Source organism: Pinus tabuliformis, chromosome 2_1, assembly GCF_031772625.1.
Source record: "Pinus tabuliformis cultivar Carrire ecotype Pingquan chromosome 2_1, CPIR1, whole genome shotgun sequence".
Taxonomy (NCBI): Eukaryota; Viridiplantae; Streptophyta; class Pinopsida; order Pinales; family Pinaceae; genus Pinus; species Pinus tabuliformis.
In genome coordinates, this window is record NC_142299.1 from 12,391,494 (window position 1) to 12,463,582 (window position 72,089).

The following is a 72,089-nucleotide window of genomic DNA, read 5'->3' on the forward strand; positions in this document are numbered from 1 at the left end:
TTGTTGGGAAAAACACTGGGATAGGGGGTGACTCAATATTTTAAAAACTCACAATAATAATTTTCCTTTCTGAAATATATATATGAATTTACTGAACCCAACTTCCCATTGTAACAGGCGGCAGGTTATCTCTACTCTTGTTGCTCCTCCATTGGCTGATTTCTGTACCCTTGAATAGGTGGAATCTCTTATTCTGTTTCTTGCAGCTCCCCTAGAACATCTTTTAGCAAGTTCACAAATCTCATCATATGATTCTTTAGATATGTCTCCCTTAGCAAGCATATTTAACATATTTAAACAATCATCCCTTAACCCTCTAAGTAATATTGTTTTACGAATTTCCTTACTTATATCTGGATGATCGGATCTTTGTATGTTGTATTGCAATCTTTCGATGTAGTCCTCCAAGCTTTCATCCGATTTTTGTGCCATATTGAATAATTCATCCTTCTTCTCTCTTGTCCGGCAGTAGTCCTGATATTTAAGCAGAAATTTTTGTTTCATTTGCTCCCATGTTGTGATTACCTGGCTCCCAAGGCTCATGAACCATCTCAAGGCATTTCCTTTTAAGGTGGCTGGAAACAGTTTCAACTTTTGAGCATTAGTAACATAATCATAGCTTCTGCATAAAATATCAAATTCAAAAAGAAACTCGTCAGGATCCTCAGTAGATAAACCATGAAAGTTAGGTAGGGCAGACAATGGGATATTTTTCATTGTTCCTGCAGGAAGATCACTGATGGGAAATCCCAAGGTAGAAAGAGAATTTTCATCCCTTCTTTCTTCTTCAGGACCTATACGTCCTCCTCCAAAGAGGAGATTATCATTGTTGTCTTCCATTGTTGGTCCTCCTACTGCACTTTCTCGATCGTCAGAATCCTCTATTGGTTCTTCAATATTTCCTACCGGTCGTCCAACGCTTTCTACTATCTCCTCGATATGTTCTTCTATTCTGTTACTTTCCTCTGACTCTTCAGCGCTGCCTGCTGATTCTTCTGTATTTTCAGGACCCACAACTTCTTCTGTATGTTCAGGACCCACAACTTCTTCTGTTCTGTAATCTGACTGAGGGGAACGCTGAAATTTTGACTTCCGAGAACTCAGTCTTTGTGATGATTCAGCCTTTGATACAATTTCGTCAATAAACGTTTTTCGTCCTCCCCAGCCCTTGCCACCTGCGCGGTTATTTTTCTTCTGGTTTCCTCGTCCTCTCATACAATCTGCTCATTAGAAAAAAAATAGATAAATGCTTTTTGAAATCTATAATTACCTTCCCCGGCAACGGCGCCAAAATGTTGGTCGCTTTAATTGTTTTCACAATTCGAGCTCCACATAAATTGTCAACCCGAGAAGGTCTTTTTATTCCAAAGGTAATAGCGCACTGTATGTGCTCAATTTCAAAAGCAGTTCAATGTTGTAGTAAAAGAAAATCACACACAATTGTTAAATTCAGTAATCTATCAATTTACAGTCTACTTAATTAAAGCTGAAGTCAATTAACTTATAGCAGACACGATTTCTCTGTTACAGCAAAAGGAAAATAAATGTATAAAGAAAGAAATCATTCAACTATAGCAGGAACAGGACCCTATTCCTTGGTGGGAACTTCAGCACCTGCTGCCTGGCACTAATCACACTGCAAAAGAAGTAATCTCGAGAGGTCAAGACCCTATTCCCAGGAACAGGAATCTTCAGCACTTGGCCTCGCTGTTCTAATCACACTGCAAGTAAAAGAAAGCAATCAATGGAGCAAGACCCTATCCCTCTGTACCGGGATCTTCAGCACATGCTCTCATCATCCACTCGTGCAATCAATACATGTAGCGCTAAGAAACAGAGTATCACAAACCATGTAACTAGTGTTTCAGCAACAGAACCAAACACAACGCAAATACATAAGAAATGAACAACTACAGGAATGAAGGGGTGAATCTTGTGAGGAAGGCGGGCCCTTTCCTTCTCACAAGATTCCCCAAGAGAAAGAATTAAACTGGAATGCTCAAAACAGGTCTTTATTCATCTGTCTAGAAAACTGGTACATACAAAAGAGGAGACTAGCTCCTGTCTCACACGATGCTGTTCTCAAAAATTACAATTTGATCGATCCCCTCTAATGATGATGTCTCCTCTTTTTAAAGAGGAGGCATCATTTACAATTTTACACAAGAACGGAGATCTCGATTCTGTTCTAAACAAAACTATTCTGTTCTTTCTTAAAAAGAGATACTGTTACAACCGAGACAACAGAGATGCTATCTTCAAGATGATTCAGGTAACCGTATCTTCTGGCTGCTGCTATTATCCACAAAAAGTTCTTCCAGAATCGCAAAACGCATAGCGGGAGTTGCGTGCTTTGACGGTTGTTTCAGCAACTGCGTTGGCTGTTGCAGCAACGGGACAGCTGTTTCAGCAACGGAGTTGACTGTTTCAGCAATGAAGTTCAGCTGTTTCAGCAACGACCGCTCATTCCCAATAAGGCATATATTATCTGCGATCTTTGACTTGTGTTAGCAACAATGCACTTCAATAATTGATAAAATATAAGAGTATTATGGAATTAAATGTAAGACAGATTAATCATATAATAAAGAGAAGGTTTCCATATACCTTAGGATATAGTGAATGAAAAAGACATTGGAGCTTATGGTTTTGAGAGTAAAATGATATGAAAGTATATAACAAAATGATACATATTGGAGTCCTAACAATGATCTTGATCCTGATCGTGTGCATATTTTTTTGAGATCTATGTGTCAACTATGGCTCTTACAACACAAATATACTCCATATTGAAGTATTCATCCAAAACCCTTTCACATGCATACTTAGCACGTTGATCTTCACCTCCTTATATAGTAAGAGCCTTAGCCAATACCATGGGTCAAAACTACACTAGTGCCGGTGGTAATCTTTGAAGGGATCAAGTAATCGTTACTGCATTCAATATTGTGAGCTAATACCATGGTAATGACCCTTGGTATTCTTTGATTAGTGCCAAAGTCCATACGTGACTTTTCTTCTTTGTACCTACATGTATACGCGACTTGGCCTTCACTAACACGCGTATAGATCTTCAAATATTCACCTTTATCAAACTTGTGATTCTGATCTGTAAACCTTTGTCCCATGATTTTGTTATTTTTTTCCATCACTTTGTCACCTCTAAACTGACGTGTGTATTCATCTATTTACCATATTTGTTACAAGTCTGTAAACCTTTTTCCCATCATTTTGTTATTCTATTCCATCACTCTGTCACCTATGAACTGACATGTGGATTCACCTAGTTACCATATCTATTACAACTGAGTTTCCATCAAGGACAACACATGGATCATAATGGCAACACTTTGTAGTGGATGTCTTCCTTTCTTCTTCCTCTTCTTCATCCTTATCTGAAATTTCTTAGTCCTCATATTCTATTAAATCATGATCAACAACATCTTTGGAATCATTATATTTAGGCAATACTTCATCAAAACCAATATCAATACCTTCAATTACCTTTTTGGTTCTCTTTTTGTAGAATTTGTGTGCCTTTCTCTTGAATGAATAGCCAAGTTATATGCCCTCATCAGTTGTTGATTCAAAATTTCCAAGCTTGTCTTTAGTAATATTGATGTAGAACTTGCTTCCAAAGACTTTGAAGTGGTCAAAATTTATTGGTATTCCTTTCCACAACTCATTATTAGGACTAAGAATAATTCTATTGTCCAAATATACTATTGTTTGAGTTGCTTCTCCCCAAAAAGTATCTACCAGACCAACCTCATCTAACATAGTGCATGCCATATCTTAGACAAACATGTTTTTCCTCTCTACTACACCATTTTGTTGTGGTGTTCTAGCTATGGAGTATTTCCTCTTGATCCCATGCTCCTCACAAAAATCATCAAATTCCTTGGAGATGTACTCACCTCCTCTATCAAATCTAAGAAACTTGATTTTCAAATCAATTTCATTTTCCACAAGTCCCTTAAAATACTTAAATTTGCTGAAAGCTTCAGATTTCTCCTTCATGAGAATAATCCAAGTGGCTCTATGGAAATCATCAAAAAACCATATGAAATGTCTCTCTCCTCTTGGGATTTTCTTCCTTGTAGGACCACATATGTATGTATGCACTAGCTCCAATGGTCTACTTGTAGAGAACTCCTTGTATTTTAACTTCACCTATCCAATACAAACTCCATGCCTTTACCAATACACTGTTGTCATGCTTTGGTATAATTTTGATGCATATATTATATTTATTGTTGTGTATTATGGCAAGTGGGGGTAAGGTTGGTGGAGTCCGCCACATCCGGTAGCACCGCCAACTGAAAGCTATGTTTAATCGATGCTAATGAAAATGGTGTATTTTGTGCTATGGTTTATAACCATATACCAATGTTGTATTACACCTCAGATATGGCACGTGGAGTTTATTATTATGTGTTATGTTTCAGCCTTAGGTTATAACAAATATATGCGGAGGTTGTAACGTCATTGCCAGGGGTTGAAGATTGGTTCCACAGCCATATATGGTTATGAATTATACCATATATATATATATATATATATATATATATATATATATATATATATATATATATATATATATATATATATATATATATATATATATATATATAATATGCTGAGATTTAACAATTAAAACGATATGCCATGTTGTATAGTTTTGATTGTGTCGAGGGGTATGGGGTAAAACAAACCTTTGGTATTCAATACACCATTTATGGATATATTTGGTTAAGCAAAAAACATTATATATATGGTAGTGTTATTCCAAGGAGATAGACAAGTGAGAGAAGAGTTTTGGAGCAGCTTTGAAGTATTGAAGGTGAAACCTTGAAGACACTTTCTAGGAGATCCGAGAAGCTGTTTTTAGAACCGAGAGTTTCTATAGGATCTTGTGACAAAGTAGATTGCAGTTGGATTGTGCGGGATTTTATTTGAAGAAATACTATTTTATGTATTTATGGTTTTGAATATTTTAATATAAAGGCCTCCTTGCTGAACACCAGGGCCCAAATATGTAGGCTTGAAGATAGCCGAACTCCGTTAACAATCTCTTGCGTCGCTATTATTTGCATGTTTGTTGTTCTTATTTTCTCCAAATTTCTTGTAATTATTCATTCTTAAATTTTTATGTGCTTAAAGTGTTGTTTTTCGAAGTCATGCATTAACACTTTTTAAAAGATAATAAATCATGTTTCAATTAAAGACTAGATATGGGATCAATACGTGACTTTTTGTTTCCATGAAGGAGGAGTTGAATTTGAAGATATTTCTTGCTTTACTTGTTGATTTTCGACTAATTTGATTGAAAATCAATTATCTTTCACACCCTTGTTAGATGCTAAAGCAATTTCTTGATTTTCCTTTCCTTTTAAAACATTTACATAACTGGTATTTGGTTGATCTTTGACATTTTGTTGAAGATATTTGAAACCCAAACTAGTTTTATCTTCTAGTGATCTTTGCATGTTAAGAATATCTTACAACGTTTTAGAATCTTTAATGAATTTCTGATTTAGACATGCTCTAATTTCTACTTTGATAGATCATCCCTTAATGCAACCATTTCTTCTTCAAGTTTGTGACATTTTTCTTTCGAATATTCTAGTTGATTAGTAAGCATGCTTTCTTTCATTTTTTTCACTTTCAATTCTCTCTTCAGATAGATAATGTCTTCTTTGTGAGCACATGCATTTTGAGCTCCACCAATATTCTGCTTCAATAATTCATTTTCTTTCTCCAACTCGGTCATATTGTTTTGCTGAATCACAATCTATTAGAGAAAATCATCTTTGAATTTCCCAAGCTCATATAGGTGGGTCTTCAAGGAATATTAACCCAATTGAGGCCTATTTTCCTCTAATCTGTGTATTTCATCCTTAAATAACTTGTTTTTGTTTCTATGCTTTCTTAACTTATCTACTGTAGTAATAAGCTCACCTTCATAGTATATCTTTGCATCCTCAAGATATGATTAATATTTAGACTCAAAATCCATAGAAACACATTCATTGTGCCCTTCTTCCTCTCATGAAGATTTCTCACTACTTTATTTTAAAGTACCACTTTCTTCTTTGTAATAATATCTCCTCTTTTGGGCTTTACCTTTTTAGAATTTTTGAGCTTTGTCCTTGCCTTTTTTATCCTTCTTCATATCCTCCTTTTCACTTCTTCTAAGTGGACACTTTATAGAAAAATGTCCAAATCCTCCACAATCAAAACATTTGAAAGGAAGATTTACTTTATACTTTCTGGAACCTCTCTTGTTTTCTAGCAAACTGAGAAAATTATTCATCAGATTCACTACTAGAATAATCTTCCTCTTCCTTGATTTTATTTGGAAGTTTATTAATCCTCTCGGTGAGATATTTGAACTTTCTGGAGGCCTTGAATCTTGCTTCACTAGGCTCAGATTTCTCTTCTACAATGCATATCTCATAATATGTAAGGATTCTGAGAAATTTCTCTGTAATGAGAGTGCTCAAGTCAACCATCTCCTCAATAGTATAAACCTTTGGGTTAAATATTGTTGTTAAAGAACTCAATATTTTCTGAATAATGACTTAATCTACAAACTTTTCATCTATGCTCTTGATTATATTGGTCACTAGTTCAACCCTTCATTAATATTCTCCTATAGTTTCATATTCCATCATTCTTAAATTCTCAAATGTCATCCTATATTTTGGAGCTTCACTTTCTTCACTTTCCTATCCCCTTCATAACTATTCTCAAGTTTGTCCGAAAATTCTTTGACTTATTTACAATGCATGACTTTTATCAATTGATTCTAACTAAGCCTTTCCAAAATAACGTTTCTGGCCTTGGCATTATTTTGAAAGATCTTATTTCCATCAGGATCTTATGGGAGGACGTCGAGTACAACATACCCAGAGACCACAGTAGAATAAACATCAACACCTAAACTCATGATGTGCCTCTGCAATCTCATCTTCCATAAATTGTAGTTCTCGCCATAAAAGTTTAGAAGATTTGCATCTTGGCCAGCCATTGTTCCCTCTCAATCTCTCCTTTGAGTGGTCAAGCTATAACAAAGGAGTCAGCTCCGATACCACTTTTTATAATCAACTAATACTAAGTGGGGGGTTGAATGAGTATGACGAAAATATTAGAAAAAAAATTGCAAATAAAATTATTTCCAAATCACAACAGATTGACAATTGAATGAAACATTAATATACATAAGAATAACATAATCGATCATCACATTAGGACACTTAGATTTTAGGTGGGAAAACCCTCAAAGGAAAAAAAAACCATTGAACTATTTGTTTCTTCCTCTTATTAACTACCGCTTCAAAATATTATCATTTACATTACATGAGCTAGCCACCACTAGCAACGGAGCACCCACTCCTTGAATGAAGTGAGAAATGTTGGCCACAACCAACTTGGAGAATCTACTCCTACAATAGGCAATCAACATGCACCTAGCTTGAAGCCCCTACTTCAAGCATAAACAATTATGCAATAAAGAAATTAAGGTTCATAAATGAAACATTGTTGCACAGTACAGGGGTAACATCAAATAAGATCACTTCAACAGTCATAAAAATACACTCGAGATGACAAAATAATTATCCAATGCACACTTCCTTCAAATTGATCTTCAATCTCTGCACACAACACTAAAACATTGCTAATGATTAATTTCTTAAGCTCACTTCAATTCTGAAACTTTACACTCTAATACAAATACGTGTTTCTGTACATTCTCTCCATGCACACTCACACACTCATTCTGCTAGAGAACCAACCAAATGAGCAACTTTTCTTCACATATTTATAATTTATGGAGATGGTTAAGTCAATAAATTATTTAGGTGATGGGTCTCACAAAATCCTTTTCACATGCTTCAAATTTGTTTGAATTAGACCTCTTGACCTAATCAAGCCACTTTATCTAATAACTACTTGATAATTTCAAGTTTGGTTACCTTCTAGAAGAACCCGAATTTATTTTGACATTTTTCTAGAAAATTATGACCATGCCAACCATAAAGCATTAATTGAACTCAAATGTGCATGTGAAACCCAAACAAAATTTCGAGTTCCATTCCAACACACATACAAAGCAGTGAAATTTTGGTTACAACCGCATCCTGCACATTGTAGAATGTCAGTCACAGAACATGCATGACCTATAATTAGTGTGTTTGGGGCAGAGTATGAAGAAAAACAAAAAATCCATACCTCCAACTTAAAATAGAGCTTTAGGGGGATGATTAGGACTAAGTAGCATACCTAGATAGATGACCGCCACATGCGCCAGAATGGCAGTCATTCAAGACTCTCTGAGCCTCCTTGAGATTGAGACAGTGGCGAAGAATTGAATTGACACTGATGCGGTATAAAGTATCTCCAATGATACGGTAAGGTTGGGATTGATGCCGAATGTGTAGGTGATCATCCTTAGTCAACGTAGACTAGAACATGGATGTCTGGAGATACACGATGATATCACCATACGAGGGGTCGAGAGTGCTAATCAGGAAAAGAGTCTTGTCCGGGAGTTTCTCATTAGCACCAGCATGAAGAGAAGCAGTGGGAAGGGAGCAAATCAACTTAGCGAAGACTAATGATTTCTTAGATTTGGCAGTAGTGAACACAAAATTGAATTCTTGGAGGATGACAATCCACTTTGAATACTTACCCCCCAACAATTGACGAGTCAGGATGTAGGTCATGGGGTTGAAATCAGAAATCAAAGTGGTAGTGCGAAGGAGAATTTAATGCTGAAAGTGCTGAATAACTTATACATAAGCCAAATCAAACTTCTCGACATGAGCATAATGCGTCTCAGTGTCGAGGAGGTTTCGACTGAGGTAGTAAATAACATGTTCATTTCCTTCGTCATCGTCCTATACCAGCACCATAGAAATGGTACTAGAAGCTGCAGCTAGATAAAGGAAGTAACCGCAATGATAGTTCAGAGGGTGCATCAAAGGAGAATTTATGACAATAGCTTTTAGGTCATCAAAAGACTTTTGTGCAGCTACATCCCAAACAAATGGAGTTCCTTGCTTAAGCAACTGGGTGAACCTTGAAGCTAGCTCAACATAGTTCGGTATGAAACAACGAAGGAAATTTTATTTTCCCTGCAGACTCTGCAGTTGATGCAATGAACATGGAGGGCGTAAATTGACAATGGCCTCAACTTTAAGACGATCAAGGAAAATGCCTTCTTTTGAAATGATAAAGCCGAGGAGTCGTCCGGATTCGACGAAGAAGACACATTTATGTGGAGTCGGTCGAATGTGTCTACAATGAAGAACAATTTGTTGGAGATGATCAGGTTGATCATGGCATTTATGAGAATGAGTGGGCAGATCATCCAAGTAAGCCTGACCGATGTTTAGAATGTCATGGAATGCATAAGACATTTCTCTCTGAAATTGACGCAGCACGAAAGCAAAACTCACGAAAACCAAATAATCACCCTGCAGATCCCATTTATACTATAACCCGATTGTTTTCCTCTTTCCCAAAATACATTGAAAAACAATGCAAAACATTGATATTTACCTTTTTATATTGGCGCGCTTATCGTACGCCGAAAGTCAACACACCGATGCTTTGGAACCGTCGATCTGGATCGGTGAGATCTGATGGTTGTCAGAGATTTCAGGTGGAACAATAGACCGAGGTTTAACTGATCGATATATGGTTTTATTCCCCTCTACCTTTGCTATGTGGCAACGTTTCAATGGAATCGGTTGCCGGACCACTAAAACCACTTACAGCTTTTGACGCACCCGATAACCATTCACTGTAGTGAGACTGCTTAGCAATCCAACGGTTGTGGTTGATCGTGATCCAACGGTTGCGATTTAATCGCCCGATCGCAAGTCGCCGTGTCCAATTCCCAGGCTCCTTATGCTTCAAAGCGTCGATCCGATATCAGTCTTACGGACTCGATATGGTATAGATCCTCACCTATAAATGTTTCAAGTCCGGATTCCAAATCCGACTATGTTTTGCGCTCATTTTTAGTGTAAACTGGGTTTTACACTTGCAGGGCCGAAACTACATAATAAACTCCGCCGACCCGATAAAGGTGATCCGACGGTCAGGATTTAAGTGGATAAAACAATGAGATTTATAGAAAAGGCCTCGGACTTCTATAAAACCCGTGATTTCGACATGAAACATAGAATAGCAAAGGAAATAACACTCTATCCCAAATACAAAGGATTTGCAAGCAAACAGGGGTTTCCATAGGTTCGATAACCAGTATTACACACAATATGATTCATTCATAATAAATTACTTATAGAGTCTCAGTCTTAGGCCTGATTACAACAAAATAAATACCTCTTTCTCAAAACCCAATCCACACACTATTTCTCTCTCGCTCTACTCAATCCACTCTTCAATCCTCCCTCTCTTTTTCATTAAATTTTTCCTCCCTTTTATAAATCGGATATCACTCTAACTGTGTCTAACAAATCAATCCCTATTTTTAATAAATCTAACAGCAAATCTTCTAATTCCTAGCTCTATATCACACCTATGCTAACAACTCATCTTTGAGCCTAAAATAAGACAATTTCTAACTTATTACAATAATGAAATACAACTCATTTCTTGAGAGATCAAACCCTCTCAGTAAAACTACCTTTTGACCAATTAGGTCAATGAAATCCAACTTGTTTAGCCACAACGTGTGAACAAACTTTCACATTGCTCCTGCATCAGACTCTCGAGGAAGAAAAGAATCGTCCTTCAAACTTTTAGGACTTACTCCATACTTTTGCAATTTTGTTGTTATTAACCAGCTAGCATCCTTCACTGGCTGTCCTTTCCATTTGACTAAATATTTGAAATAAGTTTGTCCTCTGGTTCTTTTGGATACTCTTTTGTCCAAAACAGCTTCGACTTCTTTCTTAGTTGCCTTTGGCATTTGTTCTTCCCAGTTCACATTTTGAACTTCATCTCCTGTAGTTTCCTCTTGTGTCTTTGTCTCTGCCTCTTTGTATGGATACAAATCTACAACATTAAAAATGGGTGATATTCCAATCCCTTCTGGCAACTCAATTTCATATGAATTAGTTGAAAACTTTCTTACAATTCTACATAGTCCTATCTTTTTCATTTTTAGTTTGTTGTAAGTTTCAACAGGAAATATCTCTTTTCTCAGATACACCATCACTAAATATCTCACTTGGAAATATTTCTCTTTTCTTTTCATGTCTACGCTTTGTTTGTATTTGTTGTTTCTTTCCTGTAATTTTCATTTAACTTCTTCCTGTAGTCTCTACATTTGTTCTGCAAACTCTTCAGCTTTTTCACTTCTGGTCTCCCGCTTTCCCAAATCCCTGAGCTCGTACACACCTCTTGGATTCATTCCAAAAGCAATCTAAAATGGACTCATTCCAGTACTTCAGTTTGGAGTATCATTATAAGTAAACTCAGCTTGAGCTAGTGCTAAATCCCACTGCTTAGGATTTTGATACACTAAACTCCTCAATATATTCCCCAAGCTCCTGTTTACTACTTCGGTCTGTCCATCTGTTTGAGGATGGTATGCTGAACTAAAACTAAGGTTAGCTCCAAGTTTCTTCCAAAGAGTTCTCCAGAAATGCACTACAAACTTTGTATCTCTATCAGACACAATACTTACAGGTAACCCATGTAATCTTACAATCTTTGAAAAGAATAAATTAGTTGTGTGTTGCATCACTAGTTTTCCTACATGCAATGAAATGTGCCATCTTAGAAAATTTATCTATTACAACATAAATAGAATCATTCCTTCTCTGGGTTTTTGGTAATCCCAGAACAAAATCCATGCTAACTGCATCCCACAGTCGGTCTGGTATTGGCAATGGCTGATACAATCCTGCATTCCGACTCCTTCCTTTTGCATCCTGACATATCCTACACTTCTCAACAAATTTCTTAACATCAGTCTGCATTTTCGGCCAATAATAAAAAAAATTCACCTGAGAAAAGGTTTTATCTTGTCCAAAGTGACCAGATAATCCTCCATTATGTTTCTCCTTTATTATGTTTTCCCTCATAGAACATTTTGGAATACACAACTTGTTGCTTTTAAACAATAAGCCTCCTTGAATGAGATAGTCCAACCACTAACTTTTGTTATGACTCATTGGATTCCAAACTGTTGTAGAGATATCTTTGAAATTTGCATCATCCTTGTACATTTCAATCATTTCCTCAAATCCTACAATACCCACTTTTAATTCTTGCACAATAAAACTTACCCTGCTCAATGCATTTTCTACTTTATTTGACTTACCACTCTTGTGCTTTATTACAAAAGTAAAGCTTTGTAGAAATTCTACCCACTTGACATGTTTATAATTTAGCTTCGACTAGTTATTGATGAACTGTAAGGCATGATTGTCTGAATATAATATGAATTCTTTTGGCAGTAAATAATGTCTCCATTTTTTCAAGGCTTGCACAACAGCATACAACTCTTTATCATAAGAATAATATTTCTTCTTAGCATCATTCAACTTCTCACTGAAGTATGCTATCAGTCTTTGCTCCTGACTCAGAACTGCGCCAACTATGACTCCACTAGCATCTGTTTCTACTTGAAAGACTTTTTCAAAATCAGGCAAAGCTAAAATTGGTTCCTTTGTGATTTTCTTCTTCAGCAAATTAAAATTTTTTTCTGCTGCTTCTGTCCACTTGAATGGCTGATTGATCTCCTTGATTGTTTCAATAATGGGTGCACAAATTTGACTAAAGCCTTTGATAAAATTTCTGTAAAAACTTGCAAGACCATGGAAGCTTCTTACCTCAAATATACTTTTGGGAGTAGGCCAGTTCCAAATTGCTTGGACTTTCTCTAGATCCATCTTCAAGCCTTCTTTAGAAACTACAAATCCCAAGTAAACCAATTCTTCCTTCATGAAACTACATTTCTTCAGATTTATCAGTAGTTTCTCTTTCTACAGAGTTCTTAGGACCAACTTAAGAGTTCTAGATGTTTTTATTTACTTTTACTAAAAACTAGAATATCATCAAGATAAACAATAACAAACTTGCCTATGTATTCCTTTAAGACTTCATTCATTAATCTCATGAATGTGCTAGGTGCATTAGTGAGTCCAAAAGGCATCACTAACCACTCATACAACCCACTATTTGTTTTAAATGTAGTCTTCCACTCATCGCCTTCTCAAATTCTTATTTGATGATATCCACTCTTCAAATATATTTTAGTAAAGTATTTTGATCCACTCAAATAGTCCATTAAATCATCCATGCACGGCAAACGAAATTTGTACCTGATAATGATCTTGTTGATGGCTCTAGAATCTATGCACATACGCCATTCTCCTCCTTTCTTTGGACTAAGCACTGTCAGTACAACACATGGACTAAGACTTTCTCTGATTAGCTCCTTATCCATTAGCTCCTGCACTTGTCTTCCAACTTTATCATTCTCTTGAGCAGTTAATCTGTATGCTGCTTTATTTGGCAAACTTGGTCCTAGTATTATGTCAATATGATGACTAATACTCTTGATCAGTGGTAATGCATTTGGAAACCCATCCACAATAATATCAACAAAATCATCTAACATAATTTTAACTTCTTCAGGTAAATCATCCAAGTTTGTGGAAGTCAAAGTACCTTTGGTCTTCCCACAATAGCAAAATGCAACTCCTCATTCTTCACTACTTCCTGCAGTAGTTCCTTTCCACTTATCAGCATAATACTACTTCCAGGTGTTCCTTTGTCAGCATTGTCCTTCAATGGTAGCAATGTGTGTTCAGTTCCATCCTTCTCTAGAGTATAAGTGTTTCTCCTTCCATCATGAATAACTTCTTGATCAAATTGCCACAGTCTTCCCAGCAATACATGGCATACATCCATGGGCATTACATCACATAATATCACATCTTTATACATACCAATTTGTAGCTCCACCTTGCATTGTTCAGTCACAATAATATGATGTCCCTTATGTAACCATTATACCTTGTAAGGAGTAGGGTGCATGGTCTTTGCTAATCCGAGCTTGTCCACCATCTCTATAGAAACAATATTGTTAGAGCTTCCACTGTCAATTATTACTTTGCAGCACTTACCTTTGGATTTATAGGTAGTTCTAAACAAATTCTTCCTCTGGGCTAGTTCTCCAATCTCTAGTTCTGCCCTAAGCAAAGTCCTTCTCAATAACAATGATTCACCTTCTTCAAGGGGTTCTTCCTTTTCCATAATTCGATGTCGTTCTGGGTTTGCCTCAGCCACATTCACACTCCTCTGACTTGTTGGTTTATTATGAGGACAATCCCATGACATATGTCCCCATTCTCCACATGTATAACACTGAACATCTCTTCCTCGCCCTCTTCCTCTGGGCACAAATATTCGTCTGTTAAATTCTCCCCTATGTGGTGGTCTGCTAGTTGAGCTGCTTGCTTCATGTTGATGTTGTTGTCCCCTTGGTTTGGTAGTTCCTCTACCCATTACTGAGCTTCTTCCTCTATTCCTTTGACTCTGTTTCCTCAATATCTTCTCTTTTTCCTTCAAAATTGCTTAATAAGCATCCTCAATAGTTTTCAAACTTAACAAGCTAATCTCATCTTGTATATCATACCTTAAGCCATTGATATATCTAGCTACCTTTTCCACATCATCCTCTACATGCCCTGCTCTAATACTCTATCTATAAAAATCTTATGTATATTCTTTAACAGACATTCCTTTTTGCCTTAAATTTTGCAATTGTTTAAAAAGATTTAACTGATAATCTTTATGCAAAAACTTGGCTTTAATTTTACTTACGTTTTTGTCCCATTGCTTGATCTTGGAATTCCCTTTCCTCATTCTTGATGTCTGTACCTCATCCCACCAGACAGCTGCATGACCCCTCAATCTGGTAACTACAGACTTCACCATCTTCTTCACATCAACCTCTTCATAGTCAAAGTACTGGTCTAAGGATCTGATCCAATCCATTAGCTCTTCTGCATTCAAACTCCCTTCATACATAGGGATTTCTGCCTTATGTTTTCCTCCTACTTTAGCCAACATCTTGATGACTGTGGCAGTTTCATTGTCTTCATCTACTACCTCCTCAGGAGATTCTTCTAAAGAAATTTCATCTCCTTCATCAGGTGCTCTTCTTCGGGCAATTTCAATTGTCTCCATTCTTGTACGCAGACTCCAGACCTCTTCCAATAGAATTGCATTTGCTTCAGGTCTTCCTCGACCGATACCAGCTCCTCTCCTTGGCAGCATTTTCATTGCAAACAACCATTTTTTCTCTCTGATACCACAAATGACACAGTGCGGAAGAAAAACTCACAAAAACCCAATAATCACCCTGCTGATCCCCTTTAAACTATAACTTGACTGTTTTCCTCGTTCCCGAAATACATTGAAAAATAATGAAAAACATTAATATTTACCTTTTTATATTAGCGCACTTATCTTACGCCAAAAGTCAACACAATAATTCTTTGGAACCGTCAATCTGGATCGGTAAGATCTGACGGTTGTCAAAGATTTTGGGTGGAACATTAGACCAGGATTTAACCGCCTGATATATGGTTTTATTCCCCTCCGCCTTTGCTACGTGGCAAAGTTTCAATGGAATCGGGTGCCGGACCACTAAAACCACTTACAGCTTTTGATGCACTTGATAACTATTCACTGTAGTGAGACCACTTGGCAATCCAATGATCACGGTTGATCGCGATCCAATGGTTGAGATTTAATCGCTGATCACCAAGTCGCTGTGTCCAATTCCCAGGCTCCTTATGCTTCAAAGCACCGATTCGAAATATGTCTTACGCACCCGATATGGTATAGATCCTTGCCTATAAATGTTTCAAGTCTGCATTCCAAATCTGACTATGTTTTGAGCTCATTTTTAGTGTAAACTAGGTTTTACACTTGCAAGGCCGAAACTACATAAGAAACTCCATCGACCCGATAAAGGTGATCTGACGGTCAGGATTTAAGAAGATAAAACAATGAGATTTATAGAAAAGGCCTCAAACTTCTATAAAACCCGCGATTTCGACATGAAACATAGAATAGCAAAGGAAATAACATTTTGTCCCAAATACAAAGGATTTTCAAGCAAACAAGGGTTTCCACAGGTTCGATAACCAGTCTTACACACAATATGATTCATTCATAATAAATTACTTACAGAGTCTCAGCCATAGGCCTAATTACAACAAAATAAAGACCTCTATCTCAAAGCCCAATCCACCAACTATTTTGCTCTCGCTCTACTCAATCCACTCTTCAATCCTCCATCTCTTTTTCATTACATTTTTCCTTCCTTTTATAAATTAGATATCACTCTAACTGTGTCTAACAAATCAATCCCTATTTTTAATAAACCGAACAGCAAATCTTCTAATTCCTAGCTCTATCTCACACCTATGCTAACAACTCATCTTTGAGCCTAAAATAAGACAATTTCTAACTTATTACAATAATGAAATACAACTCATTTCTTGAGAGATCAAACCCTCTCAGTAAAACTGCCTTTTGACCAATTAGGTCAATGAAATCCAACTTGTTTAGCCACAACATTTGAAAAAACTTTCGCATTGCTGGCTAAGTTCGGATGCTTCTGCATCAAAAATGTAGCCCCAACATTCTTAAGGCCAAAAGGGAGCTTTTTATATGCGAAGGTGCCCCACAAACATATAAAGGTTGTCTTATCTCGATCAGCCAGCACAATGTTTATCTAGTTGTAACTAGAAAAATCATCCATAAAGGAAAAGAACTCACTCCCAGCACATTCATCAATGATCTGGTCAATGAAGGGAGTGGGGTAATTATCCTTTGGATAGGCATGATTGAGATCACGGTAATCTCCATACCTGTGGCTAGACCAAAATAATTTAGAAGTTGTTTGTAAGCTAACACTTCCTTGACTGTGGGAACCCCCTGCAACATGGTATCATCTACTTATTGTTGATGAGTCACAGTCTCACCATTCTCACATAGTTGAAGACCATTGATTTTGCCTTCGTCCTTCGCTTGCTTGATCGATCTACCAAGTCCTTCCATCATGAGAATAAAGAGATCTCCCTGCCTAAGGCCTCTTGATGGAATAAAAATCTCGGAGGGAGAGCCATTTACTAAAATAGAAAAGCTGGAAGAGGTTACCAGAGCCATAACCCATCTCACCCAATTATGATCAAACCCGAAAGCAATGAGGACCCTCCTGATATAGGTCTGGTTATCTTATCGTAGGCCTTAGCTATGTCTAGCTGCATAATCATTCCCGCCTTCTTGTTGCAAGTTAGTGAGTGCACTACTTCCTATGCTTAAATGATATTGTTGAGAATTTGTCTACCCTCCACACAACCAGATAGCTCCCCGGAAATAAGGGTGGGGAGAAGAGGTTTGAGTCTGTTAGCTACAACCTTAGAAATTATCTTGTAAACTACATTGCACAGTGCTATAGGTCGAAACTTATCTGGAGTCATAGCATTATCCTGTTTAGGGATCAGAGATATGAAGGAGGTATTGAGTGCCTTCAGAATAGTTCTGTTCCTCCTGGAATCCTCTACCACATTCAGTATGTCTTGTTTAACAATATTCCAGCATGCTTTGAAGAAGTCCACATTAAAACCATCAGGACCCGGTGCTTTACCGTTCTGCATTTCCTTAAGGACTTCATTGATTTCTTCTTCCGTAACTGGCCGGTTGAGGTTGAGATTATCCTCTCTGGACACAAGTCTTGGTATATTTCTTGTAATGTCCTTTATGAAGGTCTCTCTGTTAGGAATAGTTTCCTGGGCAATCCCTCTAAAGTGTTGTACTAAAACCGCTTCAATTTCTTCCTGGGTACTGATGAGTTCCCTTCCTCATCTTTGATCGAGGAGATTCTGTTATGAGTTTTGTTAGCCAAGGTTGATCTATGGAAAAATCTGGTATTTCTTTCCCCTTCCTTTAACCATTGCACTCTGGATTTTTGTCTCCAGAAAATTTCCTCTTGTTTACATAAGTTCTCCCACTCGTGCTGAAGAATGGTAGCTTTATCATTTCTTATTTTATCAAAGCCAACCTCGATGATGGATTGGTTGAGTATCTGCAATTTATTTTCAACAGTTTTTTTACCTTCAAAAATGTTGCCAAACTCACTCTTGTTCCACTCTTTAAGTTTGAGTTTTATGTGTTTTAGTCTTTTGTGAAGAATGAACATACTCGAACCCTGAATATGCAAATCCTCAGACCACCAACTAGAAATATTGTTGATAAAATCTGGATGGGAGAGCCAGATGTTCTCAAATCTGAAAGGTCTATTCCTGGGAGTGCCAATGCCCCTGATCTCTAGTTGAATTGGCCAGTGATCCGAACCTCCAAAGGGCAGAATCCTTGCTCCTATATCAAAATCTTTGAGAATAAGGTCCTCTGATAAGATGAATCTGTCTAACTTAGAGGCCACTAAAGACCCTCCTCCTCTCCTATTGTTCCAAGTAAAGAGACCATTACTTGTTTCCATATCAACCAATTTCGCAGTGTCCAAAAAGGATTGAAAAGCTAAGGCATCTCTGGTGAGAGCCCTGGTGCCCGCTTTTTTCTCCGATAGTGATTTGATCATGTTGAAGTCCCCACCCAAAATCCATGGAGTCCCAACATATCTTTCTCTGAGATCCATAAGAGAATCTAGGAATCTCAACTTGTCCTCCATTCTCTGAGGGCCATAAACATTCGTTACCAGATAAGTCTCCCTAACCCCCTCCGGTTGTATGACCAAAGAAAGATAATTTCTGGAAGCTTCCGCATCTAATATACTAATCTTGAGGGGGTTCCAAAGAGTCAGAATACCACCTGCTGTGTTTTCTGCCTTGACTTCTAGAAACTCAAAACGACTGAGCCATTTATTATGAAGTTCTTTAATCTTTTGTATGGAACATTTAGTTTCCTGGATAAAAATGATATCCGGAGCTTCTTGCTTCATCCTGTTACTAAGTAAACTTTGTTTTCTTTTACTACCTAGACCCCATATATTCCAAGAGGTGAAAGAGTAATTGGTTAGGTCTTTCATCTTACCCGAGTCTATCATTAGCTTTCCACACTCCATCAGCAGTTCATTCTGCTTTTTTCTGCCTCTCTTCTTGCCAGGGCCTCTAGGTGCTAAACTTGGTGTGTTTTTTGAGGGTTTCACCCCTTCGTTGCCTTGTTTTGCCATGTTGCCTTACCTTTCCTTCCCATCAGCCTGGGTCTTCCATAAGTACAACTGTTGTACTCTAGAGAAATCTTCTTGAGGTAACGAATCTAACCCTTCCATGGTTCCTTGTTTCAAGAACCCTTCCAAATCTAGGTGTTCTCTATCTAAAATCTCCTGCAGCTCCTGATCCTCCATTTCCATCTCACTTTGGGTCATTTCCTGGTCCATGTCCCGTTCGACCTCGCTCATCATGGTCTCTTTCTGTATGTTATTGTGCTTTGGTTGGTCTTTATTCTCCTCTGTCTCCTTATTTTCTGGATTTACTTCTAATCCCTGATCTTCTTTTATAGTCTCTTCTTCCTCCTCGAGCACTTGAAACCTATTCTTCATGACTTGAGACCCTTCGGCTTGCTGGTGTCTAAGACCTCTTTTGCCGCCTTTTCCTTTGTGGCTCACTTTTTGAAAACTCTCCGTATCCTTCTTGGTATAATCTCTGCTTCTGTTCTCTGTTTTACTGAGAGGGCACTCTCTGAACAGGTGTCCATGCTCATGACATCTACGGCATCTAAAAGGAATGTGTTCGTAATCTACTGTTTGCACCCATTCTTCATCCAAAACTTCCAAGATCAACTCATCCGGTAGGGCTCCGGAGAGATCCATTTCCACACAGATTCGTGCGAAGGATGTATATTTTCCTCTTCTGGTGGCTTCTGAAGCCTTGACAAAACGTCCCAGTTTATTTCCTATAGCTGTCAACGATTCTATTTGCCAGTAATCAAGAGGAAGGGAGTAAAGTCTTACCCAAACTAGAACTGAGGTGAAATTCTCCCGCTCCGGGACAAAATTCATCATCCACGGCCTCATATAGAGGCCAACCGCTGCAAAGAAGTAGGGCCCTCCTTCAAACACTCTGTCTTTGTCCTCAATGTTAGTGAAGACCACTGTGAAGAATCCTTTTGACCCCAGATGTAGGTCAATGCTTCCTTTAGGTTTCCAATGATATTTAATCCATGTCTGTAAAGCTTTTTCAGTGGGCCATACTCCCATGAATTTACAAATAATAGCATAAGTAGTCATGTGTTCCCTATGTGCATGTAGCGCAAGATCATTCAAGACAACCCTAGGTGTGACCTCAAATTTTGGCTTACAAGGGCCCATCTCGGTCGTGGTTTTTACTTCCTTTTCCTTGTCATTTTCTTCATTGTCTCTCGTGGTTTGATTCTCCTTATGTTTGTCTTGGTCCTTCCCTTCTTCCCTGCTTTCTTTCCCCTTGTCATTTCTTCCGACAGAGGCTTCTTACCATGATTGTTCACCGCTTGCTTGTAGGAGGGAGTGGAGCTCCCTCCTCCCCTCCCAACCATGGAGAATTACACCTACACTGCTTCTACTGTGGCTGTTCTTCGCGCACTCCTCAACTCTCATCCACCTTCACCAAGAATCATTTCATCCTGATATTCATTAGATCTTCCTATATATAAAGATATTTATTTTGTCCATTCAAACCTAATTTTAATTATCTAATAATACCAATAATAAAAGCATAAATATATACTGAAGAAAACACAAATAATGATACAATTTCTTAACCAAAACAAAACAAAAACATTTAATTCAATAAAGAAATGTGAATAACTCTCCATAACTATTAATAAAAATAATATACAAATGTTTTAAAACACGACACAAAAAATAAGCATATTATGAATAAAACTATTTGAAATATATATATATGAAAATGAAACACACAAACAATGATACCATTTCATAAACCCAAACAAAACAAAAACATTTAATTCACTAACAAATTTGAACAACTCCCCCATAACTTATATAATTATTAATATATATTATACAAATATGTTAAAAACTTGCACAAAGAATAAATATATAACTAATAATAAAAATAAAGTAAAAATATTTTAATAAGAATAAGTATATTATGAGAAGAGGAGAACCATTTGAAAAGCAAAACACATCAAAATTCCAAATACCAATTTTATATACCCTATAAAATAAATATTTTAAATTTCTAAACATTTTCCAAATGTTTATAAATAGAATAAAATACTTTACTCTATAACCATCATTTACATCCACGAAAAATTTCACCTATACTTTATAACCATCATTTATAAATTTCACAAATCCCAAGGTAAGGTTAGGTTTTAAGTTTTACGTATATCATGAAGTGATAAGTTCAAGAAAAACGAGTCGTGGAGAAGACTACGACAGGCGACAAAACAAATAAACGAGGCTAAGACTACAGTAGACCACGAAACAAATAAAAGATGCTAAGTACTACACATCTAAGAGGCGGATGAATATTGAGATACAAGCTGTCGCAGCGAGCCTATAACACGTGGATAACACAGATCCACAATATAGCTTCTCAGAAAATCCCCAAAAACTTGGACCACCTCGTCCCTTCTTGGAGCACCAGCATCATGAAGTGCACCGGTAATGTTTATAGCATGTTGCAGATGAGATGACCAAAGGTATTTGAAGTCCCCAGCCACAAGCTTCACCATTCGGATAATCACGCTTACCATACCTAACTCTTGCAGCCTGGCTTTGGAATAATAACGGAAGAACGGGGATCCCAGTAAGGAATTTATTAAGAAGAGCCCTCGACCAAGAGATACTCTTATCAAATTAATATTCTCAACGTCTTCTTCTTCAGATGTAGAGATGGTCTGGCCGCCATGGTGAATGCCCTCCAGACGAGAAATGCAAAGATTTACTACGTCCACCATAACTTCAACGCAACGAAAGTCTGAGTAGTAGAGATTTTGCCACCCAATTCTGAGGAGCGCCGATCCGTTGTATAAGTCCTCATTAGATATCTCAAGATTTTTCATCTCTCTTTCGCGAAGGATTCTAGTATAGTCAGGAATGACCTCTAGACTTTGTAGCCTCAGTGTTGAGCTTGTGTTGTGGAGTATGTATTGTTGCATTTGTTGCCGCAGTTTAGACTGGGAAATTGCATGGCTAATATCGAAGGGCTGGCGGGTGAATGGGTTACCGGCTTGATCGTGCTTTTCATCCCAAATATTCTCCAGTGTCGTACGGTTGTAAACCTTCTGAGCAGGTTCTTCTGTAAGCGGTAAACGAATTGGATCATAAGCAAATTCTAGAAACACTGCATCAACATACTCTTCTGGAAATTTGCTATCACTTTCAGAATCCATTACGAAGTTCGCAGAATCCATTCTATTAATCGAATGTGAAATCTTTGCCGGGTGTATTTTACTTTAGACTTTCACTTATATACGACATTGTACAATGTTGTTGTGTGGCCTCTTTTGGAGGAGTCGGCTAGCCCAAGCTATCACTTGATAGACACTTACGTGAATAAAAACGAATAATTTTTCAAAATCACTTTATAGGTTTACCAAAAGAGCACGACAACCACTTCTCATTCTTAGTAGGGCTATTAAAATAGGCATATTTTTTTATTAATGGGAAGATGTAATTGAAATTACAGTAATTGTGGTTGCTAAAATTATTATATGTTTCAAAATTATAGCATAACTCAAAATTTTGATGAAAAAACAAGCTTATAATTTACATGTTACAAAAGGGTAATTTTAAGAGTGATTAAAGGAGATATATATAATTTTGTGGTGAGAGAAAGAGGTATTATATATATAATTTTCAAAACTTGTGAGAGAAGAGTGATATTATTTTTTTTTATATTAAATATTTTTTTTTATTATCATATTTAAATTAAGTATGTATTATTTTGTAGAAGATATATCAAATTATTATATAATAAGAATTTTGAATTTAATAGTGGAGAAATTTTTGAAATATATTAAAAAATAAAATAAGGTACAAACATCATGAATATGAATATAGAGTCATAATTTCAATATTTAACATATTAAAGAAGATTTTTTAACTACAAAGACTTGTTTAACATATTAAGGATGATGTTTAACATATTAAATTAATGAATTTATGAGTTATTGTCATTTGGGTAAATTAACACATGGAAATAATTTAGGAAAAATGGTTCCTTAGGTAAAAGTGGGTTTTAATGTTAAAACTCATACTACATGATGTATTTCAATCCACCTAATTAATTGTGGCAAGGCTGTCACTTCTTTTATGTGATAACAAAATCTATCATGGAATGATGGCATACTAGACCATTTCCATGTTATGTGGCACTAGGGAAAGGTTTTCTCTCACAAAACGTTTCTTGAGCCCAAAATCCAAGAGCTTGGGTATTAAAGGAGTCGCTTCCTATGAACATAGAGCATGGATGAGGACCTACACTATGAAACAATATCTTTGAATGGATACTTATTCTAAGACAATGATATGGGTTTCATTCTAAAGTTTAGTATATTGGGAAATGGGCTCCTCATCTAGGACTTGATTCAAGACCAAATTATAGGGCTAAGGCATAGCAGTAATACTTCTATAGTTCATAGGCCATACATGGGGCCCTAGACCGTAAAAATAGGTTCTCTAATTGGATTTAATATAATACAAGCCTTATTATGAGGCTTGACACCTTAGGGAAAGGGTATTATTTCCCAAAACATGTTTTATACACAAACTCCATTGGTTAGGTCCATTAATAAACTACCTCTATTGGAACTATGTCAAGACCCCCTCTTCAAAAATGTGTTTTGGATTGGAAAGGGGTTGTTGTGAAAGACTGATCCATGAATGGGGACATATAACATGAGACAAGGCATCTATATGGAACCTCTATGATGGGACTAGGATACATGCAAGCCTAGTTGGCCTAGGATTGCGTGTTGAGGAATTTTTTGGTTTGTGTCTAGGGTTCAAGGCTTTAGTCTTAAGTTCTTGGATGTTCTAGTTTTCCATAACAAGAAATTGTTTTTGATTTCATTTATAACCTAGATTTCAGACATCATTTCATTTATAACTTCTTCTATGCAGACATCACCATCCACGTCTATGCCTTCTCAACCTACATCTATAAATGTATTCCAAACTTCTAACCCCAAATGAAACCAACAATCTGATGGGAAGAATAAAGGATGAGGTAAGAAAAAGAGCCGCGATGGGAAGGGTAACACAAACAAACCCGACAATGATGTTGGAGGGGGTAGGAAAGAGTCTAAGAAAAAAGTAAAATTTCCATGCAAGTTGTGCAATGGAGATCATTTGACTCATCTTTTCCCTAAGATCTAAGATGCTCAACACTTATTAGTTCAGCAGAGGTATTCTAGCTCCCTGGTTGTCCTTACTAGCCCTTTTCCCAAGGGCAACAATTATTGGCTAGGGCGAACTCTAGTACTAGTACCCCTACAGGGGGCAACCATGAAGGAGATAATACATCAAATGTCTACATGATGAGTTCACATATCGATGTTGCTATGTGATCACATGATTATGGTGAATCAAAATCGTCCAAGGCTAAGTCTGCTTCCGATGCTTCAAAGCCACTCCATATTGAGAGGCCCTCTATTGAGTCTATACTTTGGATGGCGAAATTCTCCGCAAAATGCTCGACCATTAACCCTAATGCTAGGGTGTGGTGCAGGTAAATTCTATGTGGGGACACAAACAATTCCTCTAGCACAAAAGAGCGGGTTTAGCCACAAACAAACAATCTATGGAAAAACTCCTTAAGCTAGAATCAATTAAGGGGGCATACCTCTTCGAACGTTATTCTTCTTGGTGGTGATCTAGCTTCCCCACTCTAGCTATCTTCTGTTTCCTTCCTTCGAATACCTGAAACAAGCAAACAAAAACAACAAACATGATAGCATACAATATTGTATTCAACCTATGTAATAGGTCAAGGATCATTAATGCATAAATATGTAAAATGACACTTCATGTAGGAAATCAATCAATAGTTGCATTTATATAAATCAAAAAGATATTACAACCGGTGCCTTGACGTTGTTGGTCCCTCCGACGTATCCGGGTTCCGACACTTCTGCTAGCGCTTCATGGATAGCCTCAACAATGAAATTCTTAACGCCTCTTTCCCTCTAGTCTCAAACCAAACAAAAATCACACTATTCTCCCTCAAACATACACTAGAAAGCTACAAGCTATAGATGACTTGCTGATTATTCAAACTTGCTCCAAAACTCCAACGAGCTTTTGCTTGGGAAAAAGAGAGGTTTATATAGCTTGGATGGATGGGAGATGGTTCCTCTCATCATGAGAGAAGGTCTTATCTCTTGAGGTTGTTCCATCCTAATAGGGGAAAGGAGCCTAAACTGACTTCCTCATCTCCATCCGGCCCAACCATCTACCAGACTTCTGTTACGAAGCTTTTAGACATGGAATCTTCGACTCCATATTTAAAAAACCTTCCAAAATAGGATCGGTGCAACTAGAAAAGGGAACAGTCACTCTGAATGATGCAAGGGCTAGTTTTAATCTCTTCAAATCAACGTGACGAGAAAACTGGTCAGTAGCGCCGGTCTTGTAAACTGGGATAGAAGGGAGATTCTTGGGAAATGATGCAAAGGGAAAATATTATGCTCATGAAGAGGGACATACTGGGAGTTTCTTCATGATGGGAAAGCATGTCGTATACACTATAGTGGTCCTTCAGTATCATAGACGGGAAGTACAGGGACAGTGACAAAATGTTGTGTAACAGATGCCCCCTAAAGTGTGAAGATCGAACTAGAGTGAGGGGTAAAATGCTTTACAAGTGGAAGCGAGGAATCATAGTCCATCATAGGAAAAACTACAAGCAAGCATAGATACATATAGATCACTAAAAACTCCAAATAATAATACATGAATCATGGTGTGGACCCAACCATCCAGAGAATGATCATGTAAATGGATCCAAGGCATGGGCGCAACCATCTAGTAGAAAGGATCATAATGAAACCAAGGTATGGTCACAACCATCTAATAATGATAGGGATCACATATAATAACTCATGATATGGTCATAGCCATCCATCTAAAAGAGACATGTATATTAACATGATCATGTCACATCACCTTACAATCTGGACTTGTGTAATCTCAGCCTGGGGTCTTGCGCTCCAAACGACTCGATCAAGGTACAGATCCAAACATGTGAATGAATGCGTTGAAGTCGAACATGCTAGGAAATCACTTGATTACTAGTCAATGAGGTGGACCTTTAACAAGTGTGAGAGAAACCACTAATAATGACAATGGCTCTTAAGGTACTCGCATCATAGTTCACAGAATGTGAATAAAGGAACTGATGTCGAACACCTGTGAAATCACCTGATCGAAAGCCAATGATGTGAGCTTGTGGTCGAGTGCAAAGAACTTGCCATTAGGGCATGCAAGCTCTAAGGTACTGGGAGGGAGTCTCTCAGTCAACTTCCTGCATAATGAACTAAAGTTGACAAGAAGCGACCATGTGGAAGGAGGGCCATGATGTATCTGACATCATCGACATTAGACAAAGAGATGCAAATGATTTCAGATGATATAGAGAATCATGAGTAAGTGTAACTATAGAAGGACTAACTCTTGAACATATCGATGACACGATTTCAGAACTTGACAACTTTTGGATCCATAGGATCGGTGGTCATGATGACGTGGCAGAGATCAAATGGAAGACAAAAGTTAGTGGCCCAACCCAGGGAGGTCAAATGATGAAAAGCAGGATATCCCAACCAAACATGAAGTAAAAAATGTGATGTTCAAGAGTGAGTTGCGGACACGATTGATAGAATTTCCAATTTTCTTTTATTTTGTTTGTTGAGCAATTATGATCTTTTTCAATTTGTTGTGCTTGATTTTGAGGGAAATTTGTTTTTAAAATTTGTGCCCTCTTCATTATCAAGTTGGCTTATTGAATCTATAAAGAAGCACATTTTCTTATAGCATGAGTGTTTTTAGGATCTTGCATCGTCATTTAGATTTGCATTAGGTTGGTTTTCATCGTCATACGTATATTAGGAATCAAGACACAGAATAAATAGTCATTGATCTACTATTCGTGACAAGTATATTGAGTACCCTCCCAACAAAGAAAACAACCTCCTATTTTCTACCCTGTACTGGCAATATAGACGAACAAGATTAAATCTCTGCCACAACACCTTCCAATATCACTCGAGAGTTCTGTTTCCATTGATATAATGCTCGTTAACTAGACGTTGATAATCTATAATCAATTGATTCAACAGATTTTTCATCTCTCTTTTGCTAAGGATTCTAGTATAGTCAAGAATGACCTTTGGACTTTGTAGCCTTAGTGTTGAGCTTGTGTTGTGGAGTATGTATTGTTTCATTTGTTGCTGCAATTCAGACTGGGGAATTGCATGGCTAATATCAAAGGGCTAGTAGGTGAATGGGTTACCAGCTTGATCATGCTTCTCATCCCAAATATTCTCCAATGTCCTACGGTTGTAAACCTTCTGAGTAGGTTCTTCTATAAGTGGTAAATGAATTGGATCATAAGAAAATTTTAGAAACACTGCATCAACATACTCTTCTGGAAATTTTCTATCACTTTCAGAATCCATTACGAAGTTTGCAGAATCCATTCTATTAATCGAATGTGAAAAATTTGCCAAGTGTATTTTACTTTAGACTTTCACTTATATATGCCATTGTACAATGTTGTTGTGTGGCCTCTTTTGGAGGAGCCGGCTAGCCCAACCGATCACTTGATAGACACTCAAGTGAATAAAAACCAATAATTTTTAAAAATCACTTTATAGGTTTACCAAAAGAGCAAGACAACCACTTCTCATTCTTAGTAGGGTTATTAAAAAAGGCATATTTTTTATTAATTAGAAGATGTAATTGAAATTACAGTAATGTTGTTGCCAAAATTATTATATGTTTAAAAATTATAGCATAACTCAAAATTTTGATGAAAAAACAAGCTTATAATTTACATTTCACAATAGGGTAATCATATGGCAATTTAACAGTGATTAAAGGAGGTATATATAATTTTCATTTATTTTTTACAAAAGGGTAATCATAAACCAATTTAAGAGTGATTAAAGGAGATATATATAATTTTCTATTGAGATAAAGAGGTATTATATATATATTTTCAAACTTGTGAGAGAAGAGTGATATCAATTTTTTTTGGTATATTAAATATTATTTTTTATTATTATATTTAAATTGAGTATGTGGTATTTTGGAGAAGATATATCAAATTATTATATAATAAGAATTTTGAATTTAATAGTGTAGAAATTTTGGAAATACATTAAAAAATAAAATAAGGTACAAACATCATGAATATGAATATAGAGTCATAATTTCAATGTTTAACATATTAAGGAAGATTTTTCAACTACAAAGACTTGTTTAACATATTAAGGATGATGTTTAACATATTAAATTAATGAATTTATGAGTTATTCTCATGTGGGTAAATTAACACATGGAAATAACTTAGGAAAAATGGTTCCTTAGGTAAAAGTGGGTTTTAATGTGTAAAACCCATACTACATGATGTATTTCAATCGACCTAATTAATTGTGGCAATGCCATCACTTTTTTTTATGTGATAACAAAATCTATCATGGAATGGTGGGATACTAGACCATTTCCATGCTATGTGGCACTAGGGAAAGGTTTTCTCTCACATAATGTTTCTTGAACCCAAAATCCAAGGGCATGGGTATTAAAGGAATCACTTCCTAGGAACATAGAGCATGAATGAGGACCTACACTATGAAACAATATCTTCGAATAGATACTTATTCTAAGACTATGATATGGTTTTCATTCTAAAGTTTAGTATATTTGGAAATGGGCTTCTCAACTAGGACTTGATTCGAGACCAAATTATAGGGCTATGGCCTAAAGCTAATACTTCTATAGTTCATAGGTCATACATGGGGCCCTAGACCATAAAAATAGGTTCTCTAATTAGATTTAATATAATACAAGCTTTATTATGAGGCTTGACACCTTAGGGAAAAGGGTATTATTTCCCAAAACATGTTTTATAGACAAACTCCATTGGTTAGTTCCATTAATAAACTATCTCTATTGTAACTATGTCAAGACCCCCTCTTCCAAAATGTGTTTTGGATTGGAAAGGAGTTGTTGTGAACGACCGATCCATGAATGTGGACATATAACATGAGATAAGGCATTTATATAGAACCTCTACGATGGGACTAGGATACATGCAAGCCTAGTTGGCCTAGGATTGCTTGTTGAGAAAGTTTTTGGTTTGTGTCTAGGGTTCAAGGCTTTAGTCTCAAGTTCTTGGATGTTCTCGTTTTCCATAACAAGAAATTGGTTTTGATTTTGTTTATAACCCGGATTTCAAATTGATTTTCTTTGCTTTCATTTTGATTTCGTTTATAACCTGGACTTCAAGAGTCTCTATTGACTCATAATTCTCCTCTTCCTCCCAATCACCCGGATGTTTTATTATATGTCAGGACTCCGACCAACAGGCCTTTGAGCCAAGGTTTATATTGATCTTTTCCTTTGATGACCACTACTGGAAACATGGCATCCACCATGAGTGATCCAGGTCCAGGTGTGACAAAGGACCCTTGGAAGACCTTTTAATTTTTTGATGTGTTAAATTGCATTTTTAAAAGAACATTAATGAATACATATGCATGTTGTAAAGAAGAGGAACAATACAATCATCAACAACATAAAAACAAAGAGTTGATAGCGGATTTCATCCAGGAGGGACTACGTCTCTGGGCATCGGTGTCAAGATGGTGTAGGCAATTGCATTAAGTGTTGTCAATAGTGATGATGTACACAAGAGATGATGTCGCAATCATACAAGGAAAATGCCCTCACGCAAGCGTGGCTCTAAGAGATGTTCCACTACAGGAACTCTCAATCAACAAACTCCCATCAGTATGACACAAAACTCATGCACGATCAGCATCCCGCCAACATGGAATAAAAGAGATCTCAAAACAAACATGCATGGTGACAACACGAGTATCCCATCAACATACAACAAAGGGATCTCAAAACACAACATGATGAATCATGACAACAAGTACATCACATAGGAAATTCCGCGTCACATCAAGCAGGAATCACAAAATGAGTAAGAAATAGGATCCCACATCAAACATCAATCAAGGACCTGTGCAGCGTAATTCATAGAAAAATAAGTACATGAACACTGCATATACCTCGCAAGCAAGGGCCATCTGAAGAAGCGGATGTCAAACTATTGAAGCTGTTTGGACCATTGATCTCATGGCATCAATCGCATCACTGCTTGCACATGGATGTTGACACTTGCATTCCACTTAGAAAAGTGGTTGAAGAATAGAATGAGAGAATGAGAAATCTGTATACACCATCAGATTTGTGACATTGAATAGTGCAAAATTGACTATCCAATCTTTGAATTTCGAGAAGTTGAGAATCTGGGGCTCAAGGAATCTTTTAGATTCCCCCTAGATTCCTCAAAAATTCTGCTCCATGGGTGGACTAGAAATCTGCACCTCCAAAGGTAAATCTGACTTTGCCATTGCAAGCCTTGTGGAAAACCATGAAAAACAACTGAAAACTTGACTATATTTCGACATGGATAAAAATTACCTCCTCAAGAAAATTGCAAGGATCATGGTTTCGCTCCCTGTTCTTGCAGCGATCATGGTTCCACCTTCATACTGAAAATGACCAAAAAGTGCAAAACTCTAATGGAAAAATCGATAGCTCCATTGCATTTGTGGCATCGAGAAGTGTTGAAACCATATAAAATTTGTCAAATTATGACAAAGTGAAGTTTTGACCCTCCTGCAAAATTCTACCTTGAACTCCATGCATTGCCTCCTCTACCTGAGCACAATAAAACTATGTTTTAAATGGAAATTGGGTGATGTATTTCCCAATAAAGTTGTTATCGGGGTTGGTTTTGATCCGATTTAACAGGGACGAGGTCGGGAGGTCAAACCCTGCCTCCTCCTTTTTTAATACACACAAACCAAATTTGTTTTTTTAAATTAAAAAAAGTGGTTGGGTCGGGCCTGCCTTGGGCGGCCCACCCACCATACCTCCATGCTCCATCTCTGACTTTGGTAATGGCCATTGGTTTTATTTATTAATGTGGGTTGGGTTGTTGGTTTGTATTAATGTTTAGTTTGTTTGTTATGAGGCCACCTGGTGGGCCGGCCCATGTGACAGAGTGGGCTCAACTCCCATCGGCCTCACCATTTTTTAATACATGGTAAGGTACGTATAGTGCTTGGGGTGGTGGGATTGGTGGCCCCCACCCCCTTTTAATATATATTATTTTGTTTTAAAAACAATAAGGTGCCATTTAAAAAAAAAAATCGAATTTAGTTGTAGGAGTGATTTTAATGACCCCAAAATTTTGCCTGGAATCCGGCCTAGGTTGGCCGGAATCCAGTGACTGGAAAAAGTCCAAATTTTGACCTCCTTAAACCTGCCTAGTCATCAAAAAATCAACCCAACTTTGACTGCTTCTAACTTTCACATATGAACTCGGATTGACGAACCATTTGCACCACCGTGATCAGGACGACGAGATCTACACTCTGGTCCTAGTTTGAGCATAATCTAAATGCTTTGAATTTTGAGCTTTCCTAAGTCCTCTTTGTCCTGTGTGTGTCTCTAGAGCCACCTGGACCAATCCTCCCCAATGTGGAGCTTTTGATCCTCCAAAAGCATGAAAAATAATCTGCAATTTCTTTGTACCTTGTCAGCCTCACAAGCGTCTTGAAAGGCCTCACTTCCATCTCCTTCATCTTTGTTCTTCAGAGCCTTAAGTGATGAGCTGACACCTCCAATCTCTACAACCTATAGTACATTATTTTGAAAATTACATGCTTGACTTTCATGACCAACTAATGACCCAAGCGCCCCACACTTTCCACAAGTTTATAACACATATTCAGTGGTCAAGTTTACATCAAGATGGACGCAAGACCCCAGCTATGATGACAAGGCCAAAATATCATTGTTGCTTCAAAAAGTGATGGAAAACACATCATCATTGCAACACATGATTTACAATCATAAGACCAAACACTATTGTCTTGACAAGTGATGGAAACACGACATCACTTTCACAGTTTATCATGCAACACAAAACAAGACTAGACATCATTGTTGCTTAACAAGTGATGGAAAACATATCATCACTTTTACATTTTGAAATGCAACAAATGATTTACAAAATTACGACCATGAAATGCTAACATACCTAGAAATCATTTTTCACTTATCAATGTGAATGGGTTGCCTCCTTGTGGTGGTTTTGCTTGTCGAACAATCGTTTCACCTGGTTCTTGCACTGACACTTTGTCTTTAAGGTGTTGTTCTAGATGGAGCCTCCAACAAGTGGCTCTTTGATGGCCACTTCTGTCACAATGACTGCAATACATCTTCTTTCTCCATATCTGCTTAAAATGTTTCTTTACCTGCTGTTGAGAGGGTATTTCATGCCTCATCCTTTTGAGTGCTGCCTTTCTTTTCCAACACTTAGAAAATGTATGGTTATGTAATCCACAAAAGGTGCATCTTTTTTGATGCCATGTTCTTCTTTCATCATTAACAACATGATCATAATTGAAATGAACATTCGCATGTCAAAAGTGGTTATACCTTTCCTTGCTGTCTCTAGTGTAAGTATGGTGATGAGACCTTTCCTCAGCTCCTTCCCTGCAATGGAAACTGCCATGGGATGATGGAGGTGTGTTCCCATCATTCTCTTTCCTTGAAGATTTCAACGATGTCTCAGAAAACTCTAACACCTTCGAGCACTCTCCTTCAGTGTATCTCAAGCCTGCAAATTGATGTTTGTGCACAATCTCCAAAGGCTGAGTTATGCCTTGGTTATTAACACCAAGTTCTTCTTTCTCCCTGTGCCTCATCCTTGTAAGGAGCCTCATGTTTGTCCTTGTAATTGGGATCTCCAAATATGCAACAAAACTCATACTATGTGAAGACAAAACCGAAAGGAAATCAACATCTTTTACCTCCTCTTTTGATTTGGAAAGAATTGATGAGGGTTTCTCATCATCCGTTGTTGGTGGTTCGCTAACTATCGTGGTGCATTCCCCAACTTCCTTTCTGACATACCCAAGTCTTGTTCGACATGGTAATTCCTCTACTTTGATGGGGTTGACAATGCCTTGGCCATTAATTCCCAAGCCTTTTCCTTCATACCCCATTGTCTTCAACATTTTGGAGCCAATTCCTGTGGTGTGATTTTAAAAAATAGCGAAATCATCATCAGGAAATATACATGAAGATGGAGAACTACTTTTAACCTCACACGGGACATGTTGTAGCTTTTCCAAGGCCTCATCCTTTGCTTGTAGCTGTCGTAGCAAGCTTTTTTTTTCCTCTCTCTCTTCATGTAGATGCATCTTCAATTTAGCGTTCTCTATTTGAAGATTATGTTTGCTATGCTTCAGTTCTTCTAGGGATTCTTTCGTGGCTTGCAACTAAAGTTGCAATCACTCCTTTTCTTCTGTCTCTTTCTATAGAGTTTCATACACGATTTCCACTCTTTTGGAAATGTTGAACATGGTCTCGTACATCGCTCTTTCATCCTCTGTCGCTGCAATTCACATCAACCATAAGATTGCTCTGATACCACCTGATCCAGGTCCGGGTGTGACAAATGACACTTCCAAGAACTTTTACTTTCGTGATGTGTTAAATTACATTTTTAAAATAACGTTAATGAATACATATGCATGTTGTAAAGAAGAGGAACAAGACAATCATCAGCAACATAAAAACAAAAGTGTTGATAATGAAGTTCGTCCAGGATGGGCTACGTCTCTGGGCCCCGATTTCAAGATGGTGTAGGCTGCTACATTAAGTGCTATTAATAGTGATGATGTACACAATAGATGATGCCGTGATCATACAAGGAAAATGCCGTTATGAAAGAGTGGCTCTAAGAGATGTTCCACTGCAGGAACTCTCAGTCAACCGACTCCCATCAGTGTGACACAAAACTCATGCATGATGAGCATCCCGCCAACATGGCATAAAAGGGATCTCAAAAAAAACATGCATGGTGACAACACGAGTATCCCACCAACATACAACAAATGGATCTCAAAACACAACATGATGAATCATGACAACAAGTACATCACATAGGCGATTCCATGTCACATCAAGGAGGAATCATAAAAATGAGTAAGAAATAGGATCCCACATCAAACATCAATCAATGACCTATGCACCACAATGCATAGGAAAAAAAGTACATGAACACTGCATATACCTCACAACCAAGGGCCATTTGAAGAAGCGGATGTCAAACTACTGAATTTGTTTGGACCATCGATGTCACGACATCAATCGCATAACTGCTTGCAGATGGATGTTGACACCTGCATTCCACTTAGAAAAGTGGTTGAAGAATAGAATGAGATAATGAGAAATCTAAATGCACCATCAGATTTGTGACGTCGAATAGTGCAAAATCGACTGCCTAATCTTTGAATTTCAATACGTTGAGAATCTGGGGGTCAAGGAATCTTTTAGATTTCCCCTAGATTCCTCAAAGATTCTGCTCCATGGATGGACTAGAAATATGCAACTCCAAAGGCGAATCTGACTTCGCCATTGCAATCCTTGTTGAAAACCATGAAAAACAACAGTAAACTTGACTATATTTCGACATGGAGAAAAATTACCTCCTCAGGAAAATTGCAAGGATCATGGTTCTGCTCCCTATTTTGCAGCAATCATGATTCCACCTTCATATTGAAAATGACCAAGAAATGTAGAAATCTGATGGAGAAATGAACAACATCATTGTGTTCGTGGCATCGAAAAGTGCTGAAACCATTTAAAATTTGTCCATTTTTAATGGAGTGAAATTTCAGCCCTCCTGCAAAATTCTACCTCGAACTCCGTGCACTGCCTCCTCTGCCTGAGCACACTAAAAACTGTGTTTTAAATAGAAATTGGGTGACATATTTCCCAATAAAGCTATTAGCAGAGTTGGTTGCGATCTGATTTAATAGGGAGGAGGTCGGGAGGTCAAACCTTGCCTCCTCCTTTTTTAATACACACAAACCAAAATTTGTTTTTTTAAACTAAAAAAAAGTGGTTGGGTTGGGCCCACCCACCATACCTCCATGCTCCATCTCCAACTTTGGTAATGGCTGTTGGTTTTATTTATTAATGTGGGTTGGGTTGTTGGTTTGTATTAATGTTTAGTTTGTTTATTATGAGGCCGCCCAGTGGGCCAGCCCACGTGGCCGGGTGGGTTCAACTCCCGTTGGCCTCACCATTTTTTAATACATGGTAAGGTATGTATAGTGTTGGGGGTGGTGGGGTTGGTGGCCCCTAGCCCCTTTTAATATATATATTTTTTTGTTTTAAAAACAATAAGGTGCCATTTTAAAAAAATTTGAATTTAGCTGTAGGAGTGGTTTTAATGACCCCACAATTTTGCCTGGAATCTAGCCCAGGTTGGCCGGAATCTGGTGGTTGAAAAAGGTCCAAATTGTGGCCTCCTTAAGCATGCGTAGTCATCAAAAAGTCAACCAAACTTTGACTTCTTCTAACTTTCACATACGGACTCGGATTGACAAACCATTTGCACCATCATGACCTGGACGACGAGATCTACGCTCTGGTCTTGGTTCAAGCATAATCCAAACACTTTGAATTTTGAGCTTTCATGAGTCCTCTTTGTGCTGTGTTTGTCTCTGGAGCCACCTAGGTCAATGAGTGCTACTAATATGCAGACTCTTGTAACCGTAGAAGGAGGAGGAACGATTTCCATACCTTCCGTTACTCCTAGCACTGCTATATTTGGCTCTACTTGTTGAAATTTGGCAACAAGAATATTCCAATTTAATCTGTCCTTGAATTAAATTGTGAATTAAAATCAAATTTAGTCTTAACAACTACTTGGAAATATTTAATTAAGTTATTTTGACTTAATTAGTTGGGGAAATTCAAGTTAGAAGTCTTTCTGAAGTCATGCAAGAGTTATCCCTTAAATTAAGGAGATAAGCCTTAAATTAAGGAGATAAGATTGAGTTATATTTGAGTTGTAATTAGTTAACTTAGTTTACTGAGTTAAGTCTAGTTAAATTAGTTCCAAACTATTTGAGGAACTAATAGAGAGTTAACAGTCAGTTGATGCATGCATGCACTCAACTAGTGTACTCCAGTTAACTGAATATTCCCTCATCAGAAACTCATGCATGTCTATTCTGAGAAAGACCCAGTTGAGATTAAAGACAAGGACAGTGTACTATCAGTTGCATGTGTTTTCTTATAAAGAAAAATCATGCATGCAAAAGGAATTAATTCCTTGAGGATTCCATAGTTCTGGCAGGGTGTGAGATTAGTGTGTGAGAGCAGTCTTCCACTTGGTTGGAGGATATCATCCCAAAGAAATTGCGCAAGGAAATAAGAGCTTAGAGGGTAGAGAGGAAGACTTGTGAGAAGCTAGGATTTCCTATGGGCATCTTTGAGGATTTTACTGAGAGCTAGATAGCTATGAGAGCTAAGGCTTTGTATAATTTTTATGTATTTCCACCTTGTATGATAATACAGATAGTGGGGTTTTTAGCTGAGGCTTTCCCCAAATTATTTTCATTTGTATTGTGCATTGATTCATCTTCTTCTAGTTATATTGTTGAGCTCAATTTAGCTCGATCTTTAAGCTTCTGCAGATTGATAGTAGAAGTAGGTTATAGTATTTTTCTTTGATGTATATTGCATTATCGGGTTAACCTACAGTCATATTTTCTATATGGTCTCAGAGCGAGATTTGTAGAGAATTTGAGAATTTCTACATGGTATGAAGCCAAGTTTATTAGAGCTGTGAACAGTATACTGAGAAGAGAATTCAAAGTTTGAAGTTAAGGGTTGCAGGTGCAAATCGAATTCTTATCATACTTCAAGGTTGGCCAAGGTTCTATGGCTTGAGACTCAAGTATGCCTTGGAAGGTAGCTCGAGTTACATAGCATGGAAATATAGAATGGAGGCTATATTAGAAGGCAATGGCTTGAAGGAATTCATTGATCGAGAAATCCAAAAGCCAGCTTCAACTAATGCACAAGAGTTGGCTGAGTGGAAGAAGTGTGTGGCAAAGACGAGATGGATCATCCTTGAGGTAGTTCGAGACCATATTGTCTCGAGTCTCCATGGGAAGGATACTCCATTTTCAATGTGGAAGACATTGAAGAACCTCTAACAAAAGACATTGAAGGACCTCTAACAGAATAGTAGTGAGTAGAGGAAATTGGCGCTCAAGGATAAGCTTCAAAGAATCAAGATGGAGAAGGACGATACTATTTCCACATATTTGAACAAGCTTAACACTTGCAGAGATGAGCTTAGCAGTGTGGTAATAACTACTGCTGATGAAGATATGGTGAGCCTTGCTCTCCCTGGCCTTCCAAAGAGTTGGAATAGCTACCAGGACCTTGTGAATGGAAGGGAGAAACTGCCAGATTGGGAACGACTATGGTCAAATTTGATGTAGGAGAATATCAGGAGGAGCACACGAGATGGTTTTTCATCAAAGAATGATGATGAAGAAAATATGGCCTTAGTGAGTAAGGCAAGGAAAGGAAAGGGGAAGGCTTCCCATTCCAAATCAAATTCTTCTCATGGAGGGAAGAAGGGTGACAAGTCTAAAGTGAGATGCTTTAATTGTCATGAGTTTGGACATTATGCAACTAATTTCCCATCGAAGAAGTCCAAGAATGGATCCTCAGAAGGATCGGAAGGTGGGGCATTAGCCTCTCAGTTCGAAATGGACTTTACCCTCATCGCATGCATGGTGTCATCAATGATGGGTTGTGTTTGGTATCTTGACAGTGGAGCCTCATTCCACATGACCGGTGATAAAAAGTTATTCAGTGCCTTGGAGGAGAAAGACCTCAAGATGCACATAGAGATGGGTGATGATGGAAGGTATAGTGTTTTAGGAGCAGGCACGATTTCCTTTTAGAGGGAGCATGGACCTCCTATCACCTTGAAAGATGTGATGTATGTGCCTGGACTGAAGACGAACTTGGTATCGGTCGTGATGTTGGAGGATAAAGGCTACGATGTTGTCTTCAGTAAAGGAAAGGCATTCCTAAGACACATAGCCATGGGTCAGACCAAGAGGATAGGAATTCAGGTGAGGAATCTCTGTAAACTAGAGGTAGATGATTGTGAAGCATTGAGTACGAAAGAAGAATTGGTGTAAAGCCAAGACATTGGCGAGTTTTGGCACAGGCGGTTGGGCCATTTGCATCATGGGGCTTTGAAGATAATGCAGCAGATATCTACAGGACTTCCCAAAGGTAAACTTGAGCAAGTTCACACATGCAAAGGTTGTACCTTGGGAAGGTACACCAAGTCTTCCTTTCATGATTGAGATAGTAGAGTGAAGGCTATCTTAGAGCAAGTTCATACTGATGTGTGTGGACCATTCTCGACAGCATCCACAATGAAGCAAAGGTATTATGTGATTTTCATTGATGATTTTTCTCATAAATGCTAGATTTATTTCATGCAGAAGAAGGACCAAACCTTGACAAATTTTTGTGAGTTCAAGCTTTGGTCAAGAAAGAGTTCGGGAAGAAGATCAAGGACTTGAGAAGCGACAACGGTGGAGAATATGCCTCTCAAGAGTTGAAAGACTTTTGTGCAGCGAAAGGAATTAAATGGGAGTTGACGACACCTCATAATCCATAGCAGAATGGGGTGGCACTAGGAAGAACAGAACTATTGTAGGGACAACACAGGCGATGCTGCATGACCAAGGCCTACCACTTCACTTGTGGGCTGAGGCATGCAATACAATGGTCTATTTGTAGAATATAAGCCCACATCGCATACTTGGGATGAAGATACTAGAGGAAGCTTTCTCCGGTAAGTGAATAGATGTGGGTCACTTCAGGATATTTTGCTCATCGGTATATTTCCATGTGACAAAGGATGCAGGGAAGAAGCTTGAGCTAACAGTAGAGTTGGGGATACTTGTGGGGTACACTGATACACCTCACAACTATCGGGTGTACTTACCTACCAGTCAGAGGACAGTGGTTCGCAGAGATCTCAAGTTTGATGAGCAGAAGGCCATGCGAGTTTCCCTAGAGAGGGAGCTCAAACTATAGGCTGTGGAGGAACTGTTGGTTCCTAAGGAGGAGAAGCCTCAGACTAATGCAAGGCAACTGCATGCAGAGGTTCCAGGAGTGGAGACATCCACCCAAGCATAGTCATCCATAGATGGAGGGAAGCGCACAAGAGAAGCTGACAGATTGTTGTAGGATGCGAGAGAGAATGTGGGAGCACCATCTTCTTAGTGCAGATAGAGGAGGTCACCTGAGAGGTACATTGGATACATGGCCCTTGCTGGGGAATGTGTTGAAACCAAGCCATCTTCCTTTGAGGAAGCAGTGCAGCAATCGATTTGGGTTGATGCTATGGTGGAGGAGTATGACTCCATAGTTTGTAACAGTGTTTGAGACATGATTCCGAGACCAAAGAACAAGTTAGTTGTGAGTTCCCGTTGGATTTACAATGAAAAGCAAGTTGCTAATGATGGGAGGATCATGTTGATTTAGTGTATTTCGACAAAGGAGAAAGATGATGACATTTTGACAAAGGCATTGTCAAAGTGTAAATTTGAGTTCCATAAAGACAGGATCGGGGTGGTAGATAATCCATTTCTTGTTGAGAGGGAGTGTTGAAATGTGGCAACAAGAATATTCCCATTTAATTTGTCCTTGAATGAAATTGTGAGCTAAAATCGAATTTAGTCTTAACAGCTAATTGGAAATAATTAATTAACTTATTTTGACTTAATTAGTTGGAGAAATTCAAGTTAGAAGTCTTTCTGAAGTCATGCAAGAGTTATCCCTTAAATTAAGGAGATAAGATTGAGTTATATTTGAGTTGTAATTAGCTAACTCAATTTACTGAGTTAAGTCCAATTAAATTAGTTCCAAACTGTTTGAAGAACTAATAGAGAGTTAACAGTCAGTTGATGCATGCATGCACTCAACTAGTGTACTCCAGTTAACTAAAGATTCCCTCATCAGAGACTCATGCATGTCTATTCTAAGAAAGACCCAGTTGAGATTAAAGACAAGGATAGTGTACTATTAGTTTCATGTGTTTTCTTATAAAGAAAACTCATGCATGCAAAAGGAATTAATTCCTTGAGGATTGAGCAGTTCTGACAGGGTGTGAGATCAGTGTGTGAGATCAATTTTCCACTTGGTTGAAGGAGATCATCCCAGAGGAACTTCACAAGTAAATAGAAGCTTGGAGGGCAGAAAGGAAGGCTTGTGAGAAGCCAAGATTTCTTGTGAGCATCTGTGAGGATTGTACAGAGAGCTGGCTAGCTGTGAGAACTAAGGCTTTGTATAATTTTTATGTATTTCCACCTTGTATGATAATACAGATAGTGGGCTTTTTAGCTAAGGCTTTCCCTAAAGTATTTTCATGTGTATTGTGCATTGGTTCTTCTTCTTCTGGTTATATTGTTCAGCTCGATTCAACTCGATCTTAAGCTTCCGCAAATTGATAGTAGAAGTAGGTTATAGTATTTTTCTTTGATGTATATTGCATTATCGGGTTAACCTATAGTCAGATTTTCTATATGGTCTTAGAGTGAGATTTCTAAAGAATTTGAGAATTTCTACACTACTTCCATTCCACCTTTGAGTGGGAGTACTAAATCTTTCACTTCTCGCATTGGTTTTTTCCCTTTTGGAATGCTGACCAGCACAATTCCTTCTATTCCATTAAGTATTCCATCAGCTACCTCCACGTCAATGACTTCCATGGCAAGTGGGTCACCTTCTTTTTAGGGTTTCCCATTTGGAGGTGGTCATATACCACATTCCAACCCATCTTTGGGATCAATACCTTTTCCCTCTATGGGTCAAAGTTATAATCCTTTTCAAGGTTGGACTAACCCTATGGTTAGTGGGCTTGGAGCTGGGAATCAATCTTATTTTGCCCAACAGGGGAATATGTCGTATTCTTCTGTCAGTTCATTCGAGAACTTTTCTCCCTACACTAATTCATGGAACCCTTACCAAGGGCTCTCTGCTCCTTTTAAGACCTCTATAGGGGGGAAATTTACAGGCTATGGAAATTTTTCGGTAGGAGTTGGTCAAACCCCGGTTTTTTCTGGACCATAATGAGATCCTTATGGTTCATTTGGGTCTATGAGTTACTTTAGGTAACTTGGTGCCTTCACAAATCTAGGGCATTCTTTTCAAAATGTTGGGAATTTTGCCCACAACGAGTGTAATCCTCAGGGTCATCCATGACTACCTTTCCTGGAAACATTAAACCTGTGAGATCTTTCTAAATTTCCTAATAATCTGATTAGATATAACCTGGGTTGGCCTTTAGTCACAACCAAACTTCCCTCAAATATACCTAACTTTGAAGGGAAAACTAGTGAAGATCTAGGTGACCATGTCACCACTTTCCACTTATGGTGTTCGTCAAACTCGCTGATAGATTATTCAATCACATTGAGATTATTCCAACGTACTTTAACTCAAAATATGGCTAAGTGGTACATTGAACTTCTAGGGGGAACCTTCACTTCTTTTAGCGATTTGGATACCATATTTTTGAACCATTTTCAGTTGCCTATCCGCTATGATGTCGGAATTGAGCTTTTGGCTAATTTTCACTAGGATCAGGCAACCCACATTTCGGATCACATCCAGGAATGGAGGAGAAGGAAGTAGCTCCTTAAAGCCAATATTCCATAAGAATTCCTTCTCAAATGGTTTCTTAAATATTTACAACCCAAGATCTCTAAGGGTGTGTCACTCTCTGGTGTGTTTACTAAAGAACATGTTATCATTAGGGCCCAATAGTTAGAACTTATATATTCTCAATTTGGTGTTCTTCAAAAAATTCTATCAGATGCTCCTAGGTCCAAGGTTGATATAGCCAAGTCGAAGCCAAGTCCCCATGCCGATGGGCTAGTCAGATCGATCAATGCTAACATGGCTAACCTGCTAAATCAATTGCAGTAGTTGTCTTTACAAACTACTTCTTCTATGCATGCATCACCATCCACGCCTATGCCTTCTCAACCTACATCTATAAATGTCATCCAAACTTCTAACCCCAAAGGAAACCAACAATCTGATGGGAAGAAGAAAGGATGAGGTAAGAAAAATAACCAGGATGGGAAGGGTAACACAAACAAACCCGACAATGATGTTGGAAGGGGTAGGAAAGAGTCTAAGAAAAAAGTAAAATTTCCATGCAAGTTGTGCAATGGAGATCATTTGACTCATATTTTCCCTAAGATCCAAGATGCTCAATGCTTATTAGTTCAGCAGGGGTATTCTATCTCCTAAGTTGTCCTCACTAACCCTTTTCCCAAGGGCAGCAATTATTGGATGGCGCGAACTCTAGTACTAGTACCCTACAGGGGGCAACCAGGAAGGGGATAATACATCAAATGTCTAGATGATGAGTTCACATATTGACGTTGCTACGCGATCATGTGATTATGGTGAATCAGAATCATCTAAGACTAAGTTTTCTTCAGATGCTTCATAGCCACTCCATATTGAGAGGCCCTCTATTGAGTCTATACCTCGAATGGTGAAAGGCTCCGCAAAATGCTCGACCATTAACCTTAATGCTAGGGTGTGGTGCAGGTAAATTCTAAGTGCAGACACAAACAATTCGTCTAGCCTGAGAGACCGGGTCTAGCCACAAACAAACAATCTATGGAAAAGCTCCTTAAGCTAGAATCAATTAAGGGGGCGTACCTCTTAGAATGATATTCCCGTTGGTGGTGATCCAACTTCCCCACTCCAGCTATCTTCTATTTCCTTCCTTCGAATACCTGAAACAAGAAAACAACAACAACAACAAATGTGATAACATACAATATTATATTTAGCCCACTTAATAGGTCAAGGAACATTAATCCATAAATATGTAACATGACAGTTCATGTAGGAAATCAATCAATAGTTACATTTATATAAATCAGAAAGAGAATAGAATCTATGTCTTGACATTGCTGGTCTCCTCCGATGTATCCAGGTTCCCAAACTTCTGCTAGCACTTCATGGATAGCCTCAACAATGAAATTCTTAAGGCCTCTTTCCCTCTAGTTCCAAACTAAATCAAAATCACACTATTCTCCCTCAAACATACACTAGAAATCTACAAGCTGCTGATTATTCAAACTTGCTCCAAAACTCCAACTAGCTTTTGCTTGGGAAAAAGAGAGGTTTATATAGCTTGGATGGATGGGAGATGGATCCTCTCATCATCAGAGAAGGTCTTATCTCTTGAGGTCATTCCATCCTAATAGGGGAATGGAGCCTAAACTGATTTCCTTGGCTCCATCTGGCCCAACCATCTACCAAACTTCTATTACAAAGTTTCTAGACATGGAAGCTTCGGCTCCATATTTAAAAAACCTTCCAAAAGAGGATCAATGCAACTGGAAAAGGGATCAGTCACTCTGAACAAAATGAGGTCAAGTTTTAATCTCTACAAATTGGTACGAGCAAAAAACCAGTCAGTAGTGCCGGTCTTGTAAACTGGGATAGAAGGAAGATTGTTGGGAAATGACGCAAAGGGGAAATATTTTTCTCATGAAGAGGGACATATTGAGAGTTTCTTCATGATAGGAAAGTGTGTCAGGTACACTGTAGAGGTCCTCTAGTATCATAGATGGGGATTACAGGGACAGTGACAAAATCCTGTGTAATAGATTCCCCCTAAAGCGTGAAGGCTTAACTAGAGTAAGGGGTGAAATTCTTTACAAGTGGAAGTGGGGAACTGGAGTCCGTCATTGGAAAACCCGCAAGCAAGCATAGACACATATAGATCACTAAAAACTTTGAATAATGATACATTAATCATGTTATGAATGCAACCATCCAGAGAATGATCATGTAAATGGATCCAAGGCATGGGCATAGCCATCTAGTAGAAAGGATCATAATGAAACAAAGGTATGGTCACAACCATCTAATAATGATAGGGATCACATATAATAACTCATGGTATGGTCACAACCATCCATCTGAAAGATACATGTATATTAACATGATCATGTCACATCGCCTTGCAACCTAGACTTGTGTAATCTTAGCCTAGGGTCTTGCACTCCAAACAACTCGATCAATGTACAAATCCGAACATGTTAGGAAATCGCTTGATTACCGATAAATGATGTGAATTGTTAACAAGCGCAAGAGAAACCACCAATAATGACAATGGATCTCAAGGTACTCGCAGCATAGTTCACGAAATGTGAATAAAGGAACTAATGCCAAACACCTGTGAAATCACCCGATCAAAAGCCAATGATGTGAGCTTGTCCTCGAGTGCGAAGAACTTGCCATTAGGGCATGCAAGCTCTAAGGTACTGGAAGGGAGTTGCTCAGTCAACTTCCTCGATAATGAACTAAAGTCAACATGAAGTAATTGTGTCGAAGGAGGGCCATGATGTATCCCACATCATTGACATGAGACAAAGGGATGTGAATGATTTTAGATGATACAAAGAATCAGGAGTAAGTGTAACTACAAAAGGACTAACTCTTGAACATATCGGCGAAATGATTTTAGATCTTGGGAGCTTTTGGATCCATAGGATCATTGGTCATGATGACGTGGAAAAGATCAAATGGAAGGAAAAAATTAGCGGCCCAACCTAGGGAGGTCAAATGACGAAAAGAAGGATATCCCAATCCGACATGAAGTAGAAAGTGTCATGTTCAAGAGTGATCTGCCAACACAATTGATAAAATTTCCAATTTCCCCCCACCATTTCTTGCAGGTACCCAAATTCTTTTTTATCACAAGCTTGAAGGGATAACATATGCTTCCATAATAAGTTCATCCTTCAAACAAATCCGACCTAGTAAGTTTAATGTGCCCTAGGAAGGAGAATCTCACGTTCGTCATGGCGACAAATCGAATGTCGTATAATGTTTTAACGAGTCCAACAAAGGGGTAACTCGATATCTTTTTCATGTTTAGAGAGTCTGAAAAATACATAGAAAAGAAAACTCCACATGATCCCTTTTCATACATTTGTGTCTCTCAAGCCCAAAATGGTAGACAATGATACTTGAGAGAACCACTTGACCATTTCAGTCAAGGAGTACCTTTTTCATAAATAGTGCATCCCAACCCAAAAAAGGGGTAAACATATACTGGGTGAACGATGTTTCATAGCCTTTAATGAATTCAAATGACAAGAGCTCAACAAACTTTTCATGTTTAAAGAGTCAAAAAGAGCTTGAAAGAAAACCCCCCATTTTATTCTCTTTTACGAGTCAAAAAGGGGGAAATACTCGGCGATCTTTTCATTTGAGTTTTACAAGATGAGAAAATAGTTGAAATGCGACTCCAGTACCATCATCGACAAACCGTCACCTGTTGCTGCACAAAAAGGTAAATGCATTATCCATTTCTGAGGCAAAATAGGTCAAAAATACTGAAAACCCCTAACATTTCATGAAAAAATGAATAAAATGAGGCAAAAGTAATTATTTTTTACCATTTACCATTTTACCTTTGTGTGAAGTGATTTTTACCCACTTGCGCCCTAATTTTTCTGGAGTAGATTGTGGGAGATCTAGGAGATCATTCGTCGAGCCGTCGGTTGCAGGTAAGAGCCAAGACCTTAAGTTCCATTTTCATACTTATTTCACCTATTTTTATCCATTTTTTAGATTTCATGAGGATGTTTTGGGAAAAAAAATTCACCCTCTGTCAGCGCGATTTTTGGGCATAGAATCACTTCGATCGGGGTTGCTAAAAATGTCAACCACACTGTCGGTGCTACTATTTTTAAAATAGTTGCACCAGCACTATGAACAAAATTTTTTTCATTTTTTTGCTCTATTTGACCATTTGAATCCAAAATTTTCTAGCCAAAGATGATTATTGACTTGATTATATGGTTTTTGCAGGGAAAAAGTCATGAAAAATGGTGGATTGGAGGGAACGCGAGCGGCTATGGCTGACCCAAATTGCTTGGATGCTTTGAGGAATTGTGGGCTCCTCAAATTCTTCCTTACACCAGGTCTACGGGATCAACCCGAATTGTTGTGGTATCTGATCAGTCATTGTGGCGTGAATCAAGAAATTTTCATCATTGGTGACTAAGAGCTGGAGTTGAAAACTTCAGACATTTATTTTATCATAGGACTGTCCCGGAGAGGGGAGACAATCAATCTATATGACTTAAGGTCGATTGGGGCAAGTGTGACCATGCTACTTGCCGAACATTGCCAAGAAGCACTCAAATCAAAAAGTGTCAAGATCGATATTATGACTGTTCAGGATCTTGTGTTGAGGGTGTTACTGCTGACCATCAACAGAGTGGCTGGGTCCCAAGCACCGCATGAGACCAACGAGTCAAAGTTTCAGTATGCTATCGACTACACAGCGCCCACTATCTTCATTTGAGTGGAAGTTATGAAAGTCAACATGAAATCAAAAGCTAATGTGGGAAACCTAAAGTAGTTTTGCTATGGGTTTGTGCTAGCGACCTTCTTCCTAGAGCGAGTTTTGTTGTTCCAATACCAGCTAGTTGAGGTGGAACCATTGATGCCATGAGACCCATGGATGGTCCGTTGGAGTGATTTGTTGCTCAGGATTATCGGGGGCCAACAGATGTCATATAAGCCTGTTTTTTTTTTGTGGTTACGATGACAGTTGATGTAGTGGAGGATTAGCCTTACAGCAGTACCAACTTACGCGGAGATCTGGATATGCCACTCCCAGAGGGGGAGGATTATGATGATGGTGGTAAAAAAAAAAAAAGATTAATGTTTTTTATTGTTTTTGAGATATCTGTGTTCATGACATTTTGATTTTATGAATGCAGATGTTGTACCAGAATGCCCTCTCTGGATGTCCCCGATCACTAGGTGTGTTGCTCAGAAATTCAAGGTCGATCCTTATCAGGAGGGAAGCGATGATGAGGAGGATATTGTGCAAAATATCGAGGGTTTGACCCATGGGATCCCAGAGTATACCCAGATGGGTGATGTCCCACGCCAGTACTAGAGGCATATGATGGGGGTGTCAGATCGGATCCATCGACTGCTCACTCGCGTAGTCCAAGTAGTTACATGCTATCATGAGCATCATGCTATTTAATGCATAGGTTTTATACATGAAAATGACCTCCTCATCAGCTTAGAGGAGAAAGACATGATGACTGCAGGACTGGCCAAGTTCATAGGCCCAGTTTTCAAGCTAACGTTGTCTAAACACTAGCAACCTACTTTATAAAGCTTCCTAGAAAGGCTAAGGGTGCCTTAGCGCCTAGGGTTACTCTATATATTACCTCGGGAAGAGCGTTAGTTAACTCTAATTATTTTCTATGGGTGAAGAGAACAAGTTGACTAAGAAATATCCCAAGATTCTCTCCTATGTCAACTGACAAAAGTAGGGAAACATTAGAACTCAACCTGTTTGGGGAAATTACTAATTCCTAATGGAGTATACAAATGGGAAAGAGCATAAAGGCATGTAAATATCATTGCTTTTGCCTAATGGAACTCATGAAGGACTTGTCAACCATATTCTCACATTCTATATATGCAAGGCTATGGCCATTGTGAAAGGGGTCAAACCATTTGAAAGGATTTCCTATTTGACTATCGAGAAGAGTCTCAAACTAAGGAATCAAGAGAGGTTAAGAAGGGAGAGATAGAGAGGAGTTGGAGGGGTAAGGGAAGGATGATACAACCAATGGTTGTAATCACTCTTTCTACATCAATATAGAACTACAATTGGGTTGTCCACTCTGAGATGTTGGTATTATAACTTATTTATACGTTAATGAAACATTGTTAGCATGAGTGGATTAGATATATGCGACTAGATATATTTATATGTTCATGCATTATTTATCAATGTTTTATGCTATGATATTACGCTTGTCTTTGCTATGTGTAGGTTTTGATCTAGAGCTAGCTTAGGGGTCTTCCAGCTAGCTACATTGCACTCTCCAGCAACACCACACTAAGACTCGAGGTAATAAGTCCTTCTCACTTTGATATTCATTTGTTAAACATAGATATGCATGCATCTTTGTGACAGTTGCAACTAATATGACTGTCTGCTAAGGATCCCAGGAAGATCCTTGAGGGTTTCTACATCACCAAACACCCGTGCATTAATCCCTATAGCAAAATTGGCGAATCCACTGGGGACTACACTTAGTTCCCAGTTTTTCCCAGAAAGTTCCTAGATCTCTCTTTCTTCCAGGCCTTCTTGTACTTCTTCATTCCCTTTCCGACCACTTAGGAGTATACAACACCCTTCTCTTAGTGCTCAACCCTAGATCTAATCCCCAGAGCCTATTTTTTAAGCCTTTTTTCTCACTAACGTTGTCTTCTAGTGTAAACAGGGCTTTATAAAGCACTGTGTCCTCACAAATAGTGCGTTAGTGCTTAAACTAACTCTTTGTAGCCTCTAGTACAAAGCGTTAGCCAACCATTTCTTGATAAACAACTTGCTCTGTGACCTCATGGGTTAGGAAATCAGCTTGTAGACTAGTCAGGGATTTACAGTTGTACTTGTTTGACTGATCTTTGTCCTAAACATATTTTTTTTAAGAAAATAGCTTTACTTCTTAAAGTTTTTGTTTTGATTAAAGAAAAAATACAAAGTTTTTACTCTTTTCTACTTAGCTAGTTAGATCTGCATTATTTGGTTTCAAAATTTGTTAGTGAGCATTGACGTTTTGTCGATTATGCTAGCGTTTTATTGAATAGGATGCATGGTATATATATTGATGTATGAATGACTCTCCCTTTGTAGAAGAAGCTTATTCATTGAAAGTGAAAATTTACAAGCATTGTTTTTGCATGATTTGATTCAGAATCCCTTATAACTTCATATGTCAATACCCCTACCAAAGACCCTAATGAAGTACATTTAAAATCTACCTAATAAAATCAATCAAAAACTCTTTTTAGACTAAACACATATTAGTGTAGGCTAGGATCTTGGGATAGGCAGTTTGAGTTAACTGCCCAAGATCATACACCGAAACTAATGTCATTAAAGAGATAAATCCTTCTGCACTCATACTATCCAGGACCACTCTAGTAAAAGCGACGCTAAATACGAAAACATTAGACTGTAAGTGAAGGTAGTCCACCTTTTCTTACATCTCCTTTGGGTATTATGTGTATCGGGGATCCCTTCGGGGATATCGGAGCTGAGTCGAGGATTCAGGTATCTTGTCCACAAAGTGTACTGTCTGCGACTATGTCCCCCCAGGTAGTGTCTATGATTTGAGGTATCCTTAATGGTCATAATTTTAGGGATGAACACAAGGTGACTGGGGTGGGATGCCCTGGTACCTAACATAGATGAACCTACTCTGTCTTCTGCTTTTGGGAGGGTTCTCATCTTCACGAGAGTAATTGGCCCCTTAATCTAAGGTTCGGGCGAAGCTCAAGAGTAATCGTAACTGTACAATTGACCAACTCTCTCTGTTATTCATTGTGATACTGGGTTTCATCTCCAGTGATTAGTGCTGACCAGATAGGGTCATTTCCCTTTGCTCATTGATTGATTTCCTTAGTGTGTTTTGTTGGGTTGTGTTATATTCTTTCCACGACTAGCCCACATAGTTAACCGGGGGGTTGGAAAGGGGGTAGAACCCCCCCTTCATTGCGCTGATTACATAGCGGGAGGAGGGGGGTCACAGGGGGTTTGAGGGGTGTAAGTAACCCCACTCTATGGGGTCTAGGGCAGCACCCCGGAAAATTTTGGTTTTGGACCCTATATTAGGTTGGGTGAACCTACCTATGATTTTGTGCATGTTTTTCGCAGATGGTTTTGGACGCGATGGTTTTCGGTCCATGGTATTTGATGCTTCGGCATGTATAAATATGTATTGTAACATTGAAAGGAACATAATGAAAAATCAAGCTGGTAATCCTGGCTTTGGGATCCAGGTGAAAATCTCTATCTATATGTGTTTTATGTGTTATGCTCTCGCATTGTTTATTTTCTGTGTTTTAGAATTCGTATGCAAGTAGTTTCTATATAGGGTTAAAACCTACATATTTTTTTATTTTTTATGTGCGAGATTGTTATTACCGAGACGTTAATAAATATCATTGTAAAATCTACTGATAAAAATTATCGGTTACGATGGCTACATCTGACCCTCATTGTCAATCTAGACAATTTTTAGGTCTTCCCCCACTCATTGTGGAGGATCCACTGAGCCTCAATGTATCGGATTCCCCGTCTTCGGGAAATTAGCCTCCGAAATCTAACATAGAATCAATTTGGACATCCCACGATTCAAGCTTACCATAAAATTTCTTTACTGAAGGATTCCTTCCTCCATACAATCCTTCGATCATGAATCTGTTGGGACCACCCTTAATTCCCGTTGCATTTGTAGCTCCTTTGTCTTCCGTTGGAACATTTCCACCCATCCCATCGACGACTAACAGGTTGTGGGCTTTTGTTGACACTTTTGGTCCACCAACACCTCTCCAATCGATAATCAATACCTCACCTCTTATGGCAAACCCCGCTATCCCATGTGTCCCATGTTCAAACCCTATCGTGACACCCACCACGAGTTGAACCCAGTACATTCCAGGTCCCACCCCTTTTCTGTCACCCCCTGGACCTTCGACAAGTGCTACATATAGCACTCATTATAATGATCAATATAGCACGGTTAGCATGGGTCCCCTCAACCACCCCTGCGGTTAGCATCCATTGTTTAGTTCTAAGCCCCAGGTTCAGATGCCTAGGGGCACAGTTCCCAATATGCATATACCGGCTGGGAACATAATAGTTCCCCCTTCATTTATAGGTCTACAAGGTGAGTCATTGATTGACATGAACCCTCCTTATGTGAGTCAAGGACCTATAGTTAGTTATGTGGTGAGTGGGATCCCTCAACAAGGTCCCAACCAATCCATATGTGCACCCTACTCACAACCTCAAATGAGTCAAGGGGGCACTCCTTATCCTGGGGGAACTTCCAACCTCCAACCTAACAACCCCTATGGAAACCCACAATACATGACTATACCCCAAGGCACTTACTGTACCATGCAACCTGTGTATAATATTGGAAACAACATGATGGGAGGACTGCAAGGATCCTCAAGTCATATGTCATCTCCTTGGTCCGATTCAAGGGCATCAAACACCTTGCGTTTCTTGGAAACACTTGATATCCCTAACTTGTAAAAACTCACAAATGACCCCATCTATCACAACTTACTTTGGCCGCCAATCCCACATAAAATTCTGATAGACATCCCAAAGTTTGAAGGGAAACAAGGGGAGGATCCAAGTATACACATCACCACCTATCATTTATGGTGTGTTTCTAACTACATGGTGGATGATAGTATCCAGCTATGGCTCTTTCCCCGTACCCTTACTGGCAATGCAGCCAAGTGGTACATCGATTTACCATGCACATCATTCAATACCTTTGTCGCTTTAGCAGTGGAATTCTTAAAGCACTTCCAGCTACCCATCCACTATGAAACTAGGATGGAACTCCTCACTTCATTAAGTTAGGATAGTGCCACCGACATCTCTGATCATATACATGAATGGAGATGTAGGTGGAGGCTAGTCAAATTTCCCCTCCTAGACTATCTATTAGCAGATTGGTTCTGCAAGTCTCTACTCCCCAAAATTGCTAAAGATGTCGCCTTAGGTGGTGCAATCATGGAAGACCAATCCATTCGTCATGCCCAATACTTAGATTTGATATATTCACAGTATGGCACTTTATATGATGTCATTCTAAATGCCCCTCGCAACTCCAATGCTCCTGCTACATAGCACCCTGGAGCACAAGTCGATGGGATTATCGGTGCTACCTTTCGGGCTACTATAAAAGAACTCAACAGTCACATTTCTCAGTTGTCAGTTGACCCCTCTACCAAATCGATTGCTCTTCCTACCACCACGATAAACTTTGTGCAGTCTACAAAAGAACCTGGTGGTAAGAAAAAGAAGAATAAGAAAAAGACCACTCCTTCTAAAGAGTAGTCAACAAAGAATTACAACCCAAAAAATAAGGTTGTTTCACCTTCTGATGATGGAAAGGACAAACACGCCCAGTTTTCTTGCAAAATCTATGTAGAAGAGCACATGACATACCGTAGTCCACATCTTCAAGAATGCACAGATTTCATTGCTGAAAAGGACACTAGCAGGACCCCTGCAGTCCTAAATAATCCTTTCCCTGCTCAGCAGCAGTAACACCTTGTTGCAAACCAACCCCAACCCCCGCAAGGGGGCAACTGTTGGGTTGTGTTATATTCTTTCCACGACTAGCCCATATATTAGGTTGGGCGGACCTACCTATGGTTTTGTGCATATTTTTTGGTCCATGGTATTGGATGCTTCGACATGTATAAATATGTATTGTAGCATTGAAAGGAACATAATGAAAAATCAAGTTGGTAGTCCTGGTTTTGGGATCCAGGGGAAAATCTTTGTGTATATGTGTTTTATGTGTTATTCTTTCGCATTGTTTATTTTCTGTGTTTTAGAATACGTATGCAGGTAATTTATGTACGGGGTTAAAACCTACATTTGGTATTAGAGCTATTTTGGGTTCAAGGGGATGCCTTTGTTGCTAAGGGGTTTCGCTTGGGCCTGTGGTAGCCCCTATTCAGTGGGAGATCTGCAAGATCGATTCTTGTGGTGGAGGAGGATGGTGAGAAGTGGAAAGATAGAGATCGAAAAATTTAATGGTTAGAGTTTTGAGTTGTGGAAACTCAAGATGCAGGATCTGTTGGTGGATAAAGATCAGTGGATTGCGGTAGATCCAGGTACTAAACCAACGGGAGTGTCCGATGAAGAATGGATGAAGTTTGATTGGAAGGCAAAGAGAATAATATGATTGTGTCTCTCAGATTTAGTATTGTTGAATGTGTCATGGGAAGCTATGGTGAATACTTTGTGGGATAAGTTAGGGAATTTGTACCAATCTAAGTCTCTCGTGAATAAACTGTTCCTACAGAAAACGCTGTATAGCCTGAGAATGAAAGATGGAGACTCGGTGACAGAGCATTTGAACGCATTTCATACTATGGTAAGTTAGTTATTATCTGTTGATATTAAATTTTTAGATGAAGATAAGTGCATCAGTTTGTTGTGTTCTCTACCAAATTTGTGGGATAGCCTGGTTATTGCAATAGGTAGCAATGCAACTGCCTTACAGTTTGACGAAATAGTCTCATCCTTGCTGACGGAGGAGATGAGACGAAAAAATATGGAGAGCCAGAATGGTGATGCCTTGTCTATGAGGACGGTCCTAGAACAGAAACAAAAATAAGTCATCGAGTGGGAGATCTAAATCTAGAGGGAGATATAAATCTCTAGGAAAACTTGTAAAGGTGGTGTGCCAGAAATGTGGAAAGGAAGGGCACTACAAAAGTAATTGTAAATCTAAAGCTCTTGACAAAGGAAAGGGATCTGATTATGCTCCTTCTACAGAGGTGAAAACCACCTCAGAGGAAGGTGGGGATGTGTACTTGGCTTCTTCAAGTACACATGTAGATGATGAGGCATGGTTGATTAACTCAAGTGCATCCTTTCACTTCACTCCTCACAGAGAGTGGTTTGTGAGTATGCGAAATATGATGGTGGTGAAGCATTCTTGGGGGATGACAGGAAGGCTAGAATTGTTGGTCATGGAAAAGTAAAGTTGATGTTGCAAGGTGGAAAGGTTAGAACACTTCCGAGTGTTCTGCATATTCCTGCATTGGCCATAAATCTAATTTCTATAAGCAAGATGGATGATGCAAGTGTAAAAACAGTGTTCGAGAAGGATACCTGCAAGATGGTTCAGGGAGCACTAGTATTGATGCGGGCAGTTCGGATTGGAACTATGTACAAGCTACAAGGTAGCATTGTTGTTGATGGATGCAACAATTTTGTGGTTCCTGAAAGTGGAGCAGAAAATCTAGTGGTCATTGGAGAGAAGACCATGCTGTGGCATCAAAGGCTTGGACATATTAGAGAGAAGTGCCTTCAAACACTTCATGGTAAAGGTATGGTAGAAGGTATGAGTAATAGCTCTTTGGATTTTGATTTTTTTGAAAATTGTGTATATGGGAAGTAGAATTAGGTGAGTTTCCCCTCTAGTGGTAAGAGGGTGAATCAAATATTAGAGCTTGTGGACAGTGATGTTTTTTGACCTGTGAAGGTTCCATCAGTGGGTAAGTTTGTGTACTATGTATCATTTATATATGACTTCTCAAGGAATACATGGATATATTTCCTTAAGAAGAAATCTGAAGTCTTTGAAAGGTTTAAATAATTTAAGGCTTTGGTGGAAAACCAGATAGAGAAGAAGATAAAGGTGTTGAGGTCAAATAAAAGTGGAGAGTTTTGCAGCAAGGAATTTGAAGAATTCAATAAGAAGTGTGGTATAGCACAACAGAAGACTACTCCATACACACCTAAGAAAAATAGAGTTGCAAAAAGAATGAACAAGACGTTGATGGAAAGGGCAAGAAGCATGCTCAGTGGTGCAGGGTTAGGACAAGAATTTTGGGGAGAGGCAGTGGAGATAGCATGTTACCTGGTTAACAGATCACCTTCATCAGTGTTGGAGGATAAGACTCCACAAGAGGTATGGACTGGTAAGAAACCCTCTCTTTCACATCTGAGGGTATTTGGATGTGATGCATATGTACATGTTCCAAAGGAGAAAAGAACCAAGTTGGATAGTAAATCTGAAAAGTGCATCTTTATTAGGTATAAGGATGGTTTAAAGGGTTATAAAATCCACAAACTCTGGGAATGAGAAGATCAGTTCGAGAAAGAAGGCAGCCAGAAAGGTATATTCCATCTGCTTTCTTTTCAAATATTTCTTTATCTATTACTGACGATGATCTTAGAATAGTGAAGGAAGCAATAGATTCAGAGGATGTCAAACTCTAGAAAGAGGCCATGGTTGATGAAATGGCATCTTTGCACAAAAATGAGGCTTGGGATCTGTTGGGGTTGCCGACTGGAAGGAAACCCATTGACAACAAATGGGTGTTCAAGAAGAAGATAAATACAAAAGGAAAGGTGGAGAAATACAAAACTCGGTTGGTAGCAAAAGGTTATTCCCAGGTTTCGGGAATTGATTTTGGTGATATTTTTTCTCCTGTTGCCAAGGTAACATCTATTAGATTACTTTTATCTATTGCGTTGCTTTTGATTTTGAGGTAGAACAGATGGATGTGAAGACAACATTTCTTCATGGGGATTTGGAAGAGGAGATCTAGATGAAGAAACCTAAAGGTTTTGCGGTGAAGGGTAAGAAAGAACTGGTATGCAAGTTAAATAAGTCTATGTATGGGTTAAAAAAGTCACCAAGGATATGGTATTAGAAATTTGATACATTTATACAGGGAATTGGCTTCACCAGAAGTAAAGCAGATCACTGTGTGTATTTTAAATTAATTGGTGACCATGTTATTTATCTAGTCTTGTATGTGGATGATATGTTGCTAGTTGGAAATGTCAAAGAAATTATCCAGGATTTGAAGACCCAATTGTCCTCCAAATTCAACATGAAAGATCTTGGTGCTGAAAACTATATTTTGGGCATGGAAATTAAAAGAGATTGGGCAAAGAGGAAGCTCTGGTTAAACCAGAGGAAGTATGTTGAGACAATACTACAAAGGTTTAATGTGAAAGCTAGTAAACCGGTGAAGGTTCCTATTCCTATAGGTGTTAACTTATCTGTTGAACAGTGTCCCAAGACACAAGAAGAAGAAGAAGACATGTCCCATGTTACATATGCAAGTGCATTTGGTAGCCTGATGTATGCAATGGTCTATACTAGACCATACATTGCACATGCAGTGGGAGTATTGAGTAGGTTTATGTCAAAACTAGGAAAGGAGCATTGGACAGCAGTGAAGAGGGCTTGCAGGTATTTGTGTGGCACTAGTGATTATGGTTTGTGCTACCAAGGAAGACCAGGATTGGATAGAGTTTTGGATATCCATGGCTTTGTTGATGCAAATTGGGCTAGAGATTTGGATCAAAGAATATCTAAAAGTTGGTATGTGTTTAACCTATTTGGAGGTGAAGTCAGCTGGATGAGTAAGAAACAATCTGTAGTGGCATTATCAACTACAGAGGTAGAATACATGGCAGCCACTCATGCAAGAAAGGAAGCAGTCTGGTTGCAGAGATTGTGTTCAACTATGGGGTTAGTATAAGGAGCTATAAGGATAGATTGTGACAGCCAAAGTGCAATTTTCTTGGCAAAGAACCCTGCTTATCATTCAAATACAAAGCACATTAATGTTCAATATCACTTTGTGAGGGATATGATAGAAGAAAAAAAGGTGTTGCTGGTAAAGTTGGACAGTTTGAAGAATACTATAGATGCATTGACAAAATATGTGAACTCTGAGAGGTTCTCTTGGTGTAGAGAAACAATGGGTGTGGCAGGACTGGATAAATGACTAAGCTCTCTTGTGGCCCCCTGTTGAATGAAAACAACAAGTGGGAGAATGTTGGGTTTTGTTATCTTGTTTCCACGACTAGCCCACGCAGTTAGTCAGGGGGTTAGAGTGGGGGCGGAAGCCTCCCTTCATTGCACAACGGGGGGGTCACAGGGGGGTTTTAGGGGGGCGGGTATCCCCCCTCTATAGGGTCAGGGGCAGTGCCCTAAGAATTTTTTTTTTTCGACCCTATATTAGGTTGGGCGGACCTACCTATGGTTTTTTGCATGGTTTTCGGTCCATGGTTTTGGACGTGATGGTTTTTTGGTCCATGGTATTGAATGATTCAACATGTATAAATATGTATTGTAACATTGAAAGGAACATAATGAAAAATCAAGTTGGTAGTCCCAGTTTTAGGATCTAGGGGAAAATCTGTGTATATGTGTTTTATGTGTTATGCTCTTGCATTGTTTATTTTCTGTGTTTTAGAATTCGTATGCAGGTAATTTCTATACGGGGTTAAAACCTATAGCAATGATGGTTCGCGTCATCCTTTAGCTCGTGAAGGACTATCTACTGTTTACACCTTTGAAATAGTAGATCTACAAACCAGAGCTAAATCTTATGGAGCTCTAGTTGCTAATTCTGAGGAAGCCTCCTCGATGCAAAAACCATCGCCACCTAACGATATTCACATCAAAATGCAAGTTGTTGATGTTGTGATTTGCCCCCCAAAAGGGGCACTTTGTCGTACAATGCATAATACATCTGCACGTGTTTCCCATAATTATAGTATTGTATAAGATTTGGCGTAAGCATCATCAGCTATGTTGGTGCTCGAAGTATTACAAACCTGTCCAACACAAAGGAAAGCTCTGCTTTCAACAATTATTGGTATCGACCCTTAAGATTCCATGCATGCAATTTTTGACATGGACAAATGTGAACCTCCCCTTTCACACCAGCTTGCATTTCAGGTGCAAATATTTTCGAAAGGGCAAGGAATACATAGAATTGTCATTGACGGAGGTGCTTCAACCTGCGTCATGTCAGCTTCACGTTGGCTCGCTTTGGGTTATTCAATCCTATCCCCACTGTCAAATTCCCTTAAAGCTTTCGATAGCCACACCTTCATCCAAAAAGGTTACCTAGCTAGCTACCCCATCACCTTGAGTGGGAAAACAGTAACGGTGGGCATCGAAGTCATAGATAGAAAGCTTGACTATAATCTATTGTTGGGTCGCAGTTGGACTTACGCCATGACTACCACTGTGTCTACTGTTTTTTGCATCATCCTATTTCCATTGGATGGAAAGATAGTCATAGTGGACCAGTTTTCCTTTTGAACCCCTGATTATTCCCCATTACCCAATGGCTCTGTACCCTTAGTGGGTGGTGTACCTGAATCTTACATCAATATCAGTACCAATCTATTGAAGGGCTCTTCCTTGATGAGTTGTTTCCCTCTTCCACCACCTGTAGTTCCACAGACAGTCTTTATGGCTTCATCCATTCCTCACGAACCGACTGATCCTTGGATCCTCCCGGCCCCTTCAGACATTGACACTTATGGAGAACAAATGCTGTTGTCACCAGTTGAATTGGCCTACCAGGCCATTCAATCTACATCTGAATCTCTGGTCACTTTGGTCACGGCCAACAATACCACCTCCCCTCCCATAGCAACTCCTTCTTTTGATCTCCTCAATCAAGTCCTACCTTCAGATGAAGCTATTAGAGAGATCATGTGTTTAGAAGAGCGACCATGGGAGGACTCTCACTATTGTGTTTTGATATCTAATTCAGACACATACCTCTTCAAATCTTGTCATTTGATGCACCTAAAATTGTTTCTTCACCTTATATGACTATCCAAACTTTGGACTCAGAGGGAAAAGTGGGTAATATTTCAAAGACATTGCTCATCGATATTTATGTAACAACATGCATCATAGAAAACATCCAAGTTGGAGCAGAGTGCACTCCTAAGGAAATTGCAAGCTTCACCTACCTTTTTAAGGAATTCCGCAATGTATTCGCTTGGTCTTACGAGGAAATTCCCAGCATAGATCTATCTATTGTTGAGCATGATATCAAGATATATGACAATGCTAAACCTATCTGCCAAAGGGTTCAACCAGTCCACCCCCATAAAATGGAAGCCATCAAGACTGAGGTGGAAAAGTTGTTACGTGTTGGCTTCGTCTACCCCTTTCCCTTAATGGAATGGGTTTCCAATCTGGTTCCTATTGATAAGAAACAAGGAACCGTCTGCGTATGTGTCGACTATTGGGACTTGAATGTCGTGTGTAAGAAGGATAATTATCCAACACCATTCATAGACCAAATCATCGACAACTACGTCAGTTGTAAATCATTTTCATTCATGGATGCTTTCTCAGGTTACAACGAGATTTCCATAAAACCAATAGACCAACACAAAACTTCCTTCATTTTCCCATGGGGAATATTTTCCTATCGAAAACTCCCATTCGATTTAAAGAATGTTGGACCAACATTTCAAAGGGCCATGGACTACGCATTTCAAAATATCAGACATATCGTTCAAGCTTACTTGGATGACCTTCCATCCCTTTCCAAGAAGAGAGAGAAGCACCTAGATCCTTTAAGAGTTATCTTTCTTAAGTGTCGGTTCTATAACATATGTCCAAATCCGCATAAATTCATTTTCTTTGTCGAGTTTGGATGCTTACTTGGTTTCATTGTCTCCAAGTATGGGATTAAGGTTCATCTTGATAAGGTAAAGGAAATTACTCAATTTCCCGAACCATAATCCATTTTGCAGCTCCAACGTTTGCAGGGGAAAGCAAACTTTTGACGACGGTTCATCGTAAATTATGCTGAGCTGACGAAAGGATCTATGCGCCTAATTAAGAAGGGATTGTCGTACCTATGGGATGATCAAGCTCAATGATCATTTGATGCCTTAAAAAAAGGCACTTATTTTAGTTCCACTCCTTAGCACTTCCAACTATGGGCATGAATTTCTTCTATACCTCGCAGCCTCACCATCCTCTCTAGGAATGGTCTTGGTTCAAACTCACAATGACCTAAGTGAGCGTGTGATATACTATCTATTGAAAGGCCTGGCTGGGACCGAACTCTGATATTCACATGTGGAAAGGCTATCCTTGGCAGTTGTCTTTGCTTTCAACCACTTCCACCATTACATACTGCTGTGACAGAGTATTGTCATCACCTTGGAGAATCCCATGAGATACATTTTGTCTCATCATGTCATTGGAGGGAAATATTCCAAATGGATAGTGATCCTCCAACAATTTGATTTGGTTTTCACCATTGCCAAGGTGAAAAATTCCTTAGTCTTTGCCCAACTCTTTTCGGATCTTCCCATTGTCAATCCTAACGAGATAGCCCACGATCCTCTTCCGGATGAAGCTGTGTATCTTGTTGACTCTAGTGACCCTTGGTACGGTGACATTCTTGTCTATGTCCAAGCGCAATGTTTTCTCCCTAAACTATCATCAGGTGACCGTCGTCGCATCCACAACCAAGCACGACACTATTTAGTGCTTAATGATACGTTATATCACTATGGTGCTGATATAGCTCTTCGACATTACCTCACTCATGAGGAGGTGGAACCCATTTTAAATGAATGATATGCTGGGGCATGTCGCGGTCATCGTTTTGGCATATCTACTACTCATAAAATTTTGTTTGTAGGCCACTACTAGCCAACCTTGTTCAAATATTGTATCAAGGTTGTCCAACAGTGCCACCTTTGTCAAGTGTTTACAAAGAAAATGTGTGCTCCTCTAGCCCTACTGCACCTAGTTATCTCTGTTGCCCCCTTTTCTAAATGGGGGATAGACTTCATAACTTTCAACCCCACTTCCTCTTCTGGACACAACTATATTATTGTAGCTGTGGACTATTTCATGAAATGGACCGAAGCCCTTCCCACCTTCTGGGCCGATGGAGAAACCGCGGCGTTGTTCCTATTTAATCGGGTCATCTATCACTTCAGTGTGCCCCGCACAATCATTACATACCATGTGTCTCATTTTCAGAATCACATGATGTTTGACTTAACATTGTTGCTCAGTTTTCACCACGATCAATCATCCTCCTACTACCCCCAATCTAATAGTCAAGTAGAGGCCGTCAATGGCATCTTAAAGACCATGATCAGCAGGTTACTAGGGAATCATAAAACCCACTTGCATTGAATGTTATATCCCACACTGTGGGCATAATGAACTTCAGTAAAAACTGCTATAGGCTTCACACCTTTTCAACTAGCTTATGGCCTGGAAGCAGTTTTACCAATCGAGTATCAGATTCCTTCCTTACAAATCATCGTTGAACTCTTTCCTGGAACCACTGCCAAAGAAGAGTGCCTGCTATACCTAAATCAATTGGATGAACCCATCAAGATGTAGAATTGGCACTCAAAGCCCACAAGCACCAAGTCAAAGCCTAGTACGACAAAAAGGTCAAGCCTCATTCTTATCGAGAGGGAGAGCTTGTTTTACTCTATGATAAAAAACATGACCTCTTGGGGGAAGGAGCACTTCAACCCTTATGGCACGGTCCATATGTCATCAAAATATTCCTCTCAAAAGGGGCATATGAACTTCAAGACTGGGAAGGAGTCCCTCTCACTGAGCCCGGAAATGGGCTCTATCTGAAAAGGTATTATGCCTAGTACTGCACTAGGCATGTGCTTTGTAATTTTATGTATTTATAAGTTTTTCTTCTTTTTTATGTTATTGGATTTTTTGGTATTTCTTGAAGTATTTGTCTCATACATATTTATCATTATGCATATGTCTTCATTACACTTAGCATACGTAGGATATGCGGATGGTGCCAGTTGTCACACACGGCACATTGCATCAGCTTCTTAGGTCATTTACACACCTGAGTTGGAACTGTTTGTTCCAAGGGAGTCTTTATTGCTACAACCACCAACAATATTGCTAAGTAAATGTTGGTAATTTCACTTCTCACTGAATCGTCATCAAGGGACATCTCCAATCTAGTGGTTAGGTTAGACTCCGAGCTTGTTGTTATGCAATTGACAAATCATTATCACGTTTGTAATCCAATCTTGTTACGACATTATTTAAAGGTATGACTCTTGGAACGTCAATTTGAGGTTATCACATATGAACACATTCTAGAGAATTTAATACAGTTGTTGATTTGTTGGAAAACTATGTGTTATATTGGCATTTGTCTAATTCATTATAGATACATGTATGAAAGTAAATATTTACACAGTTAAAATTTTACAAAAAAACTTAAAAAAAAATTTATATCATAAAATACCAAAATATCTATATATATAGATATATATCGAATCCAGTCTTTTACATCAGAAAAATTCCCAAAACTTGGGTGTTTTAAGTACAAAATGGCTACTAAGCCTAGCTATAAACACCCACTAGCTATATCATGCATCTACTAATAGAGCCTACTACTCATGAAAAGATAACACTGCTCTAGCTATCCTCCGAAGAGGAACTAGAAACCTCTCAAGCACACCAACTGTGTGTCGCTGCATATGAGCGGGGATCTCCCTTATAGGAAGGGGGGGTACACCCATGCTCAAGCCCTCCAGGTTCCTCAAAACCTCGCGAAGACTCTCAACATCACCCCCACCTTCAATTAGTTGGCCTCCTCACCTCATTTGGCGAGGCTCACTTGCAGGTCGCATGGGTGCCACATCTGTGTCAAGCAAAAAGCTTCATGTCAGTAGTTGTTCACCCATAAAATAAAATAAAACATAACATAAACATTCAAAAGCTTAAAAATACTTTAAGTACTCTCAAAATGCTTCTTACCTTGAGGCCTGCAGTTTGAAGTGGCAAAATCAAGTCAGGATCACCCATGAAGTCCATGCCCTCGTAGGCATAGTCATTGATCATCACAATCTAGTCACTGAACCATTTGAAGAAATATTCTTTGAAAAAATTTCGGATGGGCCTTCCTTCTATGTGAGGATCTAGTGGTGTCCATCGCCTCTGTCTAGGATCCCTCGGATCGAGGGGATCTAAGACCATCCGCGGGTGCATAACTGGCACCCTCTCAAGTATGAAGCAGACAATTAGAGTTCCATACCCAAAACTCTCTTGGGTCTGGGTATTACATGCGGTCAACTCCGCCTTCAGCTAATGAAGCATTGTCTCACACTAGTGGAATATCTATTGATGGGCACAGTCAACTGCAAGCAATAGTTGGTCCTTTGTTGCAACATTGGGACTTTTGACCCCTCCAAGTGCACAATCATCCATAAAATGGCCCTCATAGATCTAGATCTAATCCTCTCTATAGGGACTCTATTGCTAATGAGTCCACTCTCAAGGATTCAGTAAGCTCAGACTAGCTCTAGGGTGGATCAGGGATCAGGCCTACCACTGGTCAAGTTTTCCCATGCTCCTCTGCATGACAAACTTGTCAAGAAATATATATCATTTCAGTCAATAGCTAGCTCATGGTCCCCAATCCAGAACACCTGTTTGTGTTCATCCCAACACTGAATAATCCAGGTTAAAAGGTCCTCCTGACCTTTCATCAAGTCCAACTGTGCATACTTCATCAAACCACAACGGTGTAATGCAAGAATGCAAGCTGGATCATTTCACATCAGCAATTCTTGTCGATCATAGGCCCATTCGCTCCATGGACTAGTCATAATGGCTTAAAACCTACACAAATCAACCCAAAAATCAAAGAAAATGGGGCAAAAAAGCTCAATAAATCACTACCTAGGGTTTTGGGGTGCGCCCTCATGCACTAATGCCCCCCCATGTTGAGTGTGGAGCCTGATTATCTTGTTTATTCATAGGTATCACAACATTGGACCCCAGTTCATAATGTGGCGGTAATGCCACCTGTAATATTTGCACTACAACAAGGGTCGAGCAGGGGGGGTGACTTTGATCTTTGGGAGCCCCCCCCTCAGAAGGCAACCCCTCACTATATATGAGGGACTTGTATTGCATCTATATAGATATGTATTCTGAGTGAGAAAGAGAGAGGAGATTATGTGAGAGTAGAGAGGGTATTACAACGAATCTGATGTAGGTTGTATCTCTTCAGTTTGCTAGACAATATAAAAGAAAGGACTGGCTGTTTCTCGTGGACGTAGCCCAAATTAGGTGAACCACGTATATCTGTGTCTCTATTGTTTTATGTGCTTTATGTGTTTATATTTTTGCAATATATTTTATGTGTTCCATTTCTCTATGATATATAATTTTCTAACAACTGGTATCAGAGCTGAAGGTCTATTTGGTTGATAAACTCGTAGGAGAGAAGGGTTCTTGGTTTGAGTGGGAGCAATGGTGGAAGATGGTAGGTTTAGGGTCAAAAATTTTAACAGCCAAAACTACCAGCTATGGAAGATGCAGATGGAAGATTATCTGTATGCGAAAGATCTATACCTACCATTGAGCGGAAAGACGAAGAAGCCAACGAGTATGACAAACACATAATGGGATATTCTCGATAGAAAGGAACTTGGAACAATATGGCTGTGCCTAGCGACGTTGGTAACCTTTAATATTTCAAAGGAAATGACAATAGAGGGTTTAATGTTGGAATTGGCCAAACTATATGAAAAACTCTCAGCCTCAAATAAGGTATTTCTTATGAAGCATTTATTTAATATGAATATTTCAGAAGGTGGATCTATTTCTGATCATTTAAATGAATTGAATACAACTACCAATCAGTTAAGTTCTATAGGGGTAACTTTTGATGATGAAGTTAGGGATCCGTTATTTCTGTGCTCATTGCCAGAAAGTTGGAATGGTTTAGTTCAGGCCATTAGTAACTTTGTCTCCAAATCTAGTACATTAAATTTTGATGATGTTGTCGGTGCAATCCTTACCGAGGAAATGCGATGGAAAGGCTCTGGTGAGATATCAGGTAATGCTTTGAATGCAGAGACTAGGGGAAGAAAAATGGAAAGAGGAAAGAGCCTAGGATATCGCAGTAAGTCAAGGAAAGGTAGATACAAGTCCATATCGGGAATGTGTGCTAGAAATGCTAGAAGAAAGGACACCTGAAGAAAGATGACACGTTTTGTAAGGGAAACGAAGGTGACGCATAGCAAGAAAACAATCATGAAGTGAATGTGATAGGTGATGTGCTGCAAGATGCTTTAATTATTTCATTAGAAAATATTATTGTGTCTAGGTGGTAGATTTAGGGGCCCCATTCCATGCCACACCTGGTAGGAAACATTTTCATGATTATGTTCAAGGAGACTTTGGACAGGTTCGATTGGGTGATGATAAACCCTGTAAAATCATTGGAATGGGAACAGTTTTCATAAAACAACAAAATGGAAATCAATGTCTATTGAAGGAGGTAAGGCATGTTCCAGGTCTGAAGAAAAATATAATTTCAATGGGGTAGTTGGGAGGTGAAGGTCGTGTGACTACTTTTACAGATAAAACTTGGAAGGTCACTAAAGGAGCCCTGGTAATAGCAAAAGGAGAAAAGGTTGGTACATTGTATTTATTCAATGATATTTCTAATTTTTTTATTAACCTCTATAGGAGAAGATACGACATTGTGGCATCATAGGCTTGGGCACATGAGTGAGAAGGGGATGCAAATTATTCACTAAAGAAATTTGTTGGCAGGTTTGAAGCATGTTGATTTAAAATTATGTGAGAATTGTGTTTATGGAAAACAGAAGAGATTCAAATTCTTCAGAGTTGGAAAAGAAAATAAGAGTGAAAAATTAGAGCTAGTGCATACAAATGTATGGGGACCTGCTCATGTATCATCTCTCAGTGACTCATTATTATGTTACTTTTATTGATGATGCAACCAGAAAAACCTGGATTTATTGTATTCAAAATAAATCTGATGTATTTGATACTTTCAAGAAATGGAAATATTTGGTTGAAAATGAGATAGGAAAAAGGTTGAAGTGTCTCAGATCAGACAATGGAGGTGAATATTCCAACAAAGAGTTTGATAGATACTATTTAGAGAATGGAATTCGTAGAGAGAAGATAGTTCCAAGAACACCACAAGAAAATGTTGTGTCAGAAAGGATGAACAGGACAATCATGGAGCGTGCAAGGTACATGAGATTGCATGCAGGATTGCCTTTACAATTTTGGGTAGATGCTATAGATACTATTGTTTATCTAAGAAACATAGGGCCTTCAAGTTCCATGGATTGTGGCATTCCAAAGGAGGCATGGACATGTAAAAAGGTAAACTACTCATTTTTAAATACCTTTGGTTGTGAAGCCTTTAACCACATTAATAAATAAAATAGAATAAATCTTGAGGAAAAATAAAATAAATGTATGTTTATTGGATATGGCGTTAATTATTTTGGTTATCGCTTTTATGATTATGAAAAACACAAAATCATTAGAAGCAGAGATGTCATATTCAATGAAAAGGTTTTGTATAAGGATCAACTACAGGAAAAGAAACAGGAAAAAGAAAACAGAGAATACATAGTGCTTGATGAGATCACAAAAAAAGTGATGGTGCCTGAAAATCATAATGATCAACAACCAGAACAACAACAACAACCACAACAACAACAATCACCTCAAACATCTGAAAGTGGTGTTAGAAGATCAACTAGGATAAGTAGACCCCCTGAATGATACTCTCCTTCATTATATTATGTATTGTTGACCGATTCTGGTGAACCAGAATGTTATGAAGAAGCAGCGCAAGTAGAAACTAGGAAGAAGTGGGAGCAAGCCATGAAAGAAGAGATGGACTCCTTAGCACATAACCAAACTTGGGACTTAGTCAAGTTGCCTATAGGAAAAAGAACATTGCAAAATAAATGGGTTTACAGGCTTAAGGAAGAAGATGGAGGTAGGAAAATGTATAAAGCTAGAATTATGGTGAAGGGGTTTGCACAAAAAAGGGTATAGATTTTGATGAGATATGTTCTCTTGTTGTTAAAATGAATTCAATCAGAACCATTTTAATTCTAGTAGCAGCTAAAGATTTGCATCTTGAGCAGTTAGATGTAAAGACAACCTTTCTCCATGGGGATTTGGAGGAAGAGATATATATGCAACAACCACAAGAATATGAGGTAAAGGGGAAGAAGAAACTACAGTGTAGGTTGAAGAAGATATTGTATGTCTTAAAATAGGCTCCAAGGCAGTGGCATCTAAAATTTGACAGGTTTATGTCTGAACAAGGTTATATTAGATGACATTCTGATCATTGTGTTTAACTCAAAAGGAAAAATGATGGCAGCTATATTATATTGTTATTGTATGTAGATGACATACTTGTTGCAGGTTCTAACATGTAGGAAATAAATGTGCTTAAAAGAAAATTGGAAAACTAATTTGCAATGAAGGATTTGGGTGCTGCAAAACAAATCCTTGGTATGAGAATAACTAGAGACGGGAAGAATAGAAAATTAACATTGTTTCAGAGTGAGTACATATAAAAGGTGTTGAAAAGATTTAATATGCAAAATGAAAAACAAGTTAGTATACCTTTGGCTAGCCATTTCAAACTAAGTAAGGAGGTGTGTCCCAAGACTCAGGAAGAAATGGCTTATATGTCTAAATTTCCATACGCATCAGCAGTTGGAAGCTTAATGTATGCAATGGTCTACACAAGGCTTGATATTGCACATGCACTGGGAGTTGTAAGCATGTACATGAACAATCTAGGAAAAGAAAATTGGATGGCAGTGAAGTGGATTCTCAAGTATTTGAGAGGTACCACAAATCAAGAATTATTCTTTGGTGGTTCAAACATTTCTCTACAGGGATATGTTGATGCAGATATGGAAGGTGATAGAGATAATAGGAGGAGCACCATAGGGTATGTGTTTACTATAGGTGGAACAACTGTTAGTTGGGTTTCAAAACTACAAAGCGTTGTTGCACTCTCAATGACGGAAGCAGAGTATGTTGCTGCTACAGAGGCTAGTAGAGAAATGATTTGGTTACAAAGGTTTATGGATGAATTGGGTAAGAAGCAGGAGTTGGGCAGGTTATAAAGTGACAGCCAGAGTGCCATAGATCTTGAAAAGAACTCTGCATTTCATTCCAGGACTAAACATATATAACTCAAGTACCATTTCATACGGTCAACACTGGAAGATGGACAGTTGAAGCTGGAAAGGATACACACTAGCCAAAATCCTACAAATATGTTAACAAAAGTTGTAACCAAGGAGAAACTGAGATTCTTCTCAGTTTCAATTGGTCTTCAAGTATGATGAAGAAGATGAGAAACAACCAAGTCCAAAGTGGTGTTATTGTCTAGCAAATGAAGTAGTGGTGGAGTTGATATAATCAGTCTCTAAGTGGGATATTGTTGGGTGTGGAGCCTGATTATCTTCTTTATTCAGAGGTATCACGACATTGGACCCCAGTTCGTAATGTGGTAGCAACCTACCCATAAAATGTACGTTGCAAGGGAGGTCTGGGGGGGGTGACTGTGATCTTTGAGAGAACCCCCATGGTGAGTGATCGGGGGCAGCACCCCCAAAGCTAAAAATAAATGTAAATTGCCTTGTAAAATGTTGTAATTTCGTAGTCAATATGGGTCGTTCATTAGGCAAAGATCTGATGGTAGAAGTTATGTTAAATTTAGAGTTTTTTTTCCCTAGAAGGCAACCCCTCGCTATATATGAGGGAATTGTATTGTGTCTATATAGATATGTATTCTGAGTGAGAAAGAGAGAGAAGATTATGTGAGAGCGAAGAGGGTATTATAGCGGATCTGCTTTAGGTTACATCTCTTCAGTTTGCTGGATAATATAAAAGGAAGGAATGGTTGTTTCCCGTGGACGTAGCCCAAATTGGGTAAACCACGTATATCTCTGTCTGTCTTGTTTTATGTGTTTATATTTCTACAATATATTTTATGCATTCCATTTCTCTGTAATATATAATTTTCTAACACCTTAGTGACAAACAGGGAGGATGAATGCCCTCCCCCAGGTCGTAAAGGGAATTTAATGCTCTCTACAGGCATGGAAGGGGGCGTTACGTGCAATAAATGATATAGGGATCCCCAGATCTCCACAAATACACAACAAAATCAGCAAAAAACGGTTGAATAAAGAAATATCAAGGTTTTGGCATCTACCTGGGACTAGCGGCACATCGAATGGTCGCCCGGATCTCTCGCAATCGTCCATGGAAAATCTTATCCTCTTTAGCTTCAAAACACTCTCACAACTCTCAAATGATGCAAATGGTGAAAGTGGAGGCTCAAAAATTCCCTTATAGTCACTTTGGAGACATGACTTAGCTTAATTTAAGTCATTAAAGTTGAAGTCGTCCATTTCGAATGATATTTATCATGTACCATGACCCCATATTGGCAGAAATTGATCATGTTTTGATGAAAGAACTTTCAGAATTGAATGAAATAAATGACCATGTTTGATTCTCAATGAGCGCTTTATTTTATGGGATGTTTTCTCGCTCTAAAACTGAAAAATCCCCTAGTTTTTCATCATCAGGCTTGTTAAACACTTACGACGATGGTCTGAGCAACTCGTTTTCTCTCTTTCTCTAGCTCACTAAACTGAAAAAGATCGACTGAGCATTCTTTTTTGGGACTTTTTTCTCGCTCATAAAATAAAAAAAACCCCAAGTTCCTTCTTTGGACTCGTTAAAAACTTATGAAGAATCTCTCAACATTCTTTTAGGAACTTTTATCACTCATTAAGTCGAAAAAACCCAGAGTTTTCATTATTGGGCTCGTTAAACACTTACGACGACGATATGAGCGCTTTCTCTTTTTGGGACTATTTCTTGCTCTTAAATCGAAAAATCCTCGAGATTTTCCCTTCTCCAAGCTCGTTAAATCTACGAAAAAGGAATGAAAATTTATTTTACCTCTTTTTCCTTGCTCACTAAACTGAAAAAGATGCCCCGAGTTTTCTTCATTTGACTTGTTAAAATTCGATGAAGGTCTACTGAGTTTGTCGTCACGTGACTCATTAAAATATCATGGTGGATATCGAGTTTACTCCGTCTCCTTGTACTTGTAACAAAATGAGGCAAACATCTATTGAGCATAGGTTTCTCTTTATCTAGACTCAATAGATTAACTTATGGAAAAAGGAACTATTTCAAGTACACTGTTGGCTTGTTGGGGCCTGACGCAGGTTTGAAGTTAATTAGCCAAGAAAATCCCTGTACTACTAGCCCATTGGGAAACTGTCCGTGGAGCATGGACTGAGGTCTCACCCGATGTAGTATGGGAGGGTGCTAGAACCAGGTTTCACACCCTTGATATGTCTGAGAGGTTCGACTAGTCCACTGTTTGTTCATGCATGCAGGTCACTTCCTTGTTTCTCACATCCCGATATAATGCCTTTGTGCAGCCTTAACCAGGGGCCATGGAGCTTCCACGCTGCTAAAGGAATGCTCTACGCTATTACCCGAGATATTACTTATCTTCCTGTACCAGTTAATTATCTTCGCGTACTTGGATGTCTTATGTTACATTTATTTATACAAAGCATTCATATGAGTTTGTGCAACAAACAAAAAACATACTTGTAGATTATACCCAATCATACATTAAGATGGGAAAAGATACACAGAAATATGGTAAAGTTCTCTTTATTGATTTTTCCAATGGTTACAGACTCGACCTACCCTGCACACTCAGCTGCAGTTACCTTGGCAACAGGTGGAAAAATATCACCAAAATCAATTCCCGACACTTGGGAATAATCTTTTTCTACCAACCGAGCTCCGTATTTCTCCACCTTTCCTTCTGCATTTATCTTCTTCTTGAACACCCATTTTATTCCAATGGGTTTCCTTCTAGCTAGCAACTCCACCAAATCCCAAGCCTCATTTTTCATGTGCTACTTCCCAAAATTACACTGCATATCTTACTTATCTTCTTACAAATTTTGGTTAAATTCATGTAAACAAATATTCTATCTTGTATTCACTTAATCAACACATTCATATATATTTGTGCATCATATAAATAGTAGAAATGCAATTCATACCCAATATATTCAATGCATAAAATAGGAAATAAATACACAGAAATGATATGAAACTTCACTTTATTAATACTTCCAACTGTTACAAACTTGACTCGCCCTACGCACTCAGCTGCAGGGCTCAGTGCACTTGGCAGTGGACTACTAGGCCTCTGTGCACTAAGCTGTAGAGCCTTCTCCTACTCTACAACCCAAAACTAGAATTTACACTTCAGATCTTCCACTATGCTTCTATTCCATCATTAGATTAAATGATCATAGATGTCTTAACTACTTAGAGCCATGTTCTATTTATAAAATCTCATGGTCCATGGGTAGATCTGTACGACCAACATTAAAATTGAGGGCTGATAACCCTATGACTCTTTTACAAACTATGCACTCTGCACCAACAAAATGTGGAGTCTTTACATTGAAGTTACAATTTTTGACCAAAATCTAGGCTGTAAGCCCTAAAACTTCCCTTGGGGGATCCTGCGCCCAACATGCTCTATGGAAATCATCAAAAAATCATCTGAAATGTCTCTCTCCTCTTGCGATTTTCTTCCTTGTAGGACCACATATGTATGTATGCACTAGCTCCAATGGTCTACTTGTAGAGAACTCCTTGGATTTTAACTTCACTCTTGCTTGTTTCCCAAATTGGCATGACTTGCATATCATTTTAACTTCACCTATCCAATACAAACTCCACGCCTTTACCAATACATTGTCGGCATGCTTTGGTACAATAGTGATGCATATATTATATTTATTGTTGTGTATTATGGCAAGTGGGGGTAAGGTTAGTGGAGTCCACCACATCCAACAGCGCTGCCAACACAAAGCTATGTTTAATCGGTGCTAACCAAAACGGTGGATTTTGTGCTATGGTTTATGACCATATACCAATGTTGTATTACACCTTGGATATGGCGCATGGATTTTATTATTATGTGCTATGTTTCAGCCTTAGGTTATACATCATTGCCAGGGGTTGAATATTGGTTCCACCACCATATATGGTTATGAATTATACCATATATATATATATATATATATATATATATATATATATATATATATATAATAAGCCGAGCCTTAACAATTAAAATGATATGCCATGTTATATAGTTTTGATTGCGCCGAGGGGTATGGATAACAACCATACAATATATATGGTATATATTGTTAAAAAAAACCTTTGGTATTCAATACACCATTTAATATGGATATATTTGGTTAAGCCAAAAACATTATATATATGGTAGTGTTATTCCAAGGAGATAGAAAAGTGAGAGAAGAGTTTTGGAGTAGCTTTGAAGTATTGAAGGCAAAACTTTGAAGACACTTTCTGGGAGATCCAGGAAGCCCTTTTCAGAACCGAGAGTTTCTATAGGATCCTGAGACAGATTAGATTGCATCTGGATTGTGCAGGATTTTATTTGAAGCAATATTATTTTATGTATTTATGGTTTTTAATATTTTAATATAAAGGCCTCCCCACTGAACACCAGGGCCCAAAGATGTAGGCTTGAAGATAGCTTAACTCCGTTAACAATCTCTTGC